At 39.5% G+C, this 72,089-nt stretch overlaps 1 long non-coding RNA gene across 1 annotated transcript; it reads left to right on the plus strand.

Moving 5' to 3' along the window:
* Positions 1–27,817: 27,817 nt before the first annotated feature.
* On the plus strand, positions 27,818–32,041 carry LOC103097622 (uncharacterized). The gene is made up of 4 exons (XR_008913656.1): positions 27,818–28,530; positions 29,050–29,173; positions 30,986–31,072; positions 31,194–32,041. It is a non-coding gene; the product is annotated as an uncharacterized LOC103097622 (long non-coding RNA).
* Positions 32,042–72,089: the final 40,048 nt, after the last annotated feature.

Consider the following 72,089-nt stretch of genomic DNA (forward strand, 5'->3'; position numbering starts at 1 on the left):
TTATTTTTTTTTTGGAGGGGGAAAGAAATGGGATGCCCTGTTGGGGAAGATTGATAGGCAGTATAGAATATGTAAGTAACAGATTCTTCTTGAAACTTCTCTGAGTATTTTTCATTATCAAAAAACAAAAGTGACATTTTTAGATGGAACTGTGCCCATCAGCTTTGAGAAAACTTAATTCTTTCCAAAGGTCTTGTTGGCATGCAGGGCAACGGACGCCGATTTATATTCTGTTGAAAGGATGCATAGCATTTGCCCTGTTCTTTGCTATCCAATTCTCCTTTGTGCCCCTACCTGACAGTAAGGTCTTGTTCATGGGCCACACTGAAAGTGGAAAAACAGCGGCTCAATAAAGAGCCAGGGATCCAAGCAGGGGATTCCAAGATCTGTTTCTTATTGTGTATTAAAGATGATTCTCTGGGAATTGTTGAATAATTCCATGGCATGCCATTCATCATTTTTATGGTGGTCAAGGGAGATGTCAGTAGCATCTGCATGGAGCCTCTTCTTGGATAATGTTAGGATCAACCAAAGGCTAGGTGGGAGGATGTGCTATATAAAAGCAAACTATGCTCAAGAAAGCCCCCCATCCACCCCCCAAAAATTTACCTTACCAGTTACCCTCCTGGAATAAACTTGGCATCTTTACAGCTTTGGAAACCAATGCAATGAAGATTGTGTTAAAAACAAAACAAAACAAAACAAAACAATCCTTGGACCAAAGAAGGCTATTTTCTTTTAAAACTGAGCATGTTTTAATGGCAAAGCCTGTTGGGTCTCAGACTAACAGTAAATTGTCCACAGCTGTTGTAAGTTGGTTTATCCTCCAGTAAAGATTTGAACGGCTGACCAGATATTAGAGACAAACCTTCCCCCCCCCCCAGATTTAATGTTTAAACTAGCTCTACTCTGTTTATCTCCTTCATGTTTGTTCTAGCTAGACAGGTGAGCATAGGCTCGTCACCAGACCCTGGACAGGAAGTCCAAACTTGGTGATTCTTTGGATAAGACTTTATTTCAAGTATTTTGGGACCTTTTCTTTCCTTGGACTTCAGTTCCCCCCTCTGAAAATCAATTCAATCAGCCTCAATCATATGAGCCTCATTGATGACTTACTTTTCCATCCTCTACTCGATTATTCTCAAGATAGCATGTTCACTAAACATGGCGGTCGTAGATCAGGCTTATCTCCACATTCTTTGACAATCCATCGTATGAAGCACAGTTACATATAAATTAAAGCTCTACTCCCTAAAGAATAAGTATACAGAAATATGGAAGAAATCAGAGAATATAAATAGCACTGGCTCTGAAACAGGGAACTTGGGTTCATAGTCTTATTTACTAACTATGCAAACCTGGGAAAGTCAAAATTTCCCCCATTCTCAGTTTCCTCATCTTTTATTTTTTAATTATTTAAAAAAAAATAAACCCTTACTTTCTGTGTTGGAATTAATGCTGTGTATTGGCTCCAAGGCAGAAGAGTGGGGGTTAAATGACTTGCCCAGGGTCACACAGCTAGGAAGTAAATGAGGCCAGATTTGAACCCAGGACCTCCCATCTCTAGGTCTGTCTCTCCATCCATTGAGCAACCCAGCTGCCTGCTAGGGTCTTCTTGAATTCAGTGTCTCTCTCCTTCCAACCAATCTAGCATGCTTTCACTGCTTCCACTGAATTTCTCATCTCTAGAAGCTGCATTAAAATTTCTCTGCTCTGTTCTAGAATGGGCTTCACTGTCTACACCTGGAATATTTCCTTTGTTCATGACCCACTAGGAAGATGGGAAAGTGGCAACAGGCTCAGTGTCAAGGAGGATTGTTTACTGAATTAGTGAGTTTTAAAGAGTTGAGTCAAGCTGTGTGACCCTGGGCAAGACACTTGACCTCCATTGCCTAGCCCTTACCACTCTTCTGCCTTGGAGCCCATACACAGTATTGACTCCAAGATGGAAGGTAAGGGTTTTAAAAAAAAAAGAGTTGAGTCAATAGATGATAAAAGGAGTCACTAAGCTCTCTGGTCTCCTGCCTTCTTGTATATCCAGAGTTTGGGAGTTTTTAACACTCTATTGGGGTGGGGGCAGCTTAGTGGCTCAGTGGATGGAGAGCCAGGTCTAGAGACAGGAGGACCTGGGTTCAAATCTGACCTCAGACAATTCCCAGCTGTGTGACCCTGGGCAAGTCACTTAACCCCTATTGCCCAGACCTTACCGCTCTTCTGCTTTGGAACCAATGTACAGTATTGATCAGTATTGATTCTAAGATGGAAGGGAAGTTTTTAAAAAATAAAATAAAATAAATTACTCCACACTGTTGCCTAGCCTTGACCACTCTTCTGACTTGGAACCCATACACAGTATTGACTCCAAGATGGAAAGTAAGAGTTTAAAAAAAGACTCTATTGGGTTTTTTTCTGGGGGTGACGGTAGGAGGAGGGGAGTAAATCCTCTCCTGAAAGCTTTTAGAGTCTGATTGTTCATGACATAAAGGTTATATTTAGGGTTATCTAGGCAGTTCAGTGGTTTGAAAAACAGGAGGCCCTGGGTTCAAATGGGGTCTCAGACATTTCCTGGCTGTGTCACCCTGGACAAGTCATTTAACTTACATAGCTTGAGCTTTCCCTCTCTTTTCCCTTAGACCTAATAAATAGTATTGATTCTAAGATAGAACCTTCTGACCCATAAAAGCCCGAGATAGTCCCTGACTGTCTTTTCCCTTTGTATTTCTTCCCCTGAGTCTAGGTGACTGAATGACATTGCAAGCGAGCAGCTTCTTAGCAGAGGTTCCTTCAGGTGTTCAGGACCTGCTGCGTTCCTCATCCAGAGCAGGCTGGCAGCGGTACAGCGACATGCTTCTAAGAACAAAAGATGGCGCCCATCCAAAAAGAAAGCCCAAGAACTGGCAGAGGGGGATAGGCAAGGTGGGGGTTTCTGGACACTGAAGAGCCAAAGGAACGGGAACTGGCCATTCAGCATCCCCCAAAAGTGCTTCATGATTGTGTAACTAGCATCCACGTCCCATCCTGACGTCCTACCCCACATCCCATGTGCCTGCGTACGCTGCGTGAATGGACGTGAACACACGCGCGTGTGGGGGACGGAGGATGTAAGCTTTGGTGTGGCTCCACTTCCCAGAACGTGGCGGAGAGCCACACGCTTGGTCAGTTAGTTTCGATTAGGCTTTAATCTGCTTTCTCTACCTTTAGTGATTATTGATACAATGGAAAAATAAGAATCTGGAGATACTGATTTAAATGCAAATTTTACAGCATTTTAATAATCTAATACTATGTATATATGTTTATGTGTGTGTGTGTGTGTGTGTGTGAAATAAATACTTGCCCTTTGCATGCTCTAAAGTGTCCGTTGAATGCATTTTCAATCCCATTTGGATAGATCGTAGACGGAAGCCCTGCTAAGCTTTCTTCTTGGGGCGTTCTCCTGAGCTCTGAGGTGGGCACATGGAGAGACAAAGCCAATGGAGAAGAGCATGACTCCTCCGCAGAGAAAGGAAGCCGCTGGACAGGAGCAGAGAGCTGAGGCTCCTCAGTCTTAGCTCCGGCATCTTGCTATGCATCCAGGACAGTTACAGCCTCAAAAAGGGAAGCGCTTACCATAAATCACTTCGCTTGGAATGAGGAGAGGAAGAACTCAGCCAAAACTAGGCCCCCTGATTCTGCTGGTCTTAGAATGATAGCAGGTCTTCTCTCGCCTTTGAATTCAAAGTCATTCCTGCAAGACTCCATATTTCAATTCAATATAGAAAAAAATGATGAAAATGGAAAGAGGGACCTCAGTGGTCTCATAGAGCATCCGACGCCTCAAATGAATCCCTCGTGGGTTAGATCGGACAAGTGGCCATCAGCTTCTGCTTGAAGACTCTGAGGAGGGAGATGAGCTGCCTCTGGAGTCGCCTGATCCACTATAACACCACAATGTGCTGTTTTTCTTCTATATTTTTATTACATAGCAATAGTTCGGTTTTATTGGAGAACTGGCCATGGATAACATATATATATATGCACGTGTTTTATATCCGTATATATTAATTCTTTGAATCTCAGGAAGGTGATGGAGATCTATGACCTGGAGAGAGCATTTGTTCACAATGAAGAAATGACACGTAGATACTCTAGATTGGATTATGCCCATTTCTTGTATTCGATTTTAATCTCTCTGAGGTCAGCAAGTCTGGTGGATTAGACTATAGATGATGAGTCATGTTAAGTCGGGGATGCCACCTTTCAGAAGGCTGCTCAAATGTTCCAGAATTACTCTGGGAGGGCAACGAGGAGAGTAAAGAAAACTGAAGTTACGCTGAATAAGGTTTCTAGAAGAATCTTATTTATCTTTTATCCTATAAAGACAAGATTAAGGACACTTCAATAACCCCAAGAACAGGCACTGCTTATAGGACGCCCAAGTGCCTCATACTGTGCTATATGTTAGAATATGCTTAGTGTATTCAAATACTTGAAGGGTCATCACGTGCAAAAGGATGAACCTTATGATGCTTGATCCCAAGCGGGATGAGGAGGAATGCAGAAAGGATAGATATTAGCTTGGCTAAAGAAAAGTCTTCCTAAAATGTATAGCTAACCCAAAGTGTAAAGGACTTTCTTAGGGAAAAGTGGCCAGTTCGCCATTGGAAGTCTTCAATTAAAGGCTTCATCACCATTTGCTAGGCTTCTAGGAAGAGAGGACATTCCATCTGAAAGTCCAGATGAGCCAAGGTTCAATATTGCCCTGGACATGAATTACATTGATGTTTTTGGGCAAATCACTTAACCTTTCTGAGCCTCAGTTTCCTCATGTAAAATGGGGACATTCCTGTTTGCAAGGTCTTCTAGTCTTTGCTTGAAGATGCCCAGGGAGGATAAACTCATCTTGCAGCAGCCCATTCAACTTTGGATTGTCTCTCGTTGTTAAGAGAGTTTTCCTGAGATCCAGCCCAAATCTTCCCCTCCATCTCTCCATCCAGTGCTCCTGGTTCAGTCTTCTGGGACCGAGCAAAATGAGTCTCATCTCTCTGCCATATGATAGCACTTTGAGCTCTTGAATTAAGCTATCATGCCCCTCCAAGTTTTCTTTAAATGAAACATTTTTCTTTTATTCAAGTGGTTAATCCCATTCTAAGATCTCAGGCTCCTTCATGATCATGGTGATACCTGTCAAAGTCTGATGGAGCTCCATATCTTTTTACTGTATTCCCAGGATTTGGACACACCCTAATTTTTAGAACAAATTCGGTATGCTTTGGGTTCATTTTTGACAATTTAGTATTGGCTGGAATAATCCATTTGTTCACCAAGGTGTGGGTCTACATCAACGGCTATCACACAAACACATACACACATACACACACATACCCCCTCTCCTCCCTTACTTTTCCTGCCTCCAATTGTTTATCCTTCTAAGGGATTAACGGTTGTAAAGAAGATAGCGCTGCAGATCCTAATGGAGCATTTCCTATTCAGTGTATGATCCTAGGTCTAGTTTGGTTGACCTCATAATCCCACCAAGCTCCATGCTCTTCCTTATTGAGGTCTTCTATGGATTCCTCAGATGCCTCGAGGCATATTGTCATTCATTTAGAGCACATGTGGCTCGGCATCCTCATAAGTCCATAGATATATACATGTCTCAGTTTTGTATAAACATACTCCCAACCCTGGGTTGCTTCCATCCAGACCTCCGCCATAAATCCAGACCTCCAGAGATACCTCCTAATGACTTAACCATTAGACACAGTAAGAGATTCCAAGGGGACTCAATGAGGATATAATAATGGGCCAGTGTCAGGGAGGATTTATGATTATTATTCATATGACTCAACCATATGCTCTGGCTACTGCAATCAACTTGCTGGCTGGGCTCTTACATCTGCGGTGATAATGAGAAAAGTTGCATTACACCACAGGAGGAAAAAAAGCCCATCAAAACTCCCACCCAACAACCAGTGGCCTGCCAGGAGAAACACACTGACCTTCCTGGTGAAGTCAAGAGATCGTTTGAAAAATACTTGATGCGTCTCAGAAAACAAGTCCTCGTGAACTGCAGATCTGGCTGCCAGCTGTTCTAACAGTCCTAGAGAAGACGGTGCATAGAGAGGCATCCTAGAACATCTGTATTTATCACCACAGGCAAATACCAGGGAAGATGGTATCACCAGACTCCAACCTGGAAGCTAGCCTGGGTCTCTTCAATTATTTCAGCAAAATGGGGTTTGGGGACAATGGGTGGACTTCCTGACCTTCGCTGACCCTTCTCAGAGTGTGTCTGGGGGGAGGGTTGGGTGTCTTGATTGGTGACCCATGAGCTCAGCCCCTCGGGGTCCACTCAACAGCCCTTTCACCAGCTCCAAGGATCAGAGCCCTCAGTTGCTGGGAAACCGATGAAGGAATGAAAGATTAATACCAGCTCTCTTCTCTTGGAGAGGTGGCAGGTGAAGGGTCAAGAATGAATGAGGGCACTTTCAATGCTACTTAAGTATGGAAACACACATGTTATTGGGAGCGCTTGTAAAGGGACCACTGATGGTGACCTAAAGTTGGGATGGGAAGAGTCAGTGGCATCTGGGTTCATAGGGGAGCTCAGTACCGAACCATGTGGACATATGAGAGATGAGTCTTCCCTTGAATTCCTGAAGTGCCCGCCAATAGCTGAGGGCAGAGTTATCAGGAACAAGGAGAAAGAGGCCCCAGGAGGGGATAGGAATCCATCGACACCTAGAATCCTAAGAGAGTGGGGAGAAGAAAAAGCCTTTCCCTGAGAGGAAGAGGCCCCAGGTTTTAATCCTGTTCTGAGTTTTATCATTTTTAACATAAGTGGATTCAACGACATGGCCTCTGGGACCCCTCCTTGTTCTCAAATGGTGATATATTCACAAGTACACAAGGAATTGCCTTAGCATGGGGGAACTCCCTTTACGGAAAGTCCCTCCAATGACTCATCCATCTGTGACTTAATAGACAGCTCATGAGGAGTAGCTTGAGGAACAAAGAACATGACCTACTCATGATTACTTCATTAGTAATGTCAATCCTGGAATGCAACCTTGCTGACTCTAAGCCCTATAGTCTATCCATTGCAGCATAGTCCCATTACACTGGAGAGGCCAAAGGCATGCCTTGTTGGCATGGCATTATAACAACACAACGGAAGGAAGAGCTCACAGAAGGGCTTTTCTCTACCAAAGGATTCCCTCCAGGGTACTTCTCAGATGATCTAGGAAGAACCACTCTCAACAGCCATTATTTAAATGGCACTTTGAGTGTCACAAAACACTTATCCCATTTGAGTGTCTCAGCAACCTTGGGATGTGCAGGATATTATTAGCCCTCAATTACAAATGAGGAAACTGAGGCTAAGGAAGATTAAATGACTTTTCTGGGAGCTGGGATAGGGGTCCTCTGTCTCCTAAGTGTCCGAGGCAGTGTGTGAACTCCATTCTTCTTGACCCCAAGTCTAGGGTTCTAGCCATTATAACACCTACTTAAGCCTTCTTCTAAATAATTCCCTCAGACAGTTGAGATCTTCTTCCACCTAAGGAACTTGGGCACCTCATCTCCCCCTGCCCACAATTAAAAAAATTGGATGGCTTTCCTTATCACAGAGGACAACATCATTCACTACCACCTGGCCTGAGCCTGGGCTCGCCCCATCCCCATTAAACAGCCCCCCTATATTCTTAGCCTAGCTAAGTCTCTGCTTGTAGCCTTCCGTAATTTGGAAAGTTTGCCTCATGTAGAAGAAAGGCCCACACATCTGCAACCAAGTCTGCACTTGGGCCTTGCATAAACAGTGGCTTTCAGGGTCTCGTCCAGGGCGTCTGAAGCACTTGACATTCTTCATCTATCTTCCTCGTTTTTAATTACTTCTTGCCTCCTGGGTGACCTAATCTCAAAAACTCCTGTCTGATGTCCAGCCCTGTTCTTTGCTTTGGTCGATTGTAGTTCTCCGAGCATCCTCTCATTTTCACCCTTCCCTCCCGTCCCCCCACATTTCAAAGTATTTTCTTTAATGAGTCCATCAATTCAAAGTCTGCATTCTTCAATTCCAAGTCACACACAAGCTTTTAAAATGATCTCTGCTCAGTGCTGAGAGAAGTGCTAGTTCACGGGATGGACCTTCTTCCCGAGGCATTGTGTAGAGCTTTGTTGTATCCTCGTAAGAAGCCATTAGGTCCACTGCTCTCCTTTTTAGATGAGGAAACTGAGATCTATGGAAGCTTTGAGACTTGCCCAAGGCCACACAGCAGGTGGATGACAGAGGAGAGATTTGAACTCAGGCTCTCAGACTCCAGATTCTAAAACAACCAACAAATACCTAAACGTTGCCCAGAGGAGCAAAGTTGTGGGTTAGTACTTGAAGGCCAATGGGGTTGGGTGTGAAGGGGACAGACTTGGCCATAGATACAATTAGAGGAGAATAAGGAGGAATTTGCCCCAGGGGCTTGTAGACATTTTACTGCTTTAACAAGAAGCACTTAATTTTCACAACTTAGTAGTGAGCTTTAGTTAAAAACTATTAATAACCATTAGAAGAAATGATGTAGGATGGGACAGCCCCACATAGGGATGCCACCATTATTATTTTCATTATCTTTCAGGAGAAAATCAAAGCCTAATCAAAGGAACCTGAACTCTGATAATACCTTTGTGACCAGAATTATTCTCTTAACTTTCCTAGATCTGAGATTCAATTACTTAAAAAAGGAAGGATTTTAATAAGTGGTTTCTGAGCTCCTTTTTCACTTGACAACCTCCCTGGGCTTCTGTTTCCTCACCTATAAAATAAAAACATTGGATTGGGGGAGAGGAGGGGAGGGACTCTGAGGTCCCTTTTCCTTAATTTAATTTTTTTTTCAAGACTACACTTTGGCATAATTTTCAATAATCATTTTCTGATGTTTTGTGATTCCCGTTCTATCCCTCCCTCCTACCCCTTTCCCTTCCCTATGATGGCAGATAGTATGATATAGGTTGTACATGCACTATCACACAATGCATATTTCCATGTTCATCATGTTTGTGTTGTGAAGGAAGACATAAATCATTTACACTAGAGAAAAAATTACAGAGGAAGTCAAGTTGAGAATGGCATGCTGCCATCGGCATTAGGTACCATCAGTTCCTTCAATGGCCGTGGAGAGTCTGAGGTACCTTTCGACTCTATATACCTGGCTCTCTGGTGCTCTTGCTATTCCTGAGGTGACCAGGCTAAAAAATAATGGAGGTGGGACTCCAAATAGGACCTCCTTCCTTTTCCTTCCTTTTTTTTAAACCCCTTACCTTCTGAGTATTGGTTCCAAGGCAGAAGTGCAGTAAGGGCTAGGCAATGGGGTAAAATGATTTGTTCAGGGTCATACAGCTTGGAAGTGTCAGAGGCCAGGTTTGAACCTAGGACTTCTGGTCTCCAGGCCTGGAGGTCTTCCTCCTTTTTCCCATTCCTTTCTGGTGTCACTCAGAGATTGGAAGTTGTAGAGAGTAATTGCCACAGGTTGCAATACTAGCCCGGTTATCACAATGATGAAAGTTGACAAAGCATTCAGGGCCAGGGCTTGCACCTAGGACTTCACTGAAGTCAACATGTCAAGAATGAGGATTCTCCCTCTCTCAGTGTAGGTCCATACCTTCTCTCCTGGGTGGTGTGGCTTTAGAGAGCTGCTTTCGATCTGCAGACACGAAGGAGCTTTCCTGGAAAATATTTGTGGAAGGAAGGCTCAGAGCCTAACCATTCCTTGCTTTGAGGAGCATCATCAATCTATTACTCCAGACTCCCTCTGATCATTCAACAAAAAAGAAATGACAGCTTGCCAAGAACCACTTCTACCCACATGTTTATTCTGCCGCCATATTGTTTGTGACTTTGGGAAAGATGATGCTGAGTATTGAATGGACTTCACCCTTTAAGTCAAGAGATGATGGAGTTGAAATTGCTTCTCCAATAATCATCAGCTGAGTGTCCACAGGCAAGTTGTTCAAGGTTTCTGAGCCTCAGTTCCTTCACCTGTAAATTGGGATTAGTCATACCTGTAATGTTTATCATACAAGGCCACTGTGATGACTCCATGAAAAGAAATGACTGTGAAGCCCTTTGACATCCTCAAATCATGAGAGAAATGTCATTTCGCAAACTTCCTTAAATTTATCATTCCACCATGATTTCACATTACTCCCCTTCATGGACACTGTGCTCTGACAGCATCCTCACATGTAAAATGTCCTCCCAGTTCTATTCTTTTGTATATGCTTCCTTCTCCCCTTAGCCTAAGCTTCCTGGAATCCCTAAAGGCTCATACATAGATCAATGCATAACACACGGAAATTAAAGTCAGGAAGACCTAGTTCAAGTCCTTTCTTAAATATCCACTAGATTTGCGACTCTGGGCAAATCAATGAACCGCTCTCACTACCCATCCCAGGCATGAAATGAGGGGGTTAGAGATGAGGGCTTCTAAAGTCCCTTCTTGAAGCCTTCCAGCTCTGTCTAGTTATTAGTATCGCTGGACTTGCTTTGGTCCCCAGGAGAAGAAAAGCTTACTGAGCTCCAGACTTGGTGACTTTGTCCTGGCATCCCCAGTGGCTAACGTGGCTAACAAGGGGCTTACTGGGCCCTCAGTGAGTTAGACTGAACTGTTCTCATTCACTACAGAGTTTGTCCTTAGATTTTTTTTTTCCTGTAGCATCCAGTTACATGTGTGCCTAAGCAAACATCAGTAAGAATCACTCAGGACAGAACCCATTGTAAAAATAATGCCTTGTAGTTAATGAATAATGAGATCACACTCAGTGGTTCAATGCATGGAGGCCAGGGAAACAGATGGTCTTCTCAAAACATCAAGGTCTGATAATTAACCTGCTATGAGGTATTTCTCCTTCTGGGTACTCATTCTCTTTATCCCAGAGTCATTTCCAAAGGAGGGCAATAAAACAGAGCCTGCTGAGAAGGGGTTCCCTTTCTTTCTAGTTCATGGTGAATCTTATTCTCTTTTTACTAGAAATAGAAAATCATCGTCTTAATATACTAAAATCTGGTACATCTGCCATTTAGTCGCAAGTAGTACAATGTTGAACCTGTTTTCACCAATGACTTGCACTCAAGAAGCAGAGCAAGCTATGCCATCATACATTCAGAAAGGTTCCAGGCCAGTTAGATGTCAAGGGCAAATGAATGTCCTCATACTCATGAAATGGAAGAGGGCCTATTTCAGTCAAAGGCTTCCAGGAAGTTCATAATTACAGTTTTATTCTCAACTCCATTTCCACCATCACCCCACTGATCCTATGAACTCTCAAATCTTATTGCTTCTGCCTCCAGATCTCTTATTACCTGACCCTCTCTTTCCATCACTCAGAAACACTGCCTTGTTCAGGCCCTCATCAACTCTTGCCTAGACCTCTGTAACAGCCTTCTCTTTATCTGATTCCTCTAACTTAAACCATATCCTTCTCTGATCCATCCTCCTAAGAGCTATCAGATGCTATCCTTAAGCATAGATTTCATCAGGTCACTTCCCTATTCAGTAAACTCTAGTAGTTCCTTATTATTTAGAAGATCTAATTCAAATTGCTCCATTTAGCTTTTAAAATTCTTCACAATCTGGTCCCAGTCCATCTTTCTAGGATATTACAGTCCTTCCTATACTTTATTGATCCCCGTAACTGGCCTTCTCTCTATTCCTAATAAGTTACCTTCTATTTCCCACCTCCATGACTTTGCCCAACCTGTCAGCTATGTTGGGAATGGACTCCTATCTCATTTCTACTTGATTTCTTCCTTCAAAAAGGAATCCAATCATAACCTTCCAAATGAAACATCTCCAGATTTTTCAGAATCTCTGCTATTTAGCTCCCTTATATATTTCTTTGGACAGCTGATGGCTCAGTGGATAGAGCACTGAACCTGTGGTCAGAAAGATCTGTGTTCAAAACCTGATTCAGACACTAGCAGCATGTTCCTGCGCAATTCACTTAATCCTTTTGACCTCAGTTTCCTCCCTTGTAAAACGATTTGGAGAAAGAATTTGCAAACTACTCCAGTATCTTTGCCAAGAAAACTCTATATGGAGTCATGAAGAGTCACACATGAATGAATATAAGGAAAACTATTTATTTGTCTCAATTGTCATTATCTATTGTAGATTTCCCTAGAGTTGGACTTATTTCTCTCTGATTAGAATACAGTCGTCCAAGTAGGAGAATCCCCACTGTGTAGGACATGGAAAATGCTTTCTGGATTGGATAAGAATCTGAAAATACAAGTGATGAGATTCATCAGGTAATTCATGGATGAAAATCTTATCAAGTGACTTTAGATTCTCCTGTAATGTCCATTTAAAACACACATTTGCAAGGTCTGACTCAGAATGTTAGGGGTAGGAAGAACCTGAAAAGGGATCCAAATAATAAGTAGTAAAAACAAACAAGCAGAGCTTAGCCTCTGGGCTGCTTTCACAGTGGCAAAGTATTTCTAATCCACTATTTCAGTGGTCCTCGCCACAGCTCAGGGGGGCTCCTCCCCCAAAAGAAGGCCCTTCTTCCTCTGGCCTTTGCCTCCCCAGCATCTAAATGAGTCCTTTGCACACAGTAACAGAGCCTGCGGAAGGCTCAGTGACTTGTGTGGGTCACCCAAAGAAGAGGGCATTTGCACCTAGTTATTTCTGACAAAAAGGACCTCATCCATTTTTTAAACAAGGACGATGGGAGCCACAGAGGTTACGGATGTCATCCACGTCCCGCAGAGAATTGGTAGCAGAGAGGGAAATAAAGCCCAGCTCTCTGGCTTTCTTCATCCAGTCTTCTTTTTGATTGGACTGCAGGGGCTTGTCTAGTCTTGAAAGGTGAGACTAAAAACGGTGTGTGTAAAGGGCTTGAAAAGTAGCCGGTGGTCTACAAAATGCATGAATGTCTCTGTATAATAATCCAATCCAAGAGGCAATAATCACAGACGGGAAAAGGCCATTCCAAAAAACTATGAACTGGATAAAACCCTTGAGAATTAATTTACCAAAGCACATGAAATAGTCACAAGATTCCATTACAAAGTGCTCCTAACACAATAAAAATGATAACAATAATAATTATTATTCATATTAAATTTAATATAAAATATATTATAATTATTATTATGATGTATATAAGGTTTAATGATGTGCCTGACACTCTCCTGGGTACTTTGCAATGATCTTTGATCCTCCCAGCAACCCTGGGAGGCAGGCGCTGTTATTCTCCCTTGTACAGAGGAGGAAAAGTGTGATGAACACAGGGGAAGTGACTTGTGTTGGGTCACAGGGTCAGTGTCTGAGGCTGAATTTGAACCTAGATCTTCTGGTCTCCAGGCCACAGTGGAAGCCTGCTGACCCCAAACTGATACGTGCAGTGTTCATGCTAAGCCAGACGGAACTAGATCAAATGGCAAAGTCCATGCAGAGAAACCAAAGACTTAGAAGAGTGCAAAATGAAATGAGGAAATATGGAAGCACGAGAGCAAGGAGCAAACAAAAGAAAGCAATGAAACAGATGAGAGGAGGGAGCATCTGAAAGAATGGAACTCGGGGAGGGAATTCCTGCTGGGAAAAGTTCGACACAGTCTGGGAAGAATTAGTTCCCGATCAATGCTTTATACCATATTCTTTAGAGTGTAATAAATTCAAAATAAATGTCATCTTAGGCAGCCAGGTGGGGAAGGCGTTAGGAATTGACGTTGGGAAGATCTGAGTTCAAATCCTGCCTCAGATACTCCTTCGTTGTATCACGCTGAACAAGCAACTTAATCTTTCCATATCTCAGTTTTCTCCTATAGAAGGACGATAATAACACCCACCTTACAGCGTTGTTGTGAGATTCAGATGAGAAAGTATTTATAAAGTTTTTATCACAGTGCCTAGCACATAGTAGGTACCCTCTTAAAGGCTTATCCCTTCCCCTTCCCCTTCAGATATGGATATAGATGTGAATAGGGATATATCTAACCACATACATAAAGAAGTGCATGTATACAAGTGTGTATATATCCCCAAATCTGTTTATATATACAAAAAAAATGACTTGTCAAGATCTGAAAGCTACAGAGTGACTAAGGAAGAATTAGAACTTGCTTTACTGACTCAAAGTTCCGTGTTCACTCAGCCCTCCAATGGTAAAACTGAGCAGCCATTCATTTTTTTTGAAAGTATATTGAGTTTTGGATTGCTGCCAGAATTGCAAAAGAGGGAAAGGGCAGATCAATGAATAGGGCATATGAATTTTTTCAAGATTTTACATTGGTAAAATCAGCAAAACTAGGGACTTAAAAACCCTTAGCCTCGTTTATTTAAAAGGAAAAAAGAAAAACCAAATTAGCACTATTAAAATAGAAAAGGAGAATTCTTAAAAAATGTAGAAGAAATAAGAGAAACAATTAGAAAATATCTTGATCAGCTTTGTCAATAAAACTGAAAATGGCAAATGGATGAATATTTATAAAATTGAAATATTCCCGTATTAACCAAAGAAGAAATAAATTAAATAATAGAATCTTAGAAAATAATTGAAAAATTCACACATGAACTTACAAAGAATTAAACTTCAAGATCAGATGGATTAACAAAAGAATTCTATTGAATTTTCAAAGAACAGGTATTGCCAACATTATATAAACTATTTTTTAAAAAAGCAGAAAAAATAATTCTGTAAGTTACTTTTATTAAAAAATATATCATCTTCATATCTAAACCAGACAGTCTAAACAGATTGAAAACTTTAGACCAATATCTGCAAAGTACATTGATAGAAAAAAAAACTTAATTAAAATGAAATATGAGCAAAAAGGCTAGAAGAATCTATCAAAAACATCATATAGTATGCCAGATATCAATTATATATAATTGCAACACTATGGCATGTACAATGATAACAGATTATTTACTAATAGCAAGAAAAATAATATATTAGTAATAGATACAGAAAAAAAATTAAAGCACTTATTTCTATAAAAATATCACAACATAATACTACAAAACAAAGGAATAAATTCACCTTTCCTTAATATATTAAGAAGTACATATGCAAAACCAAGAGTCAACATTATATGTAATGTGGGCAAATTAGAAGTCTTTCCAATAAAATCAGGGAAAAAAAACAATGACTACAATCATAAGTATTATGCTATACAGTTCTGGAAATCATATATATGATATATAATGATATATAGGTATCAGATTAGAAAAATAAAGAATATATGTAGATAAAGAGGAAATAAAATTATTGCTTTTTGGAAAGATTTGATGATTTATTTAGAGATACCTAGAAAGGCTACTAAAAATTAATTAGTAACTTCAATAGTTGCAGAATATAAATCACATCCATACAAATCATCAGCATTTTTATAAATCATCAATTAAATCCAGCAAGAAGGTAAATAAAAAGAACTGTCATTTAATGAAATGGAGAAAGTTGATTTAAAATGAGTGCAGAATATCTAAAATACTTGGCAGCTCATCTACCTTATCTTCCTTACATAAAGGATTTGTATCAATACAATGATAAAATACTTTAAAAATGGAAATAAAGATAGATTTTTAGTATTTATTTTTATTTTATTTTAAAAATATTTATCACTTATACCTATTACCATATTACTCATTTTTGCAATAAACTAATCTTTTAAAGCCCAAACTCTCCAATCCAATATCCATATAAACAAATGATGTCATTTGTTTTTCTTCTATGTTTCTCCTCCCACAGTTCTTTCTCTCAGTGTGGATAGCATTCTTTCTTATAAATCCCTTGGGACTGTGTTACAGTAGCAAAGTCCATTACATTGGATTGTTCCCCAATTTTGCACTTTCTGTGTACAATGTTCTCCTGGTTCTGCTCCTCTCGCTCTGCATCACTTCCTGGAGGTCATCCCAGTTCACATGGAATCCCTCCAGTTCATCACTCCTTTCAGCACAATAGTATTCCATCAACATCAGAAATCGCAATGTGTTCAGCCATTCCCCAATTGAAGGGCATCCCCTCATTTTCCAATTTTTGCCACCACAAAGAGCTCAGCTATGAATATCTTTATACATGTCTTTTTCCTTATTATCTCTTTGGGGTACAAACCCAGCAGTGCTATGGCTGGATCAAAGGGCAGACAGTCTTTTAAAGCCCTTTGGTCATAGTTCCAAATTGCCCTCCAGAATGGTTGGATTAATGCACAGCTCCACCAGCAATGTGTTAGTGTCCCAATTTTACCACATCCCTTCCAACACTTACTATTTTCTTTTACTGTCATATTGGCAAATCTGCTAGGTGTGAGGTAGTAGATAGGTTTTAATAATTAGCAGAATATTAATTATGAATGAATAAATCAAACCAATATAATAATCAATACAACACTACCAAAATTAATTTATTTATTTGGTGCCTTACCACTAAATCTTCCAGGGATTAAGTTATTGATCTGGAAAAAAATAACAAAATTCATCTGGAAAAAAGAAAGATCTAGAATTCCAAAGAAAAAAAGAGTAGAAACAAGGAAGGTTAATAGGACCATACATTAAACTATACTATGAAACAGAAATCATCAAAATGATTTGATGCTACTTAAAATTTAAAGAAGTCCATCAGTAGCTCTATTGAATGATTAGGTTTAGTACATCATATCCACAGGTAAATGGGTCTAGAATGCTAGTGGTTGGCATATCCTGAGTTACTAAATATCAGATTAAGGACTTAATATTTGACAAAAATGTGTTAAGGAAATTGGAAAGCTGTCTGGTATGTATTAGATTTAGATGAATGCCTTACAAGATATCCCAATATTAGCTCCAATTGTAGTAGTAAGAAGTAAAAAAGTAACAACTTCAATAACAGAGAAAAGGAAACCATTTCATTCAGATTTATAGATGGGGAGGAATTTTTTTTAAATTATATTTTATTTGATCATTTCCAAGCATTATTCATTAAAGACAAAGATCATTCTTTTCCTCCCTCCCACCCCCCATAGCCGACGCGTAAATCCACTGGGTGTCACATGTGTTCTTGATTTGAACCCATTGCTATGTTGATAATATTTGCATTAAGAGTGTTCGTTTAGAGTCTCTCCTCTGTCATGTCCCCTCAACCACTGTATTCAGGCAGTTGCTTTTCCTCGGTGTTTCTACTCCCATAGTTTATCCTTTGCTTATGAATAGTGTTTTTTCTCCTAGATCCCTGCAAATTGTTCAGGGACATTACACCGCCACTAATGGAGAAGTCCATTACGTTCGATTATACCACAGTGTATCAGTCTCTGTGTACAATGTTCTCCTGGTTCTGCTCCTCTCGCTCTGCATCACTTCCTGGAGGTTGTTCCAGTCTCCATGTACCTCCTCCACGTTACTATTCCTTTTAGCACAATAGTATTCCATCACCAACATATACCACAGTTTGTTCAGCCATTCCCCAATTGATGGGCATCCCCTCGTTTTCCAGTTTTTGGCCACCACAAAGAGTGCAGCTATGAATATTCTTGTACAAGTCTTTTTGTGATGGGGAGGAATTTTTGACCAACAAGGAATTCGAGAGGATCACAGAAGATAAAACAGACAATTGATTTCATTGTTGAAATTTGTGTACAAGGAAAACCAATGAAGCAAATATTCAAAGGAAAATAGATATCTGGGGAAAAAATCTTTGCATTAAGTTTATCTTTAAAAGTTTACATTTCTATCATGAGGAAATGATTAAGATTCATAATAATTAAATACTAGTAAAAAGGATATTGAAAAAAATTCTTCAAAGAACAGAGCCAAATCCATCAATAACCTCATAAAATGCTTTAAGTAAATAATCATTGCAAATGATGTCAAATCAGAAGTTTCACCATAAAGTTAACAAATATGGCAAAAAAGGAAAATGATAAGTGTTGGATGGGTTGTGGGAAAATAGGCATGTTAATATACTGTTAGTGGAGTTATGAATTGGCATAACCATTCTGGAATGCAATTTGGAACTTCATCCAAAATGTTACTAAAATGTATGTAACCTTTGCCCCACCCCAAAAATTATACTACTAAATCTATGTACATGACAAAATCAGAGGGAACATTTATGTGTGTTTATATATAGTGTATATACATATCTGTGTTTATATGTAACATATATATAGTGAGAGGGATTTTTTGTATTAGAGAAGAATTGGAAATTAATGAATTATTATGCAGACAGGAAATACTTGATCAAATTATGATTAATATGATGTAATATTATTGTGCCAAAAGACAAGATGAAAATTATGTCTTCAGAGAAATTTGGGGAGACATAAGAACAGAAAATAAAGTGAACAAAACCAGGAAAACACTGCCTAGTATAATGACTTTTATTGTAAAGACAATGAATTTCATAAAACAAGAACTCCAATCTGTGTAATAGTAAAACATGAGGAAATTATTTTCCTCGTGTGTAGATAGGACCATGTCACCTCAATCCTCAATGAAATCCAGAGATTTCCCATTTGCTTTTTGGAACCCTTCACAAGCTGTTTCCTCCCTGCTTTTCCTGCCATCTTCTCCTTTACTCCCCTTTGGGTACTCTACATTCCAGAAGCACCAGAATTCCATCTATTCCTTTCACATAACAATCTCTCAACTGGGCATTTTTCACAACATTCTGGGTATGGGATACTCTTGATCTTTATCTTTGCCTCCTGGATTTCTTTACAATTCAGTTCAAATCCAACCATCAACAATAGGTCTTTCCTGATGTGCCACAGCCAACCCTTTTCCCTTGCACCTGCCCTGTCTTCTTCTGTTGATGACTTCTAATTTGTATTGTCTGGAGCTATCTTAACATCGTTGTTTGTACATTATTTCCTGATTACTTGTGAGCTTCTTGAAAACAGGAATTGTCAATTGTGTTTCTTTCTATCCCCAGCACCTAGCACAGTGATTGGAGCATAGTAGGTGCTTAATGAATACACATAGTAAATGCTTACTAAAAGTATGTTAATGTTGATGATGATGACATGATGGTCTTGAGGGTGAATACAACCCTCTCCTGAAAGAAATTTTATGTTCATGAATCAGAATGAGACAAACATTTTGTACTCAAGGATGGGAACATTTTGTCTATGATTGTACATGTATTTACAGCTTCCCCTGCCTTTTTTCTTTCTTTCTTTCTTTTTTTTTTTACATTGGTATGGGAGGGTGAGAAAATAAATGTTTATTTTTAAAAAGGGGAAATAAAAAAGGAAGTGCTTTTGGAATAAATCCAAGAAAGCTATCAAATTTGGTTCTTCTCAGTGGAGTGGACAATAAACAGATGAAAATCATTATTTTCAAAGGTCAGGCAAATGTATGGTTTGGGATTAAGATTTGGCAAGGAATTTGGAAATCCTCTTGTTCAATGGCCTCATTTTGTAGATGAAAAAAATAAGGTCATAAATGAGTGAGTAACTGTCTCATAGAACAAAAGGAAGAGTATGTGGGTTTTGGAAATGATGGCAAAGAGGGACAACATGGCAATGACCTACATAATATATGCAAGTTTAACATTTTGGCCCAAACCAAATGATCTCTATAGAAGTTCAAAGTAAAGTGTTCCCAATTATCCTTCTAGAAGAGAGACTGAGGAAACTAAAGATTTCTTCTTGATTCCAAGATTATTAGAGGTATAAGATTTAAATTAATATATAATAACTCTGCGCATAATATTTTATAAGATTTATTCATAATCACTTGAAGTAGAAGAAATAAAGAACTAAAATTAGAAAGCCTAAGTAAAATAAAATTCTCCTGCCCGATTCTCACTGTAATATTTATTGGGAAAGAAAATGGGGGGATTAGAAAAACCAGGGATAAAGGGAATGTCTGTAGCCGGGTATGGAGGAGTTGAGGGGAGAGATGCCCCCTGCTGAGAGGAAGCAGCAGGAGTCCAATAAGGACTGTTTGTCCTGGAATGACTGAACTGAAGTTCAGCTCCCTCTATGACCAGAAAAGATAGTCCACTTATCTGACTGCGAATTCAAATAATATAAAGTTTAATAACCAGCTGGGATTGGATTTTTTTTTCTCAGCTTCAGTCGAGGCCAGGCCCAGAGGCTGGTGGAGGTTTTCTCCCACTCCTATCTACTCTATATCAGTCCTCGCTTTGTCTAATTCAGAATCTTAGCAGTAGACAGAAAGCAAACAAGAACAGTTCTGACCTTCAGAAGTGATTGGGCCTGAATCTTCGGGTTGAACCAAGAAGAGGCACACCACACCAGTCTGAGCTGAACAAGCTCCTCTCTCCTCCAACACCAGGAAGGAAGTCCCACCAAGCAGGAAGTAAGTGCTAGTCACAAGACCCAACTGCCACTCCCAGTTGCCCCTTCCCCCACCAACTGTTAGTCTAGATTCCTTTCCACAATGATTCCCTTTTTTTGTTGTGACCTTCCCAAGGTCACTTATTTATATTATGGTTACCAATTTACTAAATCTACTCTAAGGATTCTTAGCAGGAAAGTTTGGGCAAGGGTAGTTTTGGGGTTTTACAATAAATTCAGTACAATAAATGTTGAACACAACTATTAGAAGAAATTTGAATCTTGGTTCTAATACTACTTACTCTATGTTAACTAAAACTAATACATTATTTATAGAAATTATTTATATATAATACAACAATATACATTGTTCCACATCATGATGTCAGTCAAATAGAAATATCTATTGATCTTTCTATTTGCCTAAGACCTTATGGAACTACCACAGCCATGTTCCTGGGAGAAGAAAAGGGATGGCAGAGCTTCACAATACTTATGCCTTCCTGATTGGGGATGTAGACTCCAAACAATCATCCTAGTGCAAATACCAGGAATATGGAAATAGGTCTTGATCAGTGACACATATAAAACCCAGTGGAATTGCTCATTTGCTATTGGCAGGGGGGGGGAGAGGAGGGGAGAGAAAGAACATAAATTATGTAACCATGGAAAAAATCTTCTAAATTAATTAATTAATTTAAAATTTTCTAATTGAAAAAAAGAAAATTTAAAAAAAGTTATAAGGTAGAAAAATGGCCAAAAAACATAATAAGAATCTGACCATAAAAAGCTGCTAAGGTGGTTAGGAAGTTCAAGGCACAAACTTTACTGTAAAACTTCCAAGTGTCTGGAGGAAAAAAAATCAAAACAAAAAAATTACTTATATCTTCCGTATTTTGGTACGTAATATGAGAAGGAACATGAGTATCTGGGAAAGAGAGTTCTGGGGAGTAAAATTCTAATTATACAGGGAAGAAGCAGGCTTTGCTTTAAAATTATAAAAATATGTACTTCTTTATTTTTTTATTTTAAAATGTTTCCATGTTTCTATGATTCATGTTTTCTACCTTTCTTCATTCCTCCTCCCTTCCAGAGTTGACAAGCAATTCCACTGTGTAATACATAGCTATATTATCACTCAAACCCATTTCCATATTATTCATTTTTATAAAAGAGCAAATCAAAAGGATGTACTTCTTGAAAACAAAATGAGACAAAATTCTTTAACGTGTTAAGTGGGGGTCAACAAGGTGATTGTTGTAATATACAAATTAAAGATGAGAAGGACTTTTGAAAACAGGAAACTGAGTACATGAGGAGCCATTTCCAAGGAAATTTAGGCTACCAAATTTGTCTCTGAATGAAAAAACTAACTAGAACCATTTCAATGTCAAGGAGTATAAGGAGGGCTGATTGAAAGAACCAATGAAGTTCAACTTTGAAAAGAGGCTTCAGGAGATACATGATAGCTTTGGTCAAGGATGGGCAGAAAAGTCATAGGACGAGGATTTACTTGTGTGGTCTCAGAGGCAGAAGCAGGAATAATGACCAGAATCTGAAAAGGGACAATTGAGTCTGAATAACAGGCTGAACTCCCTAAGGGTAAGAGCTCTCTCACAGTGAAGAAGGGGGAAGAAGAGGATGTTCCCTCTTTAGAGATCTTCAGGGAGAACCCAGAACACCACTTGTCAGATAGAGGGGATTTGGGGGAGGGAATGGGTGAGACAAAACAACTCTCCATTATGCTTGTAACTCTAACATTTAGAAAGAATAAAATGCATGAAGGTGAAAGTTCATGAGAAAATCAGTAAGTATGCACATATATATGTTCTGATAATAGTTGAGACATGATTTTATCAATAAATGAAGAAGAAAAGTCTCTGACAAAATTCAACACAAATTTATGAATTGGCACACATCTGGAAGGCCAAGAGCCATTCTCCAATAAATAATAAAAGATATGAGTCAGCACTTTCTTTATAAAGAGAATTTTCTGATACGATTTCTCAGAACATATGTGAAATCTTTAGTCATGATAGATATATGTATGTACAGATTTTTTTCCCTGGAAAACCAATAATTCTCTGATTGTCTGACCCACCACAACTCAGTCCATCTGCTTTGATATTAGAGATCTGCAATTTTCAACATGTGCCATTCTGAAATTATTTCTGTTATCTTTTGACCGTTCATATTGTTTATGTATTTGCTTGTTTTCCGCCACAGCAATTCTGGGCTTGAATGATATTAAAGAAATAATTGATTAAATAAATAAATATTAAAAGAATAAAAGAAAAGAATAAAATTTTAAAAATTGAATAAATAAATATTAAAAGATGAGAGACTGTGGCATAGTGGATAGGATGCTGGACCAAGGCTGCATGGATTCCTGTCCCAATTGGCTGTGAGTCGAGGGACTCAACTTGTCTATGTCCAGGGCAAAACTCTCAGACCATGATAAAGGAATTGTTGCACATCTACCTTGGTGGAGGGTGTTTTTTCCTAGGAACATAAAACAGGAAACTAACAGGCTAGTATAAAAACCTTCAACCGAAGAACTAAACTTAGTCATTTTAAAAATCCAAATGAATCAGCCAGAGCCTTTGAGGACTTCTAGAGGCTCTTCTGTAATCACTTCAGCCATGTTCCAGGATGACATTTCCATCCTTCCATCAGCCACCTTGTTCTTCTTGCCTCTTCCTGAGTTTATGGTCCCTGGGGAGGTAGGCAGAGTTGAGGGATTCCCTTCGGTGACTTCCTTACCTTCTTTTACCTGATGGTCATTGAATGCATTGCCCAGGAGCACTGTTTCCCTGGCCCTTCTGCTCCTTTGGCTAGCAGGCGATCCACGTTAGGGCTTCCTCCCCTTCCATTCCTTCCTTCACTAGGACTTGTTGCTATTTTGAAGTCATGAGCCAGCTGAGCTTAGTCCTAGCCATTCACTCCAATCATCTGCCCAAACCATCATTGGTCTATGAATCAGTCATCAAGCCTTCATTAAGGACATACTGTGCTAGGCACGCTGGAATGGGGAGGAGAGAAGAACAGGAGCTTGCCTTCTCTTGGTATGGATACCGTATTCACCAAAAAAGAGGCCCCCACTACTATGCATGTATATAATATGGAAAACACACATGCAGAAACAGGACATTAAAATAGACAGTGCACATGCACACATATTACATGCAGATGCCACAATGTGCTTACGTTAAATGTATGTAGACATATATGTGCAAAAAAGACAGCTCATATACACGTGCCTTTTATTCCACACATGTATTATGTTTTATAATTAATACATGTATGGATGAATGTGTGCATGTGTGTATCTATAAATATGTGTGGTATGTCAGTGACACACATGTATAATTGTTATTCAGTTACTTTCAGTCATGCCTGACTCCATTTGGAGTTTTCTTGGCTGACATCTTGGAGTAGTTGGCCATTTTCTTCTCTAGCTCATTTGACTGATGAGGAAACAGAGGTAAACAGAGTTAAGTGACTGGCCCAGGGTCACCCAGCTAATGTTGGCTGCCAGATTTGAACTCATGAAGATGAGTGTTCCTGACTCCAAGCCCAGTGCTCTATCCATAGCTGTCCCCAGTATGTGCCTACCTAAATATATGACTGAAGGTTATTGTATTTTGTTTAATGTGAAGGGAGTCTCACATCCATGCCCCTTCTTTGCTTCCTATACAATTACCATTTTGAACTTCCCCATGCCACCTTTCTGGATGCTGAATCTTCTGTTCCTGCTCCAATCCCCTCCCAGATGGAGATGGTCAGTAACACCATCTCTAACTTCATTGAAATGATGGATGGCAAAGTTGAACAGCCCAGGCTGGGGAGAGATTCTGCAGAGCTCCATCAAAGACCTTCCCCTAAGCTGAAGCTGTTAAAATAGAGGCATGGAGTCATCGCTTTAACCCATCCTCTGTGCAATGGAGTGTTCTGCCGGAGATGAGGTGGAACGTTCACCTGGCAGACGGGAAGATCTGATCTCAAATCCAGTCTTAAATCCTTGCTGGCTGTGTGACCTTGGACAGATCACTTAACCTCTATTTGCCTCTGTTTCTCCAGTGGCCAAATGGAGATGACATTAACCCATACTTTCCGGGGCGTGATAATGGCAAAGAGCTTAACTCAATACCTGGCATACAGTAAACACTATAGAAAAGTTTGCTCCCTGCTCCTCTCTTCCCTTAAGGGAAGCATCTGTTCCACGCTTGTTTTCCCGTCTCGGGTGCCTAGCACAGTGCCTGCTGGGGTATATGTAGACATTTTAGAAATGCTTACCATGAATGTGTGACTTGATTGAGACAGGGGTAGAAAGATTACCTCTTGGCATCAGAATCCTTGGATTTAATTCCCACTCCGAAAGGCAGTCGTCATCTACAACGTGCCCAGGACCGACTGCTCAACCTCCGGGAGCTTCCATATCCTGGTCCTATAGGAAACAAACGACTCCCCTTTCCTGCTACCAATTCACAGGCTTATCGTCATTCGTTCTGTTTCCTAAAGAGATCCGGAAAAAAAGGAAGTTAATTTCACATTCTGGAATGGGTTACTGAGAACTGGAAACTGAAGAGATGCCCATCCATTGGGGAAGAGCCAAGCAGGTTGTAGCATATGATTGTGATGGGATTCCACTGAGCCCTAAGAAATGGTGAGGATCTTAAATGAAAACAACAACAGCAACCTGGAAAGCATGAAATTCTAAAGAGGGAAATGAGCAGATACAGGAGAACATCATTCACAGCAACAAAGAGATAGTTTGAAAAATGGCTTGCGTGTGTCCACCTCCAGAGAAAGAACGCATGAAGAGAAATAAGGACGACAGCGTTTTACTTGGGTATTTCTCCATCAAGGGTTGCCTTCTCTATTGGGAGGTGGGGAGAGAGGGAGGGAGGGGGTGACCTGAGTGTTGTAATGTAAGAAACAAACAAATTAAATTAAATTATTAGGGGAAGATTCTGGGAAGGCTTGTTGCCAGGATGTTACGGGACTGTAGAAAGTAAGCACGCAAATAGAGTATATTTGCCAAATATTTCTAACTGCTGCGTGTCCATGCACCAGTGACTAGAAGGTATCGCATGAAGCTTCTGATGTGAATGAGATTTAGATAATCAAACTGTGGAGTAAATGGCGAAATTGACCCACGAATGATTTCCAAATCTCCAGTAGCCAAAGAAATGGGCATGTTTGGGGCCCAGATGCTGTCAGTAGAAGGTGCCTGGAGTCTCTTTCTCTTCCTGTCCTTCACTTTCTTCCTCTGTCCAATGAGTGGTCAGTCTCAGTCTTACTCTGGAGTCCAAAGGCTCCTGGGAGCTCGGGACAGTTTGCTGGAATCCTATATTCTAACATTCTAATATTAATAAAGAAGAACCAAGAGATATTTGGGGTTTTCACTCTTTAGCTGGGGGCTGTGTGTCTGTGAGGAGGAACAATCACCTGCTTTTGACAATGTCTGCCTGGAATATTTTTGCTGTCTTTTATGAGGAATGAATACTTCTCACATCTCTCTAACAAATGTGAATCAGAAGGAACGCCCCCTGGTGGACAGTCTAACAGTATCCTCTTCATTGTCCTCAAGTAGACACAAAGCTGCATCTGGAAAGAACCAGTCCAAAGCCTTGGTTTGATTTGGATTCGACGACGTCCCTCCCGTTTTCTTCTAGATCAAAAAGACCTCTTAAATAATATTTTTCATTGGACAAATCCTCATTTTTTTTTTCTCTTTTCCTACCCAAAAAAAAAATCCTAAAAGAGGATTCAACGATGCCCTTAAAAATAAATCTGAATTTTAAGACAAGAATCAGTTTTCCTTTTATCTAATTCTTCCCCACCTGGCCCCCACTACACCTATTTTAACATCATTTCTTTTTACTGCCACCGGACACACCTGTAGGGATACATACATACACATACTCTCATATATGTGTACATATTCATATGTATGAGTATACATACATATATTTTATATTGAATATATTTATATTGAATTTTTATGTTGAATAAATATGCTGGCAGATACATTACTGTTTCCTAAAGTTGATACTTTAAGATACATTTTTTTAAGTTTAAATTTATTTACACAAATAATTAGATTTCTTCAAAATCTGAAAGCACCACCTACAAGGACGAATTAGAGTGAATGTTCCTGAACTGATTGATAGCCAGTATGGTCAAAATGCAAGTTCATTTCTTAAAGAAACAAAACATTCAAAACAAAACAAGCAGGCTCATTTCATTTAGGAAATCCAGGCTGCTTAACCCTTCCAGGAACATTCTAACTGAAGTTGCTGGAAATCCTAACTATCTTCCACTAATTCTAAATTCCCAATTTGTGCCCCACCCTAAAAATAATCCATGACAACAGAGCCAATCCTGAGCCAGTGATGGGCCACTGGATGTCCTGGCCAGAAGGTGACGGTTTGGATAGTCTTTCCAGAAGCCTTGACCAGATACCCAGCTCAAGATCGGTAACACTCTAGGAGAAAGCTGTCGTTTCCTGGAGGTTTTCTCCAGCATGGCCACCCTTTAAGGCCCATCCATTCCTGGAGCTCTTTGGCCTTGGGAATCAATGTCCCTTTAAATCAACGGTAATATCCGGCCACCAGTGAATGGCAGAGGAGTATATTCTGTGATTCGAACACTCGAACTTTCCATCAGCCGAGCTGTTTGCTTTTCATTAAACTTTTCCCTACCAATATGATTCTTTCAATGAATGAATGGCTTTTGTCACTTTTCAAAATAAGAGCCCACCGACAGATCCTCCATATTTTTTTTTCCCTGAGCTGTTTCATGAACAGCTCGACCAAATAAAAGTATGCCTGTCTCTTAAGCTTTCCAAAACACAGCTTGTCGTTAATTGCTAAATTCATGTGCAGTGGAGTTCCCAGGAATTTCCTTCACACACAGAAGTTTACCATAGAGGCTGGAAAGACTATATGGTGGATTTCCAGTGTGGGGGGAAAGGGGGAGGGCGAGAGTCAGCGAAGGAGAGAGAAGAAGGGGGGGGAGCAGGGGGAAAGAAGCGGAGAGACAAAGACAGGGACAGAAAGACAAAAAAGAATGAAGGAAAAAGCAAAGAAACCAATGCAGAAAGGGAAACCCAGAGAGAGTAAAACAGACACAGTGAGAGACCAAAAAACAAACAAATAAATAAATAAAACGAAAGAAGAAAAGGAAACAGATCAACAGACATAATGAGAAAGGCAGTAAAAGAAACAGACAGAGCGACAGACAGCAAAGAGGAAGAACAGTCCATCTTTAGGAATTTCTTCCGTCATTTAAGAATTAGAGTCGGCGGGAAGACATAGATGTTCTCCTTTTCTGAGTAGGTCTGGAAGGAATGGGATTGGCTATCTTCAGGGGGGACAGCTTGGGTGTCCCGAACCCCTCTGAACTGTTCTTGGAGGCAAGGTGGTAGCGGGGAGAAGGGGGGATTTCTTTAATTATGTAAAGGCAAGACGTAGCATCCCGGTGACGTTCTTTGACGTGGAATGATGCCACTTGCCTTGTGCCTTGATAGTAGAGGAGCTGGAACATTTTATCCAGAGAAATGGCCCTGCTTGCCTTATTTCTCCTCTTGGGGATGGGAAGCTCCTGCCTGTATGCCTAGAGCCTCAAAGCTCTTCCCAAACGAACCAGAAACGACCACGTCCTGGAGAAACTGAAAGAAATCGGGCCATTTAATTTTTTTTTTCTCTCTGTTAGCATAAGCCGATTGAGCTAGAAATGGAAAATGAAAGCCTTCTGTCATAAAAGGCCACTTCAGTGGCAGAGTGCTGGCCTGGAAAAACAGAGAAAAGATTTCGCAAAGACATTCTCTAGTGAGGGAGGCGCAGGCCGGTTTTGTTGGCCAAATTCAGGAAATCACACACACGTCGGGCAGCTCCATTTTCAGTGGCAACCTTGAGAGACGCGCCTTGGCATTGGCTGGCATGGCCACCAAAGGCCCGCACTGGCATTTTATGGGACATAAATGATAGCCCTGCTGCTGGGAGTTTGTAATTATTTAATCAAACCCAGACGGTGGAACCTGGAGGGACAGCGTGTATCCTTCTAAAAGAGGAAAAAAAGGCAACTCTCCATGGCTTGCCAACCATGGAGGAGGGCAACCCCTTAGGCCAGCCGGAGCCTTTTTCCCAGGAATGTCCAGAGGTTGGAGCAGGGATGCTTCCTGCCCACAGCCTGCCTCATCCTGACGGAGCCATGTACTTAGGCCATTCCTGGGCAACCTACTCCCTCCCAACCGCTTTGATGTGCTGGTGCCGGTAGAAGGGAAATCCATTACTTCTGTTTCCTTTCAGGGGCTGAAATCAATGCCCAGCTCTATCCAGGAAGTGGCTCTTTCTCCTCGACACACATTTACAAATGGCGCACGCCTCTCACTTTGTATTTACATTTCCAATCTGGAAGATGACAGACCTGTTAGGTTGGCTTCCCCCACTAAAACGTTGATAATGAACAGGGGTGGGTTCAGAAATAAATCCCATGGCATGGTCTGCTTGGTGCCAGCTCCAGCTATACAGGCCCAGTAATGTTCCCTGCCTGGACTCTGCTCTCTAAATCAGCTTTCAATTCTGCCCAAGCCTGATGGAAAAAGAAAGGGGGAAGGGGACTTGAAAAAAAAAAGTTTTCAAAAGCAGGGATTGTGTGTTGCTGTTAGAACAAATTGTTAAATTAAATTAGCGTTACATTTCATTCCTAGCCCCTAGGAGATTCGGGGACTTAGAGAAGGTGCTCTCTTGAATTTGGTCGTTAAGTGTAAACTTAAGGTTTCTGTTTTCCAGCCCAAAGAAAGGATGCCTGGACTGGTGATGTCATAATGGCGTCCTTTTCAAAGAATATTAAGTTAAAGGAAAACACCATTGGATAAACTGACTTCAATGGGACTTTGAGATAGGGAAATAAAAGGTAACTCCCCAACGTGCCTGTATTATTGCCAACGTGAAATCATTTCAGTCTAGAGGAGGAGATCTTCCCTTGACCAGGCAAAACAGGAGGCACTGCCCAGTGTGTCAACCCAGGAGCAAGATATTCTGATTGGGTTTTTCCTTGGAAATTTCCCCACTTCTCATTGTTTGGGGGAATGGAAGGTTGAGACCAGGAGATCGGCTGCTGGGCTTATTTTTTAAATTGCAAAGATTCAAGTTAGGAAAATTTCCTCCTGCTCCCTGACCCACCAATGTCATAAACTCTAGAAGAGATATGTCTCAGAAAAGAAGTACGGCGGATATTTAACCTTGTGCCTCAATTAGTAGTTTTTTTATTCATTTGTTTCATTTTGTTTTTGAGGATCCAAGGCTTTGAAGTGGAAAATTCCCCAGCCATACAGTAAGATAGATACATTATGGTTTCTCCCTTCTGGAAAAAACCCACACATTTTACTGACGTACCTTCAAATATGCTTTCATAACACATGTTGAAAAAAAAACCCTAAACTTTGTCTTAGGAAAATGAATCAAGATAAAAGTCAAATTCTTAAATACTTACAAAAACACTATGATCATTTCCCAGGGAAATAAGAGACTATTTTTAAAATGAAGCATTATTTTTTCCTCTTTTCTTTTCTTGCTTTTTTACTTTGCCTTTCTCCTTTTTTGCGCCCCTTCATTAGGGTCTATGTCCTTTTCCCCAGATTGGGCTGGCAATGGGCATGTGAAGATTTGTGACTGTGAACAGTCTGGACTCAGCCTCCTTTCCATGATGTATAAATGCATTTTTTTTGTTTCTTCTTTAATAGACTTTTTAACAGGATAATAATCTTCTTTTTACTCTTATTTTATATACCTCCAGTAATGCTAAAATCGGTTATATAGAATCCATAATTAAAGAAAGATGTGGACTCCTTTTACAGGTTGCATTCAACACTACAATTTTGTTTTATAAATGAATTAAAAGGAATTCCGGTGAGTGGGAGGAGAGGATGGGGAGCAGTTCTGTTTATGGATAAATAATTGAGCAAAGAGGGCCAAAAGATGCTCCTGAGCTTCTTGGATCCTCAAGATCCCTAGACAGTTCAATGGAGAATAGTTTAGCCTTTCCCTTAGTCAGGATCTCTCCCCTCTGCCTTACAAGATGTGCCCCAGTTCTCAAAGATGTCATTTCCTCCTCACAACCTAAGTAAGGTTGGGGGAAGGACCCATTCCTATATTTATTTCTTTTCAGCTAAACTGGCCCACCTTCTCCTCCTCCTAAGTGATAATCCATGTCTGAGCTTTTGTCCTGGCTTTTCCCTAATGCCTAGTACATATTCTCTCCAAAATCCCATTTTATCTCTATCTCCTGGCTTCACTGGCTTCTTCAAATCTCAGCTTAAATCATTTGTAAACCTTCTGCAAGAAGACTTTTTGGATCCCCCCTTAAAGCTGCTGCCTTCTATCTGTTGATTAAATCCAATTTTTCTTGTCTATATCCTGATTGTATAAAGTTCTTTTCATGCTGTTTTCCTCATTAGACTGTGAATTATTTGAGAACATGGGTGATCTTTTGCCTTTCTTTGTTCCACCAAAATTTAGTGCAATGGCCAGCAACAAAGTAGGTGCCCCAACATATAGTAGGTGCCTAATTATTGCTAATTAAGTGATTTATTCCTTAAAAACGGAAGTACCACCCTACAGAAGTCTTTTTCCTGATTTTCCTATTTGCTAATGCCCCTCTACCACCAACAACATCAGCAAAAACTTTTGTGGCTTACTTTGTATATGTTTTTTGTTTTATTGTTAGGGGTTACATGATATAGTAGAAAATGGGATTGATTCAAAGTCAAGAGTATTTGGGTTCCTTTCCTGCTACATTACTTGTTCCCCTTGGGTAAGTCTCTTCAATTCTTTGAGCCATAGTTTTCTCATCTATAAAATGAGGAAAGTAGAAGAAATGGTCTCTGATGTCCCTTCTAGCTCTAAATTTATAATCCTCTCAATGTACTCCCCAGGTCTATCGGACAAATCACTTCTCATCTAAGACTTAAGATTGTCAAATGAGAAGAACGGAAGATGAGCAGGTTACATTTGAAATTCACTCTCATCTGAATTGGTCAAAAGAGAGAAGAACACATACAAAGAAATGTATATTTTACTCAGAGAATAGGAGGGAAAGGGGGAAATGAAAGAGAGACAATAGATTAAGGAAGATATTCATCTTCAGTTGAATAAATTCTGAAAGAAGAAATCAGAAACAAAAAGTAGGCAACCTATCGGAGAATAAGATGGAAGGAAATACACAATAAATGTGAATTTCACCAACGGAACTCGAGAGGATAAAAGAATGGAGTAAAAAATAAAATTTAACAATGCATTCTTTATAAGAAATACACTGGAATTTGGAGGAAAATGTATAGCCTGTGTCTCTGACAAATGCTAAATTTCTCAAATATACAGAGAACTGAGTCAAATTTATAAAACTACAAAGTATCTCCCAAATGAAAAAAAAATGATCAGAGTATATGAACAGACAGTTCTCAGAGAAGAGATTTAAAATATCTATAGTCCTGAAAAAAATGCCCCAAACATTATTGATTAGAGCAAAACAAGTTTAAAAACTCTGAGATACCACTTCACACCTATTAGATTGGTTAACGTGACCAAAAAGGAAAATAATAATGTTGGAGAGGATGTTGGAAAATTGGTATGCTAATCTACTATTTGTAGAACTGTGAACTGATACAACCATTCTAGAGAAAAATATGGAATTGGGATCAAAGGGCATTAAAACTATGAATACCCTTTGACCCAGTAATATCACTACTGAGTCTATATCCAGAAGAGATGAGAGATAAGGAAAAAGGTCCTACATATACAAAAAATATTTTAGCTCTCTTTGTAGTGGCAAAGAACTGGAAACGGAGTAGGTGACCATCACTTGGGAAATGGATGAACAAATTGTGGTATGTGGTCATAATGGAGTCCTATTGTGCCATAAGAAATGAGGAACAAGAAGAATTCAGAAAACCTTGGAAAGACTTATATGAATTGAAGCAAAATGAAGTGAGCAGAACCAGGAGAACAGTGTATGGTGTAACAAATATTGTATAATGGTCAACTGCAAATGACTAAACTATTATCAGCAAATCATGGTCCCAAGATATCCACAAGGGCCTCATGTTTAAAAATTCTCTCCACAGCCAAAGAAAGAATTGTTAGAGTAGGACTTCAGATCAAAGTATGCCATCTTCAACTGATTTGTTTTTAATATTTCGTGATATATGTCTTTTTTCCTGGCATAAACAGTATGGAAACATATATTACCTGAAAGTACTCGTATAACCTATATCAGACTATTTACTGCCTTAGGCAGAGGGGAAAAGAGAGGGAGGGAGAAAATATGAATCCTAAAACTGTCAGGAAATAATTGTCAAAAATTATTTCTATATGTAATTGAATCAACAAATGAGTAAATAAAATAAATACCCTGGAAAGAAAACAATTCACGGTGTTAAAATAAAGGATTGGAGTAAAATCTATTATGCTTCAGCTGAAGTTAAAAAAATAAAGGCAAGGATAGCCAGCATAATTTCAGACAAAGGAACAGAAAAAAATAGATTCAATTAAAAGAGATAGAGAAACTACATTTTTATGAAAGATACCATAGAAAGTAAAATAGATTTATATTCTTAGTAAACATTGAAGCATCAAATGGCATAGTCACAAAAACCTTCAAGGAAAATTTAAATGAGGTAAAACCAGAAATTGTTAGTAAAACTATAATAATGGTGGACCTTAATGCATTCCCCCTAACCTAGATAAATCTAACCTGCAAAAAGGATTTCAATAGAATTTTAGAAAAGTTCTATATTATAGACTTCTAGAAATTATTGAATGATAATAGAAAGAAATATACATCTTTCTCAGCTGTACATAGAACTGACAACATTTGAACAGGTACTAGAGCTTAAAAATCTCACAAACAAATGCAGAAAGGTACAAGTATTAAATGCATCTCCTCTGGCCCAAAATGAAATAAACATTGTATCTGATGAAGGGCTGCTAATGAAATGATCAAAAGTAATTGGATGTCAAACAACTTATTCCTAAAGAATGTGAGTCCAAGAATAAATAATAGAAATAATCAATCATTTCATTTAAAAATTTTGGTTATGATGACACAGCCATACCAAAACTTAGATGATGGAGCCAAAGTTGATTTTAAGGGAAAGTCTATATTTTAATTGCCTTTATTTAAAAACAATAGAGAAAGGGAGGCAGATCAACAAAGGCAAGTCCGCATACTATAGGCACTAATCCTCCCTGAGTACCTCAAATATTGCAGAAGGCTATTAATCTTGAAGAGAAGGCATTAGAGGTCTATGTATTAAAGAAAATAATGAAAATGGACTATAGGGGCTCTGAAGTTTCCTCTTGTACTACATGTGCGCTCTTCTATGTGTACCTGTTACCCACACCCAATTTAACATAAGCTTCTTGAAGACAGGGACTGTTTCTGGCACATCATAAACACTTACGCAATGCTTGTTTAGTGGATGAATTTTGAAGAGCACATTATCAGGGACCTTTATTATTCTGGTAGATCATGTGTAAATACTTTTGAGATAGTAAAACCCAAATTTTTCAAGTTCACAAGTTAAAAAAAAAATCCATCATGTTAATTCCATCCTGGTGCAATGTTCTACAAATACCTGATCAAATGATTGGCTTTTTGCTATCTTGTATTAGGCGATTTTATTGTCTTCCTTCAACATGGGGAAATGAAGTAAAGATGGTCCACTCATCAAAACAATTTGGTTCTACTTTTAGCTCTTCTGCTTCTTGGTTGGGAGCAAGACACTAACTCTCTTAGTTTTATTCTCATCATATGAAATGTGAATTATATTTTCTTTCCTGCCTTTTTTTCATGTTTATAAAGTCACATGACATGATCCATTCATTTGTTTACTCATTCATTAAATAAGCACTTATTAATTACTTACTCTGTGCAAGGCACTGAGCCAAATAGTAAGTGTTCAAAACAAAAATGAAACTAGTCCTACTCTAAAGAGACCTCAATGTTCTTGAATTTATGTAAAATGGGTGAATATAATTAATGTGGAAGCTAAATGATACAGTCAATAGATTAAGTCTTGAGATGAAGAAGATTTGAGTTCAAATGTTGCCATGGACACTATCCATATGACTCTGGTAAGTTCTCTGTCCCTCAGTTGAATGTCCACTTGAAAAATGGGGATCATAATGGCACCTATCTTCCAGGGTTATTGTGAAGATCAAATGAGTTAACAAATTTAAAGTGCCTTGCAACACTTAAAGTGTTATAACAATGCTAGGTATTATTATCTGTGATCCATTCATGGCATGCTGGATATGTCTAAGTAGCAACATATTTCCAGTAAAAGTAGGTGGTAAAAAATTACCAGGAAAGGATTATAGATGGAAAAAGTTGTAAAAAGAATGTCATGCAAGAGAAGCATGCCAAAGGACAGGTAAACTGCTCATGCAAAGACTGAAAAATAATAGGTAAATGGCCAGAAGATTTGAAGCAAAGAATATCCTTTTTTACATGTCATTCAAGTTTTTATTTTTCCTCCAGCTCTACACTTGAAATATCCCCTGCTATTATTTCCACTGATCAAAATCCATTCTTTTTGTTTTGATCATTCATGTAACTTCAGAGAAGCCTTAAATTCTTTGGACTTACCTATAAAGTCAAAAGTTTAGATAAGTTGATCTCTTAAATGCATCCTAAAATGATAGAATTTCAAAGTTGGAAATTACTTCAGGAGTTTTCCAACATGTCACATAAAAAAGCAGCCTCACACAATACACTCAACAAGGTAGTCATTAAACCTCTCTGTTTGTGGTCTTCCAAGATGGGGAGTGGAGGGAAATGGAATTTGTCTCCTACCTGGAAAGAGTGTTATTTGATTCTTAATATTAAGTTTAAATCTGTCACTTTACACTTTTTACCCATCATTCCTAGTGATTCCTTCTGGGGCTGAAAAGAGGAATCCCACTTCTTCCATCTAATGACCCTCTGAATACTTGAAGACATCTATCAAGCCCCAGCCCAACACTCTCCTCTAGGCTAAACACTCCTCAGTTACCTCAAATGCTCACCTTCAGCATAGAATCCAGGATCTTGGTTGTCCTTTTCTAGTCATTCTCCAGATTATCAATAAAGCAGAGCACTGAGAATGCAATACCATGTCCTGAATGTGGTCAGGGCAGAAGATGACAGGATTCTTACTCATTAGCACTGGAAGCTGCTGCCTTATGTAGCAATATGCTGTATTGAAAATGGCCTTGGACTTGGAGGCGGGGGTGATGGGAATTTGAATCCTACCTCCCAGATCCACTAATTGGGTGACCATGGTTAAGTCATTTGATGGCTATGACCTTCAATTTCCATGACTACAAAGCATTAGTAATAATATTCATACCTTCCCAGGTAGCAGTAAAAATTCAATGAAACAATGTGAATAATGTATCTAAGCTCCAAGAATGTAGAACCTGCTTTCACTTTAATTTAATGTTCTCAGAGCTAAACATAGGTTCTCATATATAGAAAAGTGTTAATAAAAGTTTGCTGATTCATTCATCTAATACTTCTTATTTCCTCCAAACAATTAATAATATCTTATTTCTCACCCAATTTCATGTAAAACAATATTAAACATTCTTTTTCAAAGCTTTGAGTTAAAATGATCTCCCTCCTTCCCTCCTACCCCTAGCCCCTACCCCAAGAGGGTAAGCAATCTGTAAATTACTTGTGCAACCATTTAAAACCTTTTTCCATACTAGTCATTTTGTGGAAGAGATCTAAAAAATAAGTAGAAAAAAGTAAAATACATATTTCACTGTTAAAGCCCCAGAGTGGGGCTGGACTGGGACCAAGAATGGGGGAAATAAGAAGGTAGAAATATGAAGGACCTCATCTGAAGATAAGGATGAGGGAAAAGATAAGAATCACAGTCACAATCACAGTGTGGGGTCAGAAGAGACCCAGTGCTGATGGCAATGGGTTCAAGTTTATTGGTAGATCTTTTAAAGGTAAAAACCACAGGAATTACAAACAATTGCTTGTGAGAAAGGCCCATAGGAAAGTGTAACTATAGATAGTGCAGCTGGTAGGATAGTGGTTGGGGGAAGATAATGGTTCCAGGAATCATCTGGGGTTCATGGAACAGTCAGCAATCTTGTTATAGGAAACTAAAAGAAGGTGGAGGCGAGGGCACTTGGGCTTGTTCTCAGACAGACCCTGAGAATTCGACCTCTGAGCAGGGCTTTCAGATCTTTATCTAAGATAGACCCAGGGATATCAACCTCTGACATTTCACTCTGAATTCAGACTCCATCAGTTCTTTCTCTGGAGGCAGATGGCATTTTTCAACACGAGTCTCTGGGATTGTCTTAGATTACTGCATTGATGAGAATAACTAGATTGTTCACAGTTTTTCATCAAAAAATATTGCTGTTCCTACGTACCATGTTCTTCTGGTTCTTTTCACTTCACTTTGCATCAGTTCATGTAAGTCTTTCCAGATTTTTCCCAAGTGATCCTACTTATTTCTTATAGCATAATGCTATTTCACACAATCATATACAACTTGTTTATCCATTCCTCAATTGATAGACAACCTCTCCATTTCCAATTATTTTCTACCACAAAACAGCTACCATAAATATATTTTCTTATAATCTCTTTTCCCTTTTAAAAAAATCTCTTTAGGATATGGACTTAAAAATGGCATCGATGAATAAAAGGTTATGCAAAGTTTTAGAGTTTTTTGAGCCTAATTCTACATTGCTCTCCAGAATGGTTTGAATCAGATGCTAACTCTACCAATATTGAATCAGTGTCCTGATTTTCTGAGATCCCCTCTGACATTTATCATTTTCATTATCTGTTATATTGGCTAGTCTAATAGGAAGATGTGGTACTTCAGAATTGTTTCAAAACATATTTTTCAAAAGCAAAGTTGCCTGCTCTAAGATGATATCTAACTGCACAGCATATGTTTTGTTCATTTATCAGGTGTCTTGGGATGTTGCCAGTGCTCCTATTGGGTTTTCACAGTTAACAGATCATATGAAAGGATGATCTTAGTCACCTGGCATCAGATGATTTTGAAGGAGTCCCTGAAATCTATTTTACATGCTATCAACTTCTGTAGTGTTCAGTATCTTCCAATTAAAGAGTAACGATGCATTTATAGAATAAAATCCTAAAATTCATATGTATAAAAACTCTCTCCTCCAGTGAAAGTGGATAACTCATTAGTCTTGTTGTCCTTTACTATTTTCACCTCCCACACTTAAAATATTCTTTGCTCTCTCGTTGTCATATGTTAAAATTCTTATTTATTCTCTCTCCCAACATGCCCCCATGTTACTTTGTACTTATTTTAAACTTTCTGCATTTTAGTGTCTTATGACTAGAGCCTAAATCAGAAATCAGCAAACTATGGCCTGAGAGCCAAACCTGACTCATTTTTGTGTAGCACAGTAGCTAAAATATTAAAAAAAATTAAACAAATAATACTTCCCATTATACTCATGTTTAGTTCGGAAGCCATACAAAAACTATTAGTGAGCAGGACTCAGTTTGTAGGGTCCTGGTGCTGATGTTCAGAGTCTAAGAATGAGGGTTGTTTAACTCCACTGTTTCGAATCATCCCACTTCTATAGTGAGTATCAGGATGCTATGCCTTAATATATTAATCAGATGAGCATACTTCTATATTGAATCAATCAATATAGACTTTAGATTAAGTGCAAGAAAAAAAAAATATTGGTTAGCTTAAATGTTCCTGAAAGTTAAGGAAGCTTGATCCATTTGCTTGAGGGACGTGGTCATGTCTAACAGAGCTTGTATGAAACTAGCCAGAAAGTTTGGACTCTGAATATTTCACAGCCTGTTGGCTGAGTTTAGAGACACCAAAGCCCTTAAGAAAGAATTGCTTTGTGGGGAGGAGGCACTGTGGGAAAGAAAGAATAACCCCACTCTTTACATGGTCTAATGCTGTGTGCGCACCCTTGACAATAATAGAGATCGAGACCTGTCCGTGTCAATCTACCAAATATGCATGAGCAACTATGAGTCATTCTCAAAGAATGCATCCAATCCACTGGATCTCTTACTCTATGTCTCATTTGTAGGAGGAAAGCAACTGGGCTATCTGCCTGTTACCCCTCCTAATTGATGATCAGTCAAATTAAATGGTCAACCTAAGGCACATTGGAAAAACCTTGAGTTTGGATAAATTTAATTCATTGTAACAAACATAAGGGCAAGTCATTGATCATACGGCTACCAAATCAAATAATGAAAAGTTGTTGTCCAAATGAGCCTACAATCTATTCTAAATCCCTATGTTGTTTTGGCTATTTGCCCTTTGTTTTCACAGAGGATCAATGATATCATAGGTTGAGGTCTTGATTTCTGCTTGAATTGGATTTGGATGAGGCAGAAGTGCATAAAGTTAGCAACCTCACTTTCTTCCAAAGTCATTGAAGTCCAGTGGCAAGACTAAAGTCAGGAAAACTGACTTTGCCTGTGATACAGTAGATGATCTTGGCATCTTTGATGTCTGATCAAGCTCTAAGGTTTCCACAATGCCTGCTTCAAATAGCTTTATTGCCACTGGAAGAAACTGTTTTCATCCACCCATTTTATTAGATAAAGTCTTCATATACTTGAAATAGACATCTGCCTAACTGACTAATCAGTTGGAGGTCTATCAATTAGGTCAATCAATCCTGGTTTAGTCTGTCTATTGAAACGGTTTTGTGGGTTGTGACCAGTGTGCATGCTACAGCTTCCTTGAGAGTTAGGCGAGAGAGAGATTATAAAGGTAAATGAGTAGCCCTGACAACGGCTCTGCAAGCCCTCAAACCAGAGATACTAGTCCTCCTTGAATGCTCATATTGTAGACTTCATTAATGCCTATGTACAAATGACCTTCATTCAAGTTTCTATTAAGTACTTAATCTGACAAACATTTATTAATTGTCAGACATTGAGCTAAGTGCTAGTGAAAAAAAGAACAAAAGGAAATAGTACCCATATTCAAGGATATTATATTATACCAGGGGAGACAACATAGGCACAAATAAGCATATACAAAATAAATTCTTCTTACATATGAGGGAGGAAGACTATAAAAGATCAGATGGTAGAAGAAAGCTTCCTATAGAACTCTGTGTAACAATAGAGCTTTGGAGGAAACAAGTGATTCCAAAAGAGAGCAAATTGTGTTTCAGACAGAGGAGAGCTTGGGCCACGAAATCGAGATGTTAGATGAAGTGCTATTTGTCAGATATGATAAGAAGGCAACAAACACTTTGAGAACACATGATGTATCTAGTATCATTCCAATTTAATGACTGCAGATTGGAGGAAAATCCCACTGGCTTTGTAGAGATAGAGATCCTTTGTAGATGGATCTCACCATGCCATTCACGTGGAGGATGGCTTGATGCTTTTCCACTTTGATAGGCATCACTGCCAAATTTAAAAGGCACTCTGAGTTACCTTGGGGAAATAATAATGAAACAAGAGAAAGATCATTGGATTGAAAGTTTGATACCAGACTTTCAGTTTACTGTATGATTAAACTTGGACAAGTCACTTATCCTATCATGGACTCTATTTCTCTATATGTTAAAACAGGAATATATTAGAACAGGGCTTCTTCAACTTTTTTGCATCATGGAATTCTTTCTTAGTCAGGTGAATTCTATGGAACCCTTCTCAGGACATTTTCTTCCTTACATTTATAACTGAAGGAAATGCTAAATTGTTGTTCGACGTTAATGAAGATAAATGTGTAATTTTTCCTATCCAAATTGATGGATTCCCTGAAATGTATCCATGTACTCCAGGTGGTCTTTGGACCCCAGAATAAGAACCCTTGATCCAAATGGGATTCAGTGGTCTCTAAAGCTCTAAATCTGCAATCTTATAATTCTATGCAACTTGCCAAGAAAGAGATATTTTTCTTTTCAATCACACCTTGGCTCTTCTACTTGAAGCCAACAGATCTAATTCACATGAAAATCTCTACGGTATTACAAAGGGAAGGTCTTCTTTAGTTCTCTGTATCAGAGAAATGAGGGTGAGGATGTCAAACCCTTTTGAAGATAGAGAAAAGTCAAAAGCAGGAATGCTGAATGTGTTATTCTTACAGTTGTGGTCAAGTGTGGGAAACCCAGCAGTTTTCTATGATCCACTGGGGAGAGGAATGAAAGACGAAGAGTTTGGTCCCAAAATACTTCCTTCAGATGGTAACCAATCTGGGAAAATATCATTTTTTAGGAACATAGTTTAGGAAGCACATCAGAATGATATTGTTTCAGGCTAATAAAATCCTAAATTGCTAGGGAAATAGGAGCCCACGATGAAAGGGTTCCTCTTGAAGTGATACTTCCATATTCAATTAGCTTACTACCCTATTAGGTTAATTTGATACTGTGCTAATACAGAGAGGGAATCCACTCTGATATGCATATTAGCATTTGGTTGGGTGAATATCGTGCCCTGCCAAAGGCTACACTGAATGAGCCTGGATCTGCTGAGGCCTTGGTAATTTATGACTTTAATACATTGTCCTAGGTTCTGCACAAGGAATGTTATTGTTTTAACCTCCCATGGCAGGCTTTCATGCTGTTGACTTAGATTATATGCATTTTCCATGTCTCCCTCTTCTCCAATTTGACACTAAGCATGCATTCTGATGTGCTCAGTTTACTCAGATCCTCCAAAAGAGATTCTCCCTTTTTTGCCAGCTGGAACAGAAGACAGCCCATGTGGCAGATTCCTATTTGTGCTCCATCCAGATGTTTGTCTCTCAATGATATCCCTATGTTGATAGCACAGCAGCCCAGTTCCAGACTCAAAGCTTGCTCTCTGTAAAGATTCCACATTTGGGACACCTTTAAAGATGGAAAAGCAGAGGTATTCTTCAGGGGAAGCCTCATCTTCACCGGACTCTCCCCTTCTTCATTGCAGATGGGAATATTCATCTAGGCTTTTCCTCCTAAACCCTTCCAAATCCATCCCGGGGTGGCTCGATTTGTAGTACAAGGACATTGTTCGGAGATCTGTCATTCTTCATGTTAAGTGGATTCTTACATGTTAGCACCTGTGGTTATTTTCAAGTAAATTTATGTGTGGTCATAAGAACATGTTGAGATGGGCCGATTACTCGAGAAGCCATTTCACTCCCTCAGTGTGAGGAAAGAAGCCTCAAGACTGGAGCTGGGCTCATTTGGGAGAAATCCATTGGTGACGCTTGGGAGATCAAGTCAGCTGTTGGAATGGGAAAAGATCGCTAGGGATAAGATAGAAATAATGCGCGTGTTCTTATTCAAGTGGCTTACTGTGAATGATGCAGAACCTCAAGCCTGGAAGGTACCCTAGACATCACCTAGTCCAATTTCTTCCTGAACGAGAAGTTATACAACATACCCCAAATGTGATTATCCAGCCTTCACTTGCCATTTACTAACTATATAAGAGTTCATTATCTTTTGAATCAGCCTACTTTACATTATACTAGTTCTAATTCTTAGAGACAGAATAGCATCCTGAATAGAGCACCATCCTTAGGGCAAGATACTCTGAATTTGGGTTCAAATTCCACCTCTGAAACATACTGGTGACGTGACCTTGGGCAAGTCCTCCTTGGTATTTTAGTTATCTCATGATAATACTATAAATTGGGAAGAAGAGACATTATAGAGTAAGTTTCCTAATCTGGAACGTCCCTGTCCCTGTAAAATCACTTTTGAAATAACTATATATTGGGGGGGGGGGGGGAAATTTCCTCTGACATGTGGAGCCAAATGTCACAAACTATTTTTCCTTCTTCCATTTGAAAAGGCCTTCAACTCTAAATGATCCCCCCTAGTGCAAATATCAATAATATGGAAATAGATTTTGATCAATGACACATGTAAAACCCAGTGGAATTGTGGGTCAGCAATGGGAAGGGGAGGGATGGAAGGGAGGGAAAGAACATGAATCATGTAATGATGGGGAAATATTCTAAATTAACTAATTAAATAAATTTTTCCAAAAATAAAAAATGAAAAGTCCTTCAAATACTTGAAGAAAACCATCATGACCCTTCAACTTTTGTCATTATTTTTTAGATAAATGCTAAAAAAAATTGAAATACAAGTCCTCATATAGTAAGAAGTCCAAGTCCCTCACCCTTACCTGATTACATTATCCCTTATTCCTATCCTTTTTAAAATGTAGCACAAAAACGAAACACTATATTTCAGAGATCAGCTAATATCAAAGGGTAGCATTTTTCTGATATTTAAGGTTTAAAAAGTACTTTTCATCTATCATTTCATGTAAGCATCACAACTGAACAATAACAATAATATTAACATCTATCCTTTATAGATAAGGAAACTGAGACTTGGAAAATTTAAGTAATTTGCCCAGTCACACTTATCTGAGGATGGATTTGAACTCATGTCCTCCTCTTTTCCAGCTTTCCAAGTGCAACAAGATTAAACTATAGGGAGATGAGCACTTCCTTAATATCAGACATTTCTCCACCTTTTCTAATATAGCTTAAGCTTGTCTTTCCATTTAGAGCTGCCAGGACACACTATTATCCCATGATAAACATACAATCCACTCACATCATACACTCATTTCTTCTTAAACATGGTGTTCTTGATTCATGACTCCCTCACCTTGTGTTTATGGCAATGGCATTTTTCAACCCAAGTGTAGGACTGCACGTTTCACCTTTTTATAGCCCATCTCTTTTAGAGCCAGCCCAACGTGAGAACTCTTCAGATAATTTCGTGAATAGATCCATGATGGCTATTCACAAAGTGATTCCTATAACCTTTTATCGGTAAACATTATAGTAACTTTTCTAAAGAAAGGCTTGGGAATAAAGATCCATTTTTTTTTCAGCGCCATAAAAGTTATTCCACACCTTTCTTTCTACAGTTATGCAGCACAGTGGATAAACATGCTGGGCTTACAGTCAGGAAAACTTGAGTTCAAATCCAGCCTCAGACATCTCCTAGCTGTTTGCCTCAGTTTCTTCAACTACAAAATGAGGATAATAATGTTAGCACCATTCTGAAAGTCCAATAATGTTTGTAAGATGCTTAGTACAGTGTCTGGCATATAGTAGGCATTATGCAAATGTGTTTTCCCTTTCTTCTCTTGTTCCTCTAAATCACTTCACTTCATATTCTCCCAGCAAAGAAAGAGATTCAAAATAAAAGGGCCCTCAAATCAGGGAAGTCCTAGTCTTGAAGACATTTCAGAGGCATCTAATCTAATCTATTCATGGCTAAGTTTTGCCTCTTCAAATTCCTTCAAAGGGCAGTCCTCCAGTCTCACAGACAGAAAAACCCACTACCCACAAAGCATCTCTTTCCATCCTTGAACCACTCAGATTGTTGGGATTTTTTTGATGGCACATAGCCTGATTTGTATTATCATTTTGCGATTTTAATATAATGCTCCCAATTCTTCCATCTAGGAGATTTTCCCTCCTTACATATATTGGGGGGAAAAAAGCAATATCTGGTATGGGCATAGTGCCTATTATATATACTCAGAGATAATGCCAACCTATGCAAGACTGAGACCTCAAAGCAAACTACCATTTGAAGAAAACCCAATCCCTCTTCTGACAGTCCACCTATGGGAAAATGCAAAAGCTGATGTCGAGGAAGGCACAATTCCTACTAAGTGAATAGCAGTCTAAGGGAGAATTCTCTAGTTACTGTAACTACACAACCCCCAGGCACCAATACCATCAGTCAGCAAGCAGATCATCAAGAACCCAATGGCGTCCCAACTTCATGTTAATTTAAATTACTCCAAACGAAGATGTCCTAGTTAAATACAGGCTGGGCAACCACTTGGGGGTTAGTTAATACTTAGACTATTTAGTCATTCGTAACAATGCAATTAAGGGTGAATCATGGCTCGGCAATCCAAACAAAATCAAATTAACGAGTGAACGGCAATTCCTTTGGTCTAGGATGTTAATTCATAACCTCCCACCATGAAGTTCTGGGCTCTAACTGCAGTGGACTCACTTTCCTGATTGTTTCTGACTTTAGCCAAAGTCCAGGTTCCAACTTTATGCTAAAGTGGGACAGAGACTTTATTAAAATGTTCACTGAGAAACCAGAGTCAAGAAGAAATAACATTAAGATATGAGTCAATGATACGTAAAATAAGCTTAAAAGAAAAAAAAAACAAGAGGTAGGAAGTTAAAAAACAAAAAGAACAAAACACCTCTCAAACATGTAACTGACTCCTGTATTTTGTTTTTCTCCTATATCTATTTTTTTTTTCAGAGATCTAGAAGTTTAAGTAAAAAGGAAGCAAATCAGAGGAATATATTTTTAGAGGCAGAAGAGAGAGACCCTAAATGTCTTTTAGAATAGAATGTCTAATCAGGGCCTAGGATTTTTAGTGGAAAGTATATCAATTGGTGCTTAGGAGTTACAGTAGGATGATTGAATCACACAATCCAAGATTTAGGGCTGGAAGAGACTTTAAAGGTAATCCAATAAAACTTTTGCATTTTAACAGATGAAGAAAGTGAAGTCCAAATGTCAATCTTAAACTACTTGGTCAGGATCACACAACTAGTTAGGTAATTGGTAACAACCTAGGAATGTTACTCTCCCACCCTGAGTGGTTGCCACCTGTGGGTAATCAGGTCTGCTGGCGTGCGGAATGATTGAGAGAGAAGTCTGTGGCATGCTACCCTAATCCAGAAAGGGTATCAGGGTACTTTTCTCCAGAAAGGGTATCAGGACAAACATGTTATTCCCATTTTTCAGATAATAATGTTTATGGAAGGAATTTGTGGTCTTTTCAGAAGACCAAGCATGATGGTCTAAACATTTCCCATCTGATTTGGATACTGTCTTTATCCTAGGGTAACCTTTGCTATCGCTATTTGTGATTGAATCCTCTGGACATGCCCCTCAGAGTCTTGATAATATATTGGGGTCTTTAGTCTATAGTTTAAGGAATTGCCCATTTAATAACATCATTAATTAGGTGGTCCAGACCCCCAACATCACAGCCAGGCTTTGGTAGTTGGAATGTTAGAGATGACTTTTAATGATGCAAATTTACTTTTTCTAACAAAACTGAATAAAATCTTATCCTCAGCATTCATAGATTGATCATCTATAGAGAGGCCATCAAACGTAACATCAACGTGAACCAAGAATATAAAGAAATATAAAAGCTCAGCTTTTAATTAGGCTGACTCTGCTGGCATAGAGCTCAATGCCTTCTATGGAGGAACCCTTGTTCCCATGAAGACCGTCATTTGCCCAAGCCTTCATTCCTTTATCTATAAAATAGACGTTAGACTAGACTAGGCAAGGCCCCTTCCAACTTGAAACCAATGATTGCAGCCTTGATAAATCCTGAAGGAAAATGGGGGGGGGGGGGTAAATCTATACAAACAGGAGGGGGAAATTGAAGGAAGCCATAACCACCACCATTGTGCTGGAAGGTGAAGAGAGTTCAAACAGACCCCTTCTAAGCTTGTTCTCTCACTTCATAACTCACCGTGCGTGCAGGGTCCAATGTAGTGTGTGTGTCATGGCAGGCAACGTAAGTGAACACTGTTTCTCTGGCCAAGTTACCCCAATAATTACCCTTAGGAGACCCAAGTATATATGGAATGGTGAAGCCTTCTGTCAATCCCTTCTATATGAAGTCTGCCTATTCTCTCAACTGTTTGAATGCTACATTATATATATATATATATATATATATATATCAGAACCAAAAGGATATTATATGCAGAAACTGAAATATTATGAAACTACCTACTGGAATGGACTAACTATTCATAGCAATGCAGTGATCTAGGACCATCGCGAGGGATTTAAGAGAAAGAAGGTCTCCCCATTGAGAGAAAGAACTGTGGGAGTAGAAACACAGAAGAAAAACTTATCACCTATCACTTATTTATATGGGGGCAGGATTTGGGGTTTGGGTTTTAAAAGATTGTTCTATTGTAAAAATGAATAATATGCTGCCAGGTATCGAGTGATAACATTTGTATAACCCAGTGAGGTTGCATGTTGGCTCTGGGAGGGGGAGGGAAAGAAAATGAATGATGAAAACATGAATTTTTTTAAATAAAAAATTTAAATTAAATACATAAAAGATTAAAATTAATATCAAATAACTACAAATGTTATATTTTATAAGATTTATTGATAATCACTTGAAGTAAAAGAAATAAAAAGACAAAAATAAAAGTCTGAGTAAAGAGAAGTTTTCCCAGCCGTGTTAGTGGGAAAAGAGTGGCACAGTCACAAAAAAACTTAAGGAGGTCATGTGAGAATGAAAGTGGACTGCTGGGAATCGGCGTTCTGGGGAGCAGATTCTAATTATACAATATACTCACACACTTTGCCTTCTGGAATATGACGTTCTAATTTTTCCATTCCTTTATCATGGTAGATGCTAAATCATATGTGATCTTACTTGTATTCCCAACACTGAGCATACTGCTTAATACATAGTCGGTGCTAAATAAATGTCTATTATTATTATTTAAAAAGAAAAAAGAAAATACTGACCAGTTTATCACTGCAGGCAGGAAGTGACTTCCTGCCCTCTTCTCTCTATGACATCCTAATACACTCATGAATGATGACCAAGCTGAATGGTATCAGACTGAGAGCTGTTCCTTTCTCATAACATTGACTAAGCAACCAGGACCCAACTCCTTCCGTTCCCCTCGGTCAGGATGCTGACGTCTTTCATAGCTGGCCTCCACCAAAGATGAGCCTCCTCACAGATGGGTGGGGGTCTCATTGGTGACTGGCACACACATGATCCAGGGCAATAAGAAAGTCATTGGTCTGAGTGATTTTTGATCTCACCAAGATAAGGGGAGACCTTTCTGGAGTCTCCATTTGATTCTATGAAAGGTAAGAGTCTGGCAGCCCCCCCCCCCAACCCCTGTACCCATATGGCCAGAAGGGGCAACCACCTGGCACGAGGAGGAAGGGCGCTATTTCTGCATTAGACTTTCCTAGATGTGAGAGCTCAGAGGAATAGCTCCTTCCATGGTGTGTGGATCACTGAGCTCATTTCCATTTTGATAACCCAAGTCAATACCATGAGTGTCATTTGCCTGTGGAATTTCTGCATACAAACACACTTTGTAGTAGACTTTTTAAAATTAAATTTCTAATTTTAGAAACTGTATTTAAAACACTTTTAAGGCCATGTGAGCAGTTTTAAGCTTCATTTGAATAAGCAAAGTCATTCACTGGCTGATTCATTTACAGCATTCACTAAGTGTGAAGCCCTGATCTAATTACTGAGGGTAATTCAAAGTTTCAGGTACTGTCTGGTCCCTTCCCTCATGGAGTTCACAGCCTAGACAGGTAGTAAGATGTGAACATCTGAAAAACAGCTAAAGGAACAGGAGTTTCTACATATCCTCAAATGCCTTTATTCTACCTTCTCAGAACTATATTCAAATAGCGTGTATATGTTTGATGGTTACTGCCTCATGTTTATTGCATCCCTGTAGTGTGTGTATGTATACGTATTCTCCCATCCAGTAGAATGCAAATTCCTGGCTGGGCAAGAATGTTCCCTTTCCCCCCAGGAACCTACTACAGTGATTGGCAAACAGAAGACATTTAACAAATGGTTGTGATCATTTCTTGGTCCTTAAACGTGGAAGAAATAAGTATTTATATAGCACCTCCCATGTGCTCATGAATGATGAATACTATCTCATTTGATCCTCAAAACAATTGTGATAGAGGTGCTGTCATTATTTCATTTTGTCATTGAAGAAACTGGATTAAACAGAGCTTGTGACTTACCCAGAGTCATGCAGCTAATAAGTATCTCAGGCCATATTTGAATTCAAGTCTTCCTGACTCTAGTCTCAGTACTATATTCACTGCTCTCTAGGTGCTTGTTTTTTGGCAAACATGATGCGGCTTCCAGGATCCAAATATTGTCTGCAGAGGAATCTGTATTGTTTGTGAAGTTGCTATCTAAGACTAATCTCAAGGCAGAAGCACTCTCTCTCTCTTTTTTTCTCTCTCTCCGTTCTTCCTTCTAACCTCAAGGCAGAAGCTCTCTCTCTTTTTTTCTCTCTCTCTCCTTCCTTCCTTCCTTCCTTCCTTCCTTCCTTCCTTCCTTCCTTCCTTCCTTCCTTCCTTCCTTCCTTCCTTCCTTCCTTCCTTCCTTCCTTCCTTCCGTCCTTCCTTCCTTCCTTCCTTCCTTCCTTCCTTCCTTCCTTCCAGGTCCTTCCTCTCTTCCAGGTCCTTCCTTCCTTCCAGGTCCTTCCTTCATTCCAGATCCTTCCTTCCTTCCTTCCTTCCTTCCTTCCTTCCAGATCCTTCTGTCCTTCCAGATCCTTCCTTCCAGGTCCTTCCTTCCAGATCCTTCCTTCCAGGTCCTTCCTTCCTTCCTTCCTTCCAGATCCTTCCTTCCTTCCTTCCTTCCTTCCTTCCTTCCTTCCTTCCTTCCTTCCTTCCTTCCTTCCTTCCTTCCTTCCTTCCTTTCTTCCTTCCTTCCTTCCTTCCTCCCTCCCTTCCTTCCTCCCTCCCTCCCTTCCTTCCTTCCTTCCTTCCTTCTTTCCTTCCTTCCTTCCTTCCTTCCTTCCTTCCTTCCAGATATTTCCTTCCTTCCAGATCCTTCCTTCCTTCCTTCCTTCCTTCCTTCCTTCCTTCCTTCCTTTTCTTTATTTCTTCTTTTCTTCCTTCCTTCCTTCTCCCTTAACTTGCTTCCCCTTCTCCCTTTCTTCTTTCCTTCTTTCTTTCCTTTCTCCTTCCCTTTTTTGCTTCCTTTCTTCCCAATGGAAATACAGAACAGACAAAGGCCTTGTATGTAATCAGCTATTAGTTTGATAAGGGAGACATGGAAGTGGGAGTAAAGGAGGGATTCCAGCTTCCCTAGTAAGGTACAAGAAGATATGAGTTTTTGAGATCACATAGCATTTTATGGAGAAAATTCTACATCAATAATGATTTATCCCAGTCTAACCAGGAAGGCTTATTAACCAGTCTTTGATTCCTTCCACTTAAGCAGCTGGTCCTCTTGGTGCCTTGTTTTCTCTTTCTTTGTGTTGGTGCACCTTATCTCTGCCACTTCAATTGATGGGGAGATTTCCCAGCCCTCCTTCAGCAAACAGACCTTGTCACCCTTAAGTTCCGGGATGTGATATTTCCCTCTAATTACCTTCATTCCTCTGAACTGTCTGCATAGTTTCCCATTGACAGTACTGGGATTTTTTTCCCTGTAAGCCTGAAATGAGATGATTCAAGTGTTAGGGATTCCTGTCTCCCCTTCAGCCCACAAGCCAAATGGTTCAGGGACCACGGAAGCTGCAAAATCAGAGAACCAAATAAACAAAGGCAGGGATCATTTCAGGGCACTTACCTGGTGGCTCACATCAGCAGAAAAGCCAGCTGAATGAATGGAGACTAGACTGGGGTCAGGCCCAGAAATGGTGGGACTAAACTATGGATATTAGAAGTAAAGGGCTCCGGGTGAATTGGTACTCGTTTCTCTATATTCAGTTAGTCTTGGCAGGCAATGTGACTCAGGTGATAGATCGCTGCATTTACTTTAGAAAGAGTTCACTTCAAACACTGTCTCTCTGTCTCACAAGTCACTTAATCTCTTAGAGCCTCAGTTTTCTCATCTGTAAAATGGAAGTAGCACTGCCTAATCTCCAGGGTTGTTTTGAGGCTTGAAAGACATGATATATATGATTTTGTAAAACTTTCAAAAATTCAGTAAGATGATAAGAGAAATTCCCAGTGGGCTCTCCCTCTCCCTTCCTGTCCTTGTCCCTGTCCCTGCCCCCCTCTCTGTGTCTATGTGTCTGTCTGTTTCCCTTTTCTTCTCTCTCCCCCCCATCCTCACACACACACACATCACATCATATCACATACATGCAAATAAAGGGAGAGTCAAATTTCTGATACCTATAAATCAGTGTGGAAGAACATGGGCTAGACTCATTCTTAGAGCTTTGAAAGTCATGCTATCCTTCCATTAGAGAAGAGCGTTTAGCAGCTTTGCAAAATGGGAGTCTGGTCAATGCCCTGGACCATAGTGCAGGAGATGCCATCCTATCCACAAATGCCTTCTCGGGGAAATCAGAGTGACACAGACCGGACTCAGTCAGCTTCTATGGAGTTGGCCTGGTTACAAAGCAGTTTGGATTCCCATTCTCATTCATGCTGACTCTTACCCTGGCCCTAATCATTAGATAGTACATCAAATAATAAATTTTGCTTTCTAAATTGTCACAAAATCCCAGAATGTCAGAGTTTTAAAGGGCTCCAGAAATCATCTAATGCCTCCCTTTCTTTTATAGATAAGGGAGTGAGTGAACTTCTCCAAGGTCACACAGTTTTAAAATGGCAGACACAAGAAATGTATTGAGGTTTTCTAGGTTCAGATCCAATGCCCTGCTCAGTATACCATACTTGCTTTCAGAGTAGCTAAGTCTAAATGAGGAATAATTTACTGTATTTTTTTCAGGAAAAATCCCAGATCTATTAAAAAAATGCATCAAGGAAAGAATGTACTCAGCCCCTTGTTACCCATCACCATTTTTTAAAATAGAAAGTAAAGACAAGGCAAGAAGAGTTCAAGTGTAACCTAAATATTATAATCAAGGAAAACAAAAACCTCACTGTAAGTTGGAAAAAAAGCCAAGTGCAAGAAGAAAAGTAACAAATTTGATTTTGGAAATGGGTGATGGGTGAAGATAGCAATGGGGCAAGCATGCCACAGGTATAGAGTTAATGCACATATTTCACGATCACAGTTAACCTATAGTTGGCATTCTTCTTGGTATCCTGTCCAAAAACAATGCCAATATTGGCAGGCTCAATCTTGGGATTTGTTGGTATGAAGAAACTTGCTTAGCCAATGCAAGTGGGCACCCTCCTTGCCACGTTGAGGAAAAGAAGTCGAGGAAAGAAAGGCAACGATTCATCCTGGATTTTGGAGTCAGATTGATCCAGGTGACTGACCGTGGATCTCTTCTTTGCATTCTGTGTCTCAGTTTCCTCATCTATAAAATAAGGATTTAAGCTAAGTAATTTTTAAGATATCATGAGTTCTGAATCTTATTTTCCGTGGATCAAACTCAAAATGACAGGAAGAATGAAAGGAGAGGGGATAGCACTCAAAGGAGGCTACAATATAAGGGCGTTGGGCGGCCACTTGGAGTGGTCAGGATGACAATGCCCCACCAATCCCCCTAAATGAGAACTCTTCTTTTCAGGTGTCAGTGTTGTTTATAAAGTAACCGACTACCATTTGTCTCAACACTGCCTTCTGCTTTCTACCCATTTATTAAAACAAAATAAAACATTGACAGGTATCCTGGGAGAAAGGAATTGGGTCCCAAAGGCACCAGAGAAAACTGGCGTTCTAGATATTCCTTGATCTCTCACTCTATATTAAGGGGGCCCTAAATTGTCATAGGAGCATAGCACTCAGAAGTGAAGATACTGCAGAGAAAATTCATGGGATCCTTGAAGAAGAAGGCACTTTGAGGGCCATCTTAATACAAGCCATCATTTTATAGAGAGGAAAATGAAGTCCTTTAAGTTCCAGGAATGTTCTCTGACCCACCCAAATTCACTGGGGTAGGACATGACAGAAATAGAATTTGAACACAGGGCATTTGACTCCCCCTCCCAAAAAAAACTGCTCACACTACCTTTCAAAGACAAATAGTCCTGAAATAGGAGATGGCAAAGGGAACGAGCAGTATGGTATCATGAAGAGTGCTGGCTTTGCAGTGTGAGTTCAAAACCTGCCTCTTTGATGGCTACCTGCATGACTTTGGGCCGATAAGAAAGTTCTTTAAGTTTATGTTTTATCCTCCCTAAAAATGATGGGGCTGAAGCACATTGTCTCGGAGGATCTAGATCTGGGAATTTGGCTCCTGACAAACAAGTTGATTATATCACAGACCTTTTCTTATGAATGGCGGCCAAAACATATTCTGGGCTTTCAATGACTGTAATACTTATGGACTCAACTCTCTTCTCCATGTCGGCCATGGAAATCCCAGCCAACTTTCCTATGGACTCTCCCATTCCAGTTTCATATTCAGCCTGTTAATGAGGAGACTGACCATGACCCTGCTCCGAAACAATTTCCATCCAGCTGCAGGCTGGCTTAGCCTGAAAGCCTTCACAGGAGCATTCATCTGGGGCATTGGGGAGAGAGGAAGGCCGGGTCTTCTGGCCCATCTTGAGTGACTGATGAACAGACAGATGCTGCAAACTCGGAGAAGCTACTTCCTATGACCCCTCCTTACCCTGGGAACTGGCCCGGCTCCAGAAGAACAGGGACGCTTCGGATCCATAAGAACAGCGTATTGTTCACCTCCGGAGACCCACTTGTGGGCAGGTGACTGCTTGGACCGACTTCAAGGCTGTCCTTTTTCCCGCTTCCTGTTGTGTTTTGTGCCTGTGCCTTCGAAGGTCCATTTTCCATTATTGCTGAGACTATTGGTAAGTGGCAAAGCATCTCTTTTGTGCTCCATCAGAGTAATAACGTCTCCATCTCTCAACATGCGATGTGTAGGGGGAGCTCTGTGGAATCAGCTCACCTGCCTACTCTGCTGCTTCGCCCTTTGAGAGCTGTCTGGGGCACTGGAAGACCAAGTGATTTCTGGGAGTTACAAGCCGGTGCGTGTCCGAGGCAGGACCCTGATATTATCTGTTACCGTCGTGTCTATGCGATCGAGAAATGAAAAGTTTTCCAGTCCACAGCGATCTCTGGGCGAGCGTGCTTCATTCAACTGGGCTTTGGGGTTCCTTTTGTTAGGGGACCGGGTTGGCCCATTTTTCTTTGGTGAGTGAGACGCAGGGCAATGCGGAAGAGCAATAATGACGAAACATGCTTGATACACAGAAAAGAGCAGCAGAAAGTACATACAAGAAAGAGTTTTAAAAGTAGGCTCTTCAATTGATTCTGTGCTGTAGAATCTGGTATTCCGAGGTAGCCAGATCACAGTGAATGTAAGACCTAAAGTCAGGAAGACCTGAGTTTAAATCTAGCCTCAGACATTTACTAGCTGTGTGACCCTGGACAAGTCACTTAACCTTATTTGCCTTAGTTCCCTTATCTATAAAATGAGCTGGAGTAGGAAATGGCAAGCCACTAGAGTGTCTTGGCCAAGGAAACCCTACATTAAATCACATAGTTTCAGATGTCATTGAAACAACTAAACAACAGCTTAAAGGTTGGAGCTCAGAAATGTCCTTGCCACCACTGATCTAGTCACTGAGATGTATCTTCTGCTCCTTCCCCTCTCATGGTATAGCCCTGCTAAAGAGACCTGGTTGAGGGTGGCTCAAAGCATAATACATTATTACTTGGCTCAAAATCCCCACTGAACCTTCCAGCTCAGTGAGCATAAGAAGCCAGGATGTAGCCCTGCCTTTATCCCTCCCTCTTAGGTCTTGGATTCCCAGATTCTGGTATTCGCTTTTGTCTCAGAGGCTGCGGTGGCTTTTGGTCTGCCCATCACTCTCCTACCCCATTGCTGTCAATGGTTCCTTATGACCTCTAGGATGAAATAGCAAGCCCCTCTTTTGGCATTGCAGATTCATCTGAGCCTCGCCTCGACAATCTCACACATCAAGCCCCTTTGTACATGCTCCGGTTCAGGCACAGAGGCCCCTCGCTAGCTCTTGCACACTGCTCTATCCCCCCTCTCTGCCCCTTTGCATTGGCTCTCCATGACGCCTGGACTATTCTCCTTTGCCCCAGTTTTCCTCAAAGTATAGTTTAAGTGGCTCCCTGTTCAGGAGGCCATTTCAGGGGTCAGCAACTGTGATCAGGCTGCCTCTCAAGCTGCCTCACATCTGCATTGTGTTTCGTATGTAGCTGTCTATAGGAGTCTTCCTTCTGTGTTTACACATTACCTCCTTCATTCGAACCTAAGCTTCTGGAGGTCAGGGGCTGTTTCACTTTTGTCTTTGTAGACTGAGCTTCTAGCACATGTGAGGTGATTATTAAATATGTGATGGACTGATGGCCGTTTTGTTGTCACTGGCTTTTCTATTTCAGTTTTGACAGGGGTTCCATATTGAAGGCCAGTGTTTTTTCCCATGACTTCCCAACAGATTGAGTCTCCACTCCTTTCATTTTACCCCCTTCTCAGCTGGTCCCTGGCACCAACTCCCAAGATCTCCCAGTTGGCAGCTCCAAAAGGCCTTGCTTCTGACCTCAATCCTGAGACAATGACAGATTCAGGCCAGGCTTCCTGGCACCGGAGCCTATTTCCCAAGGAGTGGCAATCACTCCACCACTGATGGATTCTTCCATAATCTAGAAATCCCAGACCCTCCAAGACAAGGTCAAGACTTCCCTTTAAAAATAAAAGAGGAAGACCAACATAAAATTACGAAGAGTGAAATGAGTAAGAGAACAGGATGTACAATAACAGAACTATTGGTTGAAGAAGGATTTGTGTATATTCACCTTGAGAGGAAGAACTAAGAAATAGAAATAACCATGACATACTTTCATGTATACATATATCTTTTCTGTCAGATGCCTTCTCTAGTGGGAGGAAAGGAGAGAGAAGTAATTTTGACACAACAAATAAATGAATAGAATTTTTTTTAAAGTAAAGTATTTACTTCCTAGGGAGTCCTAACTTAAAGGTTTTTGTTCATTAAAAAAAAAAAATTTCCTTCCATCTTAGAATCAATATAGTATATTGGTTCCAAGGAAGAAGAGGGGTAAGGTCTAGGCAATGGGGGTTAAGTGACTTGTCCAGGGTCACACAGCTAGGATGTTATCTGAGGCCATATTTGAAACCAGGATCCCTTGTCTCTAAGCCTGGCTCTCAATCCACGGAGCCATCTAACTGCCCCCTCATTTTTTTTTAACTGATGTAGTTTAATGTCACATTTCTTTCCAAATATATTCCTAGAAAATTTTCTTTGAGATCAAAATTAAATGATAAAAAGCAACCCAGCATAACTAACCAATACAATTAACCACATTTGTCAGCAAACCTTGCAATCTTCATCCATAATTCCCTACTTGTCTAATGCAGGGAGAAAGATGTACTTTCTCTACTCTAGAGCTAAGGGTTATGTTCTTGAATCCCTCAAAAAAGTTGAAGAAATGACTCTTTTCTGACACAAACCAAGAACATGCATATTCACTAGCCTAATCTTCCTTCAAAAGGCACATAATTCTTTGCCACAGGTAAGCGTGAAAGTGTTGGTGGGTTTAGGTACTTTACTTTAGATTTTACATATTTTTTCTATTTTTTTTTGGATGAGTTGAAAGAGTTGGAAATAATTGATGAACATCCAGCTTCCAACTTTGGTATCCAAGTAAACCCAAGAGATAAAGAGGAAGCTTGCACTTTGGTGACTGCCCACCTCTAGCCCCCTGACTCTTGGTGGAGCTCTAGGGGAACATGGCCAGTCATGGATGGCCTGTAATCTGTACTGTCAGGAGTAGCCACAACTATGGAGATCACATGTTTCCACTGGATTTTAAAGGTTTTAATTCATGGATGTGGAAAATTCATAGCATTTAATGGGAGAATAATTATCAACATGGAGCCATTTTTAAAAAATTTTATTTGGTCAATTTCAAATATCATTCCTTGGATACAAAGATCATTTTCTATTCCTCCCTGCCTTCCTGCCACCCCTCCCATAGCCAACGTGCAATTCCACTGGGTATTACATGTGTCCTTGATCAGAATCTATTTCCATGCTGTTGATATTTGCACTAGGATGTTCATTGAGGGTCTATATTCCCAATCATATCCCCTGGATCCATGTAATCAAGCAGTTGTTTTTCTTTGGTATTTCTGCTCTCCCAGTTCTTTCTTGGGATGTGGAGAGCATCTTTCTCATAAGTCCCTCAGAAATACCCTGGATCATCACTGCTGCTAGTAGAGAAGTCCATTACCTTCGATTATGCCACTGTGTATCAGTCTCTGTGTAAGATGTTCTCCTGGTTCTGCTCCTCTCGCCCTGCATCACTTCCTGGAGGTTGTTCCAGTCTCCATGGAACTCCTCTACTTTATTATTCCTTTTAGCACAATAGTATTCCATCACCAACATATACCACAATTTGTTCAGCCATTCCCCAACTGAAGCGCATCCCCTCATTTTCCAATATTTTTACCACCACAAAGAGTGCAGCTATGAATATTCTTGTACAAGTCTTTTTCCTTATTATCTCTTTGGGGTACAAACCAGCAGTGCTATGGCTAGATCAAAGGGCAGACAGTCTTTTATCGCCCTTTGGGCATAGTTCCAAATTGCCCAGCATGGAGCCATTTTCATTTGCCTTTCTGGCTCAAACTTTCACCACCTTTTTACTCCTAAGTGGAATCCTGACCTATCTCCTCCACCCTATCCCTCATCTAGCTGCCAAATCATCTTCATGAAGGAGAAATCTTAGGTCAGTTCTCACTTGATCTTGACTCACTTTTCCACCATAGCCCTGGACACTCACCGGTAGAATAAGCTCACCAACCTGTAGAATCCTGTAGTATCCCATCAGCATTGGTTCCTTACCTTGTCACTACCTTCTCTTTGCCTCTCTGATTGCAGGGCAGAACAATGAATGCCCAGCCTCCATTTAAAGAGAGCCCATCTCAAACATCTCCTCTTTCATCTCGTTGCACCACTAAGGAACTTATTTGATGCCTTTTCCACAATGCCTCCATGTTGGCTACGTACCCCCATGCCAAATTTTCAGATTCCTTTTAAATTTGTCTTTCTCCATTAGATAGTAAGCTCTTTGGTGATACGGACTATCTTTTTAGTATTTGCCTAGAACCTGGCACATAGTAGGTGCTAAATAAATATTTGCAGGCTATCAAACTCCTGCCCTTCCTGAAGAACCTCAGGGGCTGTCTATTTCCTTTCAAATAAAACACAACCTACTCAGTGTGGCATTAGAATCTTTTTACAGTCTGACTCCAGTGGGGAGCCTTTTGAGGTTTATTGCCCATTACTGCCCTCATACGTTTTACATTTAATCCAAACAGACCTACTTGCTGTTCCATAAACTTGTCATTCAATTTCCCATCTCCTCATCTTTGCTTAAATATTCCCCCATGGGCTCTGAGTGCGTCATTCAAGCCCAAGCTCATGTGCCATCTCCTACTGGAAATATCGCCTTGCCTCCTTTCATGAAGCCCTTTTCTTCCTCAGGGTGCCATGCTTATGCTTCCCTGGCTTACATGTTATATCTCATCCAAGCACTCAGTAGACTGTAAACTGCAGGGCAAAAAGAGATGAGGTCAATACGTGGTATGTAGCATGTCACTAAAATGTTTGACCTTGAAATCTGCTAATATTTCTCTCTCTCTCCTTGTCCCCTTCTTTCCGATCTTCTTTCCCATTTTCTTTTCTCCTCGGAACCTCATGGATCGCTTCTTTTCTTCTTTCAAAATGACCAGACTTTGTCCCCAGTGCCTCTCATGGTACTGTTGCCCTGATAGAACTCAGCTTCTTTCCCAGGCTTTGATGTTCCCCACAGAATCATCCAGAAACTCTCTCCACATGCCATGACCCATCCAGGTGAGTCATGCAATTCTCCTTAGGAACCATGCTCTGAGAACACATTTCAACATCATTCGGAGCTGTTGAATCTCAGGACTATTCACTGCAGAAAACATTCAGGGAAACTGAAAAAGAAGAAAAGTTCTAAGCAACAGCAGGGCGAGAGAGCATCAGTGACCTGGGGCCTCAAGGCTGCTTGTCCAGGCAAACCCCAACACTGTGGAATGTGCCTCTGAACTCTCAGCCCAACCTCTGGGATGTTCTGCACCTGGGGAGATGGGCTGGAAAGCTCATCAAGAAATTGTTCTCTTGATAATGGCGGGAGCCAAAATTTGGTGAGACTCTCATGAGGTTTTTGACATGTCTTAGTGCTAGCCAGGATTCAAGGGAAACACACTTCTCAAATTAAAAGTCATTTTCAAAAATCCTACTCAACCAATTTCTTCATTTCCAGTTGTGTGAGGCCCCTCTCTACTGTGCTCAGGTGCAGAATCCTCATGGAATTTTCCCTTTTCCTCCCCCTACTTGGACCTGGGGGTTAATTGTTGGAAAAGAAACTGATGATTCTCACCTGCCTCTTAAATGGGAATTTTCAAGGCTGAATTTCAATTCAATTTGAAATTCAATTGAGTTCTGATTCATCCAGGTCAGTTTCCTCAAAATCAACAAATACTCAAAATGGCGGTATAGTTCTTGTTATTCACTTTTTTGAGAGGGACATGATCCTGGGAGGGTAATCCCTTGGAGAATATGGTACAGGAAATAGGTTTATCCTTATTTTTATATAGAATATGGCTTGATTGTTCATGTAGACCATGCTTTCCAAGCTTTTATAAAGGGAAAAAAGTCACTATATGTGTCAGCTATTACTTAATCCAATTGCTTTTGGAGTTCAGTGTTTGACATGGTCAGTCACGCTTTCCTCTTGCATACTCTCTTCTCTCTGTTTTCATGACATGGCCTCATCTCTCCTGTTTCATCTCTCTTCAGCCTTCTTCCCTGGATCATTCTCACTGACCTTGCATGTCCTCCAACTCTCTGTCCTGGCTGAGTCCTCTTATCTCCTCCTGCCCTACTATTTCATTTGGTGATCATCTCACATGTATTTAAATACCATCTTTATTTATTTTTATTTAATTAGATGATTGAGAATATTTTTCCATGGTTATAAGACTCATGTTCTTTCCCTCCCCTCATCCCACCCCTCCCATATCTGGCACACAATTCCACTAGGTTTAAACGTGTCTAAATACCATCTTTACACCGATGATGCTCAGATTTATTTGTTCAGGCCTGTCACTCTCCTTCCTTTCAGTCTTGCATCTCTGATTGTCTATTGGATGGCATGATCTAGATAGTCAAATAGACATCTTCAGGTCAGCATATATGAATGTTTTCTGTAATCTGGCCATTTCCTACCTTCATAGTCTATTTATCCATTTATCTGCCTATCCTCCTTTCTACCATCCCATCATGTATTTTAAGATCCGTTAATACTGCTCACCCGTAAACATAAATTATTGCTTTTCCTCATACACAGAACTGCATTTCCCATCATTAGCCATTTCACTAGCTGTCCCCCATGTTCTTCCCACCCCCCCACTTCACCTCTTGACCTTCCTGGCTTCCTTCAAGTCCCAGCTAAAGGTCTACCTTGTACAGGAAGCCTTTCCTGATCACTTTAACACGAGTGCCTTCCCTGGGTCAGTCATCTCCAAATAGTTAGCCAGATGACAGCTTGTTTGTGCATAGTTGTATGAATTGTATCACTTCAATTAAATAATAAGGGGCTTGAGAGCAGATTCAGTCTTTTTCAGGTCCTCAGGATTTAGCACAGTGCTTGGCACATGGTAGGTGCTCTCTAACTAACTAGAGTGAGGTAGAATGGACATAAGTAGATTGTAGCAAGTTATCTGCAATATTTGCCCTTTTCCCCAGACTAACTTCACAACAGAATCCTTTGGGAACTCTATTCTCTGGTCAAATTTGCCAACATTCTCATCTCCATAGACCCTATTCCATCTATTCCATCTCTGACTTAGCACAAGCTGCTCCTATATCTATATGTTCTTATACAAAGAATCCTTAATTGACTTCAAATTATAGCTCAAGTCCCACTTCTTATGGTAAGTCTTAAATTGTTTTTTTTTCTTTTCCTCCAGATTACATGTTGGTATACTTTTCTTTTTTTTCCTTTTTCTTTTTTTTTTTTAATAAACCCTTACCTTCTGTCTTAGAGTCAATACTGTGCATTGGCTCCAAGGCAGAAGAGTGGTAAGGGCTAGGCAATGGGGGTCAAGTGACTTGCCCAGGGTCACACAGCTGGGAAGTGTCTGAGGCCAGATTTGAACCCAGGACCTCCCGTCTCTAGGCCTGGCTCTCAATCCACTGAGCTACCCAGCTGCCCCCTGGTATACTTTTCAATCATAGTTTTCTGCCATTTTGGGATCCATGTTCTTTCCCTCCCTCTTCCCTAAGAGTGTAGATATTGTGATATAGGTTGTGCATGTCTTATCATACAATACATATTTCCACATTCATTGTGTTGTGAAACAAGACACATTGCTTACACCAGAGAAAGATGCTCTGATGTGCACCCAGACTTATTGGTGTTCCATTAATTTTTTAGTTCCTCTGTAATCGTTTAATCATTCTTAACCTGGTATCTGTGAACATTTGTATGTTTATTAGATAGATAGATGGATAGTTAGATAATAGAGCTATTTCAGTATAATCAATTTCCTCTGTAATCTTATTTTTTATGCATTGAAAACATTATTCTGAGAATGGGTCCATAGAATTCTCCAGACTGCCCAAGCGGTCCATGGAGCACAGACCTACATCCACAGACACAAAATTTAGAACCACTGACTAGTTTATCTAGATTCATCTGGATGCCTTCCCTTCTCGCGAGTATATTCATCCCACAACCACCGCTTCTGCCATTAGAATGAAAGCTCCCAGAGGGCAGGGATGATTTCTTGTCTTTGAACCTCCATGCTTGACCCCATGCTCCGTACAAAACTAGTGCTCAACAGTTGCTTGTTAGATGGAGAACCCACATGACACGGTGGAAAGAGGCAGGCATTTGGATTCTAGAGAAGCAAGAGCTGAATCTCAGGCCTTCCACTTATTTCTTAAGGGACCATGGGAAAGCCATTAGTCTTTGAGGACTCCTCTCTGAAACAAGGACCAGTCTAGACTGTTGCTTAAGCTCATCTAGAGTTAGACCTGTGATCATCTGTCACTCAGTGAAATGATTGAATGAACTCATCACAGACTTGCCTACAAGAAATGAGACACAAAGACACCCCCTACCTCTAGGAGATGCAGGACTACACAGGGATGTGGGCAGGCTAAACAGCATGAAGAAAGGTCAATGGATGCATGGCGTGCATACAGTCCTGGCATCCATACTGTGTGATAAGAACGAGAAGAATGGCAGTGCTGGGGGGTCTTTTAGTAAGGATTCAGGAGAAGATATTTTTTTTTTTTTATTTTATAGTATTTTATTTGATCATTTCCATGCATTTTTCATTAAAGACAAAGATCATTTTCTTTTCCTCCCTCCCACCCCCCATGGCCGACGTGTGATTCCACTGGTATCATATGTGTTCTTGACTTGAACCCATTGCCATGTTGTTAGTATTTGCATCAGAGTGTTCACTCCGAGTCTTTCCTCTGTCATGTCCCCTCAGCCATTGTAGTCAGGCAGTTGCTTTTCCTTGGTGTTTCTATTCCCTCAGTTTGTCCTCTGCTTTTGGATAGTGTTTTTTTCTCCTTGATCCCTGCAGATTGTGCAGGGACATTACACCACCACTAATGGAGAAGTCCATTACGTTCGATGATACCACAGTGTGTTTGTCTCTGTGTACAATGTTCTCCTGGTTCTGCTCCTCTCGCTCTGCATCACTTCCTGGAGGTTGTTCCAGTTCACATGGAAATCCTCCACTTTATTATTCCTTTGAGCACAATAATATTCCATCACCAACATATACCACAGTTTGTTCAGCCATTCTCCAATTGATGGGCATCCCCTCATTTTCCAATTTTTGGCCACCACAAAGAGCGCAGCTATGAATATTCTTGTACAAGTCTTTGTGTCCATTATCTCTTTGGGGTACAAACCCAGCAGTGCTATGGCTGGATCAAAGGGTAGACATTCTTTTATCGCCCTTTGTGCATAGTTCCAAATTGCCCTCCAGAATGGCTGGATCAGTTCACAACTCCACCAGCAATGAATTAATGTCCTACTTTGCCACATCCCCTCCAGCATTCATTACTTTCCATAACTGTCATGTTAGCCAATCTGCTAGGTGTGAGGTGATACCTCAGAGTTGTTTTGATTTGCATCTCTCTGATTATAAGAGATGTGGAGCACTTCTTCATGTGCTTATTAATAGTTTTGATTTCTTTATCTGAAAACTGTCTATCCATGTCCCTTGCCCATTTATCAATTGGGGAATGGCTTGATTTTTTGTACAACTGATTTAGCTCTTTATAAATTTGAGTAATTAAACCTTTGTCAGAGGTTTTTATGAAGATTTTTTCCCAACTTGTTGTTTTCCTTCTGATTTTAGTTACATTGCTTTTGTTTGCACAAAAGCCTTTTAATTTGATGTAGTCGAAATTATTTATTTTACATTTTGTGATTCTCTCTATGTCTTGCTTGGTTTTAAAGTCTTTCCCTTCCCAAAGGTCTGACATGTATACTATTCTGTGTTTACCCAATTTACTTATGGTTTCCTTCTTTATGTTTAAGTCTTTCACCCATTTTGAATTTATCTTGGTGTAGGGTGTGAGGTGTTGATCAATTCCTAATCTCTCCCACACTGTCTTCCAATTTTCCCAGCAGTTCTTATCAAATAGTGAATTTTTGTCCCAAGACCTGGGATCTTTGGGTTTATCGTATACTATCTGGCTGAGGTCGCTTTCCCCCAGTCTATTCCACTGATCCTCCTTTCTGTCTCTTAGCCAGTACCAAATTGTTTTGATGACTGCTGCTTTGTAATATAGTTTGAGGTCTGGGACTGCTAGGCCCCCCTCATTAGTGTTTTTTTTCATTATTTCCCTGGATATCCTTGATCTTTTGTTATTCCAAATGAACTTTGTTATGCTTTTTTCCAAATCAGTAAAGAAATTTTTTGGGAGTTCCATGGGTATGGCACTAAATAGATAAATAAGTTTGGGCAGGATAGTCATTTTTATTATGTTGGCTCGTTCAGGAGAAGATATTAAAAAAGGTCATGTAAGGGGGAAAGAGGTCCAAAGTTTGTCATCCCCACATTTGGTGCAGAATTAATTTCATTGTGATCAAAGTTAACCTGGAGTACCAAGCAGCTACGCAGGAGACTAGCTCGTGTCCACATTGGATAGAATTCTATGGCTGCAGGCTCTTCGGAGTGCTTCCAAGCCCAACGTCCCTGACTCACGACCATCACATGTAAAATGATGGTCTTTTATTACTGATGGAAATCCTGCTTCTGCACATGGAAATGAAGGAAACCAGAGATTTTATTTCCATCACACATATTGAAGGCATTCCATTTTCAGTTTACCATAGATAAGTCCAAGCAGATAAGAGGAAGCAAGTGAGAGATGGTGTGGTGAGAGACAGATAGGAGATTGCCTCAAAGACAGAAAGATCTCTGATGATTCTCATTATGTGGAGGTAGATAAATCTTTTATTTCAAGGCAATTCTCCAAGAAGTTGCTGACGTGTGATGGTAGATGATGTTTCTTTATGGAGGAGTTCGCTATTCCAAAGAAATTAGATGTTTCATCCCTGTCTTTAATACCAGGACCAGAAATCACCATTAAGGTATGTCTTTAACTTCACATTTCTCTTAAAAGAAGTGAAGTCCAGAGAGAAATACAGTCGTCCCTTGGCGGCTTCACTGTATAGTGGGGTTCTTAAAAAATGCATATCTAATCTGTGTCACGGAGTTTTCACTATATTGTGGAACCAACCACAGTGCTGTGTTCTGTATTTTGGGCACTGATTGGCTCAGTGTTCACGAGTGTGGGAAAGATTAATAAGAGTGTAGAAAAAATTCATAGGCAAGTGGGAAGGATTTCTAAAGCCTTAAAATATCTATAAATAATTAAATAAATGAAACATCACTACTTCAGGGATTTTCACCTATTGTGGGGTCTCTGGAATGTATGTAATTCCCCTGATAGGGGAGGGATCACTGTATTTTGACCAAAGCAGAGCTGAGACTAACACCTATGCATTGTCCAGTGCACTACAACATCTTGATGCTTCTCCCCTTGATCTGGGGATATTCCAAAGAGTTCTGCAGGTGCCATTTTTGCTGGGCTTCCAATGAAGCTCTGGATGGAGGTTATCAGCAATGAGAAAAGTCAGCAGTGGTGAAATGGCAATTATTGCCATTTAGAAGCTCTAAGTGACCTCAGGATCATGGATCAGAGATCAAAGGATCCTACCACTAGAGAAACAAGGGAGCACTGAGATCATCGAGTCCAAACTCCTTATTTCAAAGATGAAGAAAATGAGGAAAAGCAAGTGATTAGCTCCAAGATATATAAATAGCATATATTAGAGAAGGATTTGAATCCAAGTCCTATGAATTTAGAGTCATGGTTATTCCCACTAGACTATATTACCTCTTGGTTTTTTAAAAACTTTAAGAAGATTTTGTCTTCACCTCAAATCAACCAAACTCTTCTTTCAACCTTACTCTAGGACTGATGCATACATATTAAGGCTTTTGAAAGGTGCCACAAAGGCCAACAGTTGGGCCTCCTGTTGGATTTGTCTCTCTGGTCTATATAATGACACACATACACTAGAACCCTGCTTCTGAAATAAAAGGAATAGGATTCAAATTCCACCTCAGATGTTTGTTGTTGTTGTTTTTTTTAACCTATGAATTCTGAGCCAAGTCATTTCAACCTGCTGGGTAGACGTTTACTCATTTGAAAAGTGCACTAAATGACATCTAAGTCTTTTCTACCTCAAGGCTTATGGATCTCATGTGACTTACGCCCAAGTCCTATATGACACTGGCCAAGTTATTCACTTCTCTGGGCCTTGGTGTTCTTATCTGCAAAATGGAATCCATAGCTTCAAATCTATAATTGATCAATCAATAAACATTAAATGACTATAAAATATCAGAGATTTTCCAAAGTATAAACTACAGTTATGATGAATACAACATTCCCTATGGCAAAAAGCTATCATTCCATCAGAAAACAAACAAACAGAACTCATTTAAGTGTGTAACAAATAAATGTAAAGAGAAGAAATGTGAGGTATTGAACTAGACCTTAGCTAGGGAGGGAAGTCACCGAGGGTTGGTGGGGAGGATCAGGAAAGACTTCACATAGAAGATTTGGAGCTGTGTCTTGAAGAAAGAAGAGAAGGATTTCACGATGGTGTGTATGTGGAGGGAGTGCATTCCAGGCATGAGAGATACCATGGCCATAAATGACTAGAATCATAGATCACGAGAGCCAAACAGAAGCTTCAAAAGCCTCTCACCTAGGCACTGAGTTCACCAAAAGGACAATTGACACCCATCCCATATTTAGAATTGTTGAAGTTCAGAATATCCCTCCTTTGTGGTGAGGAATAGGCAAGCCCCTTAACTTCAGTTATCAAATCTGGATGATTTTGTCCCTCCTGAGTGAGAAGAGATTGAACCAAATCAAAGCTCATGAAGCAGTGAGGCTCCAATCATCGGAGATCTTCAAAGGGAAGCTGGATGTTTCTATTTTCAGAACTCCATAAAAGGTTCTAGTAGTACGGATTGAACGAGAAACCCTCAGTTCTTCCTTCCAGTTCTTTAGAGTCCAATTTTAAAACACGCTCCTGGTAGATGAGGAAATTGAGGGAATAACTAAAGAGGGAATAACTCACTTAGCCTACATCACCGACCCAATGAGTGGTAGGTTTTCTGGCTCTAGACCAGTCCTTTTTGCATCCCTCCACACCATTATGCTTCCATATATCAACTTCTTCATATGCCCTATATGTGGTGATTCGTGTTTTATATTTTGATGATTCCTCTTTAATTCTAGATGGTTTTCTTCTCCTCCAGAAACTCGATTATACTCTTCTTATAACACTTTTAGCCCTGAAACATTTTTCCTGATAAGTTATCCTGATAAAGTATGGTTAAATGATCTCATCTGAGTTTTCCTGGTTGTTGTTAAGTTTCATTTTTTAAAAGAGAAAAAGAAAGAAACAGACACATACCACCAAATAACCAGATGTTGTCTTCTCCTATTTCAGTTCCTAACATACAATAAGTTGCAGGTTTCTTGCAGCTCCTCAGGCTAAATTGCAAACAAGAATTAGCACATCACCAGCCTAACTGCTTCTTCCCAGAATGTCTGTTTAAAGTTAAAATGAACAATGGACTCAGATATCAAAGGGATATTGCTCCCAAATTATCCAATCAACTCTGAGGACAGCTGGAGAGAACAGTGGACTAAAGAGTTTTTTTTTTTTCAATCAATGGGTAACTCTTGGAAAGTTTAATTGTTGTCGGTCACAGTTTATTTCAGGGTAAATGAGTCTTCACAGAATCACAGAATGCCACAGTTGGAAGGGATTGTTGAGGCCGTCTTGGTCCAAACAGTACCTGACTGAGAATCCCCTCTACCACAAGGAGCTATTCCAAAGAGGGGGAACTCATTACCTAACAAAGACAAAACACTGCCATTTTGGACAGCTCTAATTTTGAAGATATTTCCCCTTGGCATTAAACATAAAGCTACCTTTTTGCAATTGCTCTTCATTAGTCCTATTTCTGTCCTGTCCCAAGAAGAAGAATAAATCTGAGAGTTATCTGGTTCTTCCTAACTCTTGGTTTCTGGATAAAAATGCGGATAAAAAAGCTTAAACTCAAGTCCCTTTCATAACCTAGTTTCCCTCCTCTGGATTTTCTCATCTTCATAAATGCCTTTACTCATGCTAGATGTGGTCTGATCATGGCAGAACACAGGAGAAATGCTATATCCTTTATTTCCAAGCACTAAGCTTTACCAGGAAACAGTACTGTCTAGGCAAATCTACCTGATTCAGAGGATTGAGACTCAAACCTGGTTCTGCCATTTATTTTCTGGGTTACCTTAGACAAGTTGCTTAGTTCTTGTGCTTCTCATGTTCCTTCTATATTATGTATACTTGAGGACCTCTAAAAGCTTCCCAGGTCAAAATATATTCCATTCTCTGGTCTTGAGGCAGTCTAAGGTTGTTTCACTATTGTTTGGTCATTGAGTCATATTCAACTTTTTGGGATCCTCTGGACCATAACAGGCAGTTCCTTCTGTTCTCCAGTCTCCCACCATCTGTCCAAGCTCACGCTCATTGCTTCCATAATACTATCGATCTCTCTCATACTCTTTTCTTTCAGCCTTCAATATTTTCCCAACATCAGGATCTTTTCTTATGAGTCATCCTTTCATTATGCAGTTGAAACATTTCAGCTACATCTTATGTGTTGGCTTTTCCAATTGATCATCTGAATTCATTTTTTTTGAGTAATGACTGATTTGATCCCCTTGCTGTTGGGGGCTTTAAAAGTCTTCTCCTGCTCCACATTTTGCAAATGTCCATTCGGTGATGCTCACCTTTCCTTATATAAGGTCCACCTCTCACATCCATACGTTACTCCTGGAGAAAAACAAAACCTTGACTATAGGACCTTTGTCAGCAAAATGATGTTTCTGCTTTCTAGTTTGATGTCCACATTTGTCATAACTTTCCTTCCTCAAAGTTTCATGCCTGCAGTTACTGTCTACTAGGGTCTCTGAGCCCAAGAATGCTTCCATTTCTTGGTTCTCTTTTTCCCAGGAAGTGATGTGACTAGTTAGCACAATCTTACAGGAAGGGGGTGTTGTTTGTTTTAAAAGCTAAGCTTCAAACCAGCTTTTACACTCTCCTCTTTAATCCCCATCAAGAGGTTTCTTAGGGGACAGCTGGGTGGCTCAGTGGATGGAGAGTCAGGTCTAGAGATGGGAGGTCCTGTATTCAAATTTGGCCTCAGATACTTCCCAGCTTTGTGACCCTGGGCAAGTCACTCCACCCCCATTGCCTAGCCCTGATGGATCATCAGCCTTGGAACCAGTACACAGTACTGATTCTAAGATGGAAGGTGAGGATTATTAAAACAAAAAAAGAGGCTTCTTAATTTTTCACTTTTGGCCATCAGATTGGTATCCCCTGCATATGTAAGATTTTTGCTATTTCTCCCAGCAACCTTAATCCTGCTTTCTTTGTTTTTATTTATCCAACCTGGCATTTTACATGGTGTATTCTGCATATAAGTTCAATAAAGTGACAATTCACAGCTTTGTCCTACTTATTTCCAAATCTTAAACCAATCAATGTTCAATGCTTGGCTGCACAGAGGCTTCTCAGGAGCCAAGAAAGGTGATCTGGGACTACAGTCTCCTTGAATACTTGCCACATTGGGTGTGATCCGCCATCACAGGCTTTAGGTTGGTCAGTGAGGCTTTTTTTTTTTCCTGGAACTTCCTTGCTTTCTCCATAATCCAGTGAATGTTAGCAATTTGATATCTAGCTCATCTGACTCTTCAAAAACCAGCCTGTTCTTCTAGTAATTCTTGGTTCACATCCTGCTAAAGCCTAACTTGCAGAATCTTAAGCATAGAATTGCTGGATTTTAAATGAGTGGAATTATCTGGTAATGCCAAGAGTCTTTGGCATTGCCCTTCTTTCAGAATGAGTTATCAACTCATCTTTTCTAATCCCCAAACCACTGTTGAGTTTTCTATATTTGCTGCCATATTGAGTACAGCATTTTAACAGCATTATATTTTAGGTTTAAATATCTCCTCTAGAATTCAATCATTCCACTATTTTTATTTGTAGCAATGCTTCCTAAGGCCCACTTGACTTCATTTCTCAAGATATCTGCCTTTAGATGAGTTCCCACTCCGTTATGTTTATCAGTGATGTTTCTTGTATAAGTTCTTCTGTATATACTTGCTCTCTTCTTAATTTTTTCTTCTTCTGTTAAGTTCTAACCATTTTTGTCCTTTATCATGTCCATTTTTGTCTGAAACATTCTCTGACTATCTCTAATTTTCTTAAAGGGATCTGTGATTTTTCCATTCTGTTATTTTCTTCCATTTCTTTGCATCGATCATTTAAGAAAATATTATTTCTCCTTGCTATTCTCTGAAATTCTGTATTCAGTTGGGTATATGGTTCACTTTTTTCTTTACTGTTCACTTCCTCCTTTTCTCATTTATTTGAAAAGCTGCATTAGGCCAATATTTTGTTGTCTTGCTCTTCTTTTTCTTTGGAATACTTTTCTACTGTTGTTTTTGCTGCTGCTGCTGCTTTGCATCATGCAATTCTGCAAACCTCTGGAAATAGTTCTTCAGAAAGAATTGTATCTCCAAGTTATAATCCTTTAAATTTACTCACCACCATCATTTCATACTCATACGGCACGTTTTCTTGGTCATACCTATATGGTCTAATGATTTCCCCTACTTCAATTTAAGTCTACATGTTGCAAAAGGAAGTTCATGATCTGAGCCAGGTCAGCTCCTCGTCTTATGTTAACTGACTGCATAGACCTTCTCCACCTCTGGCTGCAAAGTATATAACCAATGTGATTTTCATATGGACCAGCTGATGATGTCCATGTCTAGAGTTGTCTTTTGGGTTCTTGAATGTTTGCTATGATTAGCAAATTTTGCCAAGTCTATCTCCTGCTTCATTTCATTCTCAAAGCACAAACTTGCCTGCTATTGCAATTATCTTTTAGGCTTCCTACTTAAGTGTTCCAGTTCCCTAGGATGAAAATGGCATCTTCCTTTTTTTTTCGGATGTTATTTCCAGAAGATGTTTTATAGAATCAAGGATTTTAGTCTCTTCAGCATCATTAAGTTGAAGCACAGAATTGCTTCACTGTGATATTGAATGGTTTGCCTTGGATTCCAAAAGACACGATTCTGTAATGTTTGCGATATATGTATGGCAGGTTTCTCTGTAATATTGATTTTTGCATCATTAGCCTTTTTTCATCACCAAACACATCCATATCTAGGCTTCCTTCTGCCATCAACTTATCTACTTCATTATTTTTTTTAACCCTTGCCTTCCATCTTAGAATCAATACTGTGGATCAGTTCTAGAGTGGAAGAGTGGTAAGGGCTAGGCTGTGGGGGTTGAGTGACTTGCCCAGGGTCCCTCAGCTAAGAAGTGTCTGAGGCCAGATTTTATCTACTTCGTTCATTCTGGAATTACTTAGATTTTCCCACTACTCCTCCCTAGTAACATCCAACCTGAGGAGTTCATCTTCTAATGGGATATCTTTTATTATTTTAAATGATGTCCTTGAGGTTTCTTGGCAAAGATACTGGAGTATTTTGCCATTTCCTTCTGCAATAGATTACCTTTTGACTGAATTCTCCACCACAACCCATCTGACTTGCATGAATCTGCATGGCATAGCTAATAGTTTTATTGAGTTATCCAATCCTCACCATCATGAAAAGGCAGTGATCCAGGAAGGGAAGTTTCCATTAGCTTTTTTGATTATCCTAACACACTTATCACATGTATTATATATTTCAAGAGCTCACAAAGCAATAAAATCCTAAATCATATTCTAAGGAATAGCTATTGACAACTTCTTCCTCTTCGTTTCTGAAATTGATTTTTTGAAACTATACATTTTACATTCATGCCTATGCAATTTCTTCTTAGCAGATTAAACCAGATGTTATATATATATACATATATATATATATATATGATCATGCTTTTTATAAATTCTACTCATCCAGTTTTCTACTTGTGTGCATGCTCTGTAACATACATACATACATATAATACATATATATATACATCTTTGGTCTAGGAACACAAGACTAGATGGAGATAGAATAGAGAATATGTATCCATACACTCATTTTCTTAAGTTTCTTTCTTTGAGGCATGCAGTAAATTAGTATTTCTTGCTTGCTTGCTTGCTTTCATGTATTTTTAGCATTCATTATTTTAAATTTTGAGTTCGAAATCCTCTACCATTCTTTTGCTCATCCTCTGCCAATTGAGAAGGCAGACAATGAGATATCAATTTTATGTGTGAAGACATGAAAAACATGTTTCTTATTAGCTATCTTACTTTTAAAAGGCAAAAAATTTTTTGATAAAAGCACACTTCAGAGTGGACTCAGTTCATCAGCTTTTTCTCTGGAGATGAATAAGATTTTTTATAGTTTTATATTAATATTTATATTGATATATATTTATATTTTAATTGTATAATAATAAAAAGCCTTTTATTATTGTCTTGGATCATTTTCTTGATTAGATAGCTAAGTTTTTCATAGTTAGTCATTATTAAAATATTGGTATTACTGTGTACAATGTTCTCCTAGTTCTGTTCACTTCACTTTTCGTCAGTTCAGGTAGGTTTTCCTAGGTTTTTCTAAAGGCATCCTGTCCATCATTTCTTATAACATATGAATATTCCATCATAGTCATAGACAGCAACGTGTGCAGCCATTGCTGAATTTATTGACATTCCCTCAACTTCCAATTCTTTGCTACTACAAAGAGAGCTGCTGTACATATTTTTGGTACAAAGAGATCTTTTTAAATTTTTCTTTGATCTTTTTGGGATAGAGACCTTATAATGATATTGTTGCATCAATGTTTATACAAAATTTTATAGCTCTTTGGGCATAATTTTAAGTTGTTTTCCATAATGGTTGGACTAGTTAAAAACTCTATCAACAATATATCAGTGTCCCTATTTTTCTACCTCCCTATCATCATTTAATATTTTCCTTTCCTGTAGTATTACCTAATCTCATATATGTGAGGTGGAATATCAGAGTTGTTTTAATTTGTGTTTCTCTATTTGAGTGATGAAGAGCATTTTTTTCATGAGAAAATTGATAGCTGAGATTTCTTCTGAAAACTATCTGTTTGATCACTTATGTATTGAGATATGGCTCTTTTTTATGAATTTGATTTGGTTCCCTGTATATTTGAGAAATTATCTCTTTAGAGGAACTTCCTATAAAAATAATTTTCTTAAAATTTCTGTTTTGATTATAATTTTAACTTCAATTTTTTTGGTGCAAAATCCTTTTAATTTTATGTAATCAGTATTATCCATTTTACTTTCTGTGATCCTTTCTATCTCTCTCTCTTTTTTGGTCATAAATTTTTCCCTTATCCAAAGCAGATAGTATATTGGTATCCTATCTCTAATTTAAAATTTCATAACCTTTCAGTGAGGAAATAATGTTTGCCA

The sequence above is a fragment of the Monodelphis domestica genome, chromosome 7 (genome assembly GCF_027887165.1).
Source record: "Monodelphis domestica isolate mMonDom1 chromosome 7, mMonDom1.pri, whole genome shotgun sequence".
NCBI lineage: Eukaryota > Metazoa > Chordata > Mammalia > Didelphimorphia > Didelphidae > Monodelphis > Monodelphis domestica.